Source organism: Cyprinus carpio, chromosome B20 (genome assembly GCF_018340385.1).
Source record: "Cyprinus carpio isolate SPL01 chromosome B20, ASM1834038v1, whole genome shotgun sequence".
NCBI lineage: Eukaryota > Metazoa > Chordata > Actinopteri > Cypriniformes > Cyprinidae > Cyprinus > Cyprinus carpio.
In genome coordinates, this window is record NC_056616.1 from 695,433 (window position 1) to 755,884 (window position 60,452).

The 60,452-nt window shown below is 41.6% G+C and overlaps 2 protein-coding genes and 1 pseudogene across 2 annotated transcripts; 1 reads left to right on the plus strand and 2 right to left on the minus strand.

Moving 5' to 3' along the window:
- Positions 1–10,922: 10,922 nt before the first annotated feature.
- On the plus strand, positions 10,923–17,838 carry LOC109080174 (annotated as a pseudogene).
- An 11,109-nt stretch (positions 17,839–28,947) lies between these two features.
- si:ch211-241j12.3 (uncharacterized protein LOC566552 homolog) lies at positions 28,948–43,331 on the minus strand. The gene is made up of 11 exons (XM_042746251.1): positions 42,708–43,331; positions 42,135–42,227; positions 41,671–41,778; positions 38,680–39,879; positions 37,674–37,796; positions 37,435–37,563; positions 35,741–35,933; positions 35,191–35,315; positions 34,044–34,222; positions 30,976–31,109; positions 28,948–29,955 (listed from the first exon to the last, which is right to left on the minus strand). Exons 4-11 carry the CDS (start codon positions 39,877–39,879, stop codon positions 29,729–29,731), a joined length of 2,310 nt encoding a protein of 769 aa, XP_042602185.1. The 5' UTR covers positions 41,671–41,778; positions 42,135–42,227; positions 42,708–43,331; the 3' UTR covers positions 28,948–29,728.
- Positions 41,573–57,522, minus strand: si:ch211-241j12.4. Its single transcript, XM_042747448.1, has 17 exons — positions 57,349–57,522; positions 55,655–55,723; positions 55,461–55,584; positions 54,459–54,558; positions 52,362–52,484; positions 51,301–51,417; positions 49,514–49,674; positions 47,157–47,303; positions 46,972–47,074; positions 46,071–46,199; positions 45,478–45,663; positions 44,845–45,059; positions 43,415–43,588; positions 42,709–43,317; positions 42,135–42,249; positions 41,671–41,778; positions 41,573–41,587 (listed from the first exon to the last, which is right to left on the minus strand). Exons 1-17 carry the CDS (start codon positions 57,359–57,361, stop codon positions 41,573–41,575), a joined length of 2,508 nt encoding a protein of 835 aa, XP_042603382.1. The 5' UTR covers positions 57,362–57,522.
- Positions 57,523–60,452: the final 2,930 nt, after the last annotated feature.

Sequence of the window (60,452 nt, forward strand, 5' to 3'; positions counted from 1 at the left end):
CTCCACTCTGTGACCCTGTCTCTCTCTCTCTCACACACACACACACACACACACACACAGACGACACGCAAAACTCCGTATTTGAACAGTCAAAAGCAAATACTTAAACTAATAACAAAACATACTTACAGTAGCTGATTCAGAAGTGCCAGTGCCGTAGTAAAATCAGAATGACCTCCTCCCCTCGGTTCACGAAACAGTCGTCCACGGTGCATTGCTGTTCTGTTGTAAGTAATCTTAAAGATTCCTAAATGCATCTACTTTCGGAAGACCAAATAAAGTACTTTTGCTTTCGTCTAGAAACACACAGCATCTCCCTGACATGACTGCTTCAACACTAACTGTGTTACTGAAACCACACCTTCTTTCTTTGAGTGAACATTTGGGCGGCATTACGCAAATATTTCCACACAGTGACGTAGATATGTGGGGGCGTGTTAGAACGAGCCGTTTTAGGAGGGCGTGGACGAGTCTTAACTTTTATAAAGAATATCTCTTTGGATTTGAGACTTTAGACTTTGCAACTTTACACATCTTCTTTATTCACCAAGAGCTTGTAACACTCCAAAGAGAAAGGGAAACTTGAAATCGCATCATATGACCCCTTCAATTTGTATATTTGTTCTATTTATTTATTTGTGCCTTTTACACAATGTTTTTTCAAGTTTGTAGGTGTCCAGGTACAGAAACCAAATAATCAAATGTAAAATAGCACTGCATAGTCTTCACTGTAAAAATTCAATATACAGTCAAAACCAAATTTATTCAGACACCTTCAACATTTCTTACATTATCACAGTTTATTTGTTATAGTTTAGAAAATGGTAATAAAATATGACAAGAACTAAAGTTAAACTGTGTCAGAACAAATTCAGCTTGATAATGTCAGACAACTTTGATAGAAAGGTAATGGATTACAATCAACCAGAAATTCAGACAACTGTTAGTATGACAATATTTACACAACTATCAATACTTTGTTGACCAATTACCTGGCAATGCTTAATTTTGTTCAGTCTGTGGTGTAAAAAGTTCACATTAGCAATTAAAGAAAAAACACTTAAGCAAAACATGGTCAGGTCAAAGTGTCTTTGCTGGATCTGTGTGCTGAACTGACTCCATCAGTTAAGCTTCACAGACCATATTGCTACAACGACCCGGTTCGGCAGATTTGCCTTATACAACATTAGGAAGATTAAACCCTTCCTGTCAGAGCAAGCCACCCAAGTTCTTGTCCAAGCTCTTGTTCTCTCCAGACTGGACTATTGTAATGCTCTCTTGGCGGGCTTTGGCGGGCCAAAAAAGCTCACGTCACTCCTCTCTTCATCAGGTTACACTGGCTACCAGTAGCCGCTCGCATCAAATTCAAGGTACTGATGCTTGCCTACAAGACGACCACTGGCATGGCGCCAACATACCTAAACTCACTAGTTCAAACTTATGCACCCTCCAGAAGTTTGCGTTCTGCAAGTGAACGACGCCTTGTGGTGCCATCCCAAAGAGGTTCAAAATCACTCTCACCCACTCAACCCGAACAGCTCCCAGCTGGTGGAATGACCTCCCGATCTCAATTCAAACAGCTGACTCTACACACATCCAAAAAAAACATAAAAACACACATCTTTCTCCACAACACTACAAAAAAAAACAATACCCCACACCTTCTCTTCTCTTCTACTATTATAAAATATATATATATAAAAAAAACATAGCTGCTTGTTCTGTTTTAGACTAACTGAGACTTGTCATTGCACTTGTATACTGTTGTTGTTCTCTCGCTGGTCTTTGCCTCTATTGTTCTCATTTGTAAGTTGCTTTGGATAACCGGGGCCTAATGGTTAGAGAGTTTGATTCCTTACCCTAAGGTTGTGGGTTCGAGTCTCGTGTCGGCAATACCACAACTGAGGTGCCCTTGAGCAAGGCACTAAACCCCCAACTGCTTCCTGGGCGCTGCAGCATAAATGGCTGCCCACTGGTGTGTGTGTGTGTGTGTGTGTGTGTGTGTGTGTGTGTGTGTGTGTGTGTGTGTTCACTGCTGTGTGGGTGCACTTTGGATGGGTTAAATGCAGAGCACCAATTCTGAGTATGGGTCACCATACTTGGCTTTATGTCACCTTACTTAAATGTAAATGTCTGAATAATTTTTTGTCCCAAATTTTTTTAATCAGTTTTACTGGTAGTCCACTGTATTTAGAATTTTTGGGTATAATATGTCACAGTTTACTTTATTTTGCTATCCTCACTTACTTAAATGATATATATGGTGTCTGAATAATTTTTGGTTTGACTGTGGATTCATTCTTGTTAAAACTACAAAGTAATTAAATCAAGAGAAGTGTTTTCTTTTCTTTCTGATTATTGGATTAACATTTAGACTGGTAGTATTTAGTCTGGCCTCAGCCAGTCGGTTGGGCTCCCCCTCAGCCGTGGGCCCCTATAATCATCACCAGCTTTTAACCCACTAGCGACGGCCAGACTCAGCCAGACTCAGGGGTTCGTTCTTCTTCTTCTCCTTGTAATGTTTATTGGCAGTGGGTTAGCCAACAGGGTCCATTCTTCGTATGCTGCTAACTCAGTTAGCTGGATTTAAAGGTCCCCTGAAATGCTTTGAAACACGCAGCATTATTCTATGTTGACATTTTTTTAACTGAAACAGGATAACAGGGCGGGACATTAAGCATCCCCGCCCCTTTTTAAAATAGCCAATAGCGTTCGTTTATACCACAGCTTGGCCCAACCATTCAGAGCCATTGAGCTCCGTAAAGCCGCATTTGACAGGGTATGACAGCCACAATCACATCCATATTGATATAAAATATAAATCATTCTGTGTAGAATTCAAATAGGTCCGATACGTTTTGTGGTCTGTGCCGACTCGCACATGTGATCCGCTCCATGCTATGGTGCCTCTGGACCGGAACAGAGTGTGTGCGGTGCGGTGGTTAGCGTGACCAGACTTCTTTTTCCTCAATGGAAAGCATATTTACACTGTCTGAATCATTCCCTGTCCCCTATATACAGTAGTGCACTACATGCCATTCACCGTACAGAAAATACTAATTCTGTAAACAAGTGACCGATTACAGCTGCGGCTTCGGCGTCTAATTATAGTGTAGGGGGCAGGCGCTCTGGATTCTAGAGATTGGACAGAAGATTTGATGAGAAGATGAAGTGCGATGTGATGTGATGAAAATCCGTGATTCATTTTAGCGGAAGTGAGAGTAAGTTTTGAATGTTTATATCTCCTAAATGCGAATTTTGTCATTGTTTTGGAACACACCAGCTTATTCATAACCTTAAGGCTAACATATTAATACTAAAAGCTAAAAAACTTAAATTTTGATTTCATGGGGACTACAATTGTTGGCATGCTCTTGGATTGGTTGGTTCTTCAAAGCTCATCCTGGAGTTGCTGTCATAGCAACAGGTCTGTTAGCCTAAACCTGCTCTGGAGCTTATTTAATGTAAACAGGATTAGATTGCATCTTTTTAAAGGGGTCATATGACGTTGCTAAAAAGAACATTATGTTGTGTATTTGGTGTAATGCAATGGTTTTATGCGGTTTAAGATACAAAAAACACATTATTTTCCACATAATGTTCATTATTGTTGCTCCTCTATGCCCCGCCTTCTGAAAGAAACCCATTTTTTACAAAGCTCATAGGTCCCAAAAGTGAAGTGGGCTCTGATTGGCCAGCTATCCAGTGCATTGTGATTGGCCGAATACCTCAAGCGTGTGATGGAAATGTTACGCCCCTTAACATACTCTGACGCCGTGTGTCCCAGTGTGACGAGACAAAAACAATAAAACCCATTACAAACGAGGCATTTGTTGCATCCAGTGGGGACATAATTACTGATTATAATGACTTATACTGTCTTTTACGCGTTGCATTGCGTATCGCGCCGCCTAAACATATCTACATTCAAAACCATGTCTGCATTTGTGATCAAACAACAAGCACTACTCTACACTGCTCAAAACTCACATTTGAATCATCAGTGGCACATTCTTTAAATGTGAAAACGTACTTACAGGCTGTGAGTCAGAAGCACCAGACTGTCCTTGCAAAGTTGGAACTGCCTCACTTTATAGAAACAGCCTTTGTGTGTAGATGGCATTGTAGGCCAGGATCAAGAAATAGTCCTCCATAAAATGTGCTGCACACATCTGAATATTTGGGATGAACTGTTCTGGGACAGTTTTGAAATAAAACTTAAGTACTGAATTCTAGTTGTGTCCTCTTTTGGAAGACCGAACAAAGTCGTTTCGCTTTCACAAGGAAACACACAGCGTCTCTACAACATGGCGGCTGCGGCAGCAACAGAGAGAATAAAAGGTACACCTTCTTTCTTTGCGTGAACATTTGGGTGGTGTTATGCAAATCTTCCCAAACAGTTACGTAGACGTGGGGGCGTGTTTAAATGAGGTGTTTTAGGAGGGCGTGGACAAGTCTTAAATTTGATAAAGAATATCTCTTTGGATTTGAGACTTTAGTCTTTGCAACTTTACAGATCTTCTTTATGCACCAAGAGCTTGTAACACTCCAAAGAGAAAGGAAAAATTGAAATTACATCATGTGACCCCTTTAAAGGAACACTCCACTATTTTTGAAAATTGGCTCATTTTCCAACTCCCCTAGTTAAACAGTTGAGTTTTACCGTTTTCGAATCCATTCAGCCGATCTCCAGGTCTGGTGGTAGCCCTTTTTTTTAGCATAGTTCATTGAATCTGATTAGACCGTTAGCATCTTGCTCAAAAATGAACAAAGAGTTGCGATATTTGCCATCGGCGCCATGTTGTGGAGATGCTGTGTGTTTCGTTGTAAAAGTGAAACTACTTTGTTTGGCTTTCAAACGAGAATACAACTACTAATCAGTGGTTAAGTTGTTTTTCAACACTGTTCTGGAACAGTTCAACCCAAATATTCAGATGTGTGCTGCACATTTTATGGAGGACGAGGACTGTTTCCTGAGAGAGTAGCCTACAATGCCGGTGTCTGTTTTTATAAAGTGGGGCAATAACAACTTTACAAGGACAGTCTGGGGCTTCTGACTCACAGCCTGTAAGTACGTTTACATATTTAAAGAATTTGCCACTGATTATTCAAACGTGAGTTTTGAGCAGTGTAGAGTAGCGCTTGTTGTTTTTCAGATCATAAATGCAGACATGGTTTTATGTTTACGCAGCATGATACGCAACATGTAAAAACACAGTATAAGTCATTATAATCAGTAATTATGTCCCCACTGGATGCAACAAATGCCTCGTTTGTAATGGGTTTTATTGGTTTTGTCTCGTTGTGCCGGGACACACGTCAACACAGTATGTTAAGGGGCGTAACATTTCCTTCACACGCTTGAGGTATTCAGCCAATCACAACGCACTAGATAGCTGACCAATCAGAGCACACCTCGCTTTTCAGAACGATGAGCTTTGTAAAAACGATGCGTTTCAGAAAGCGGGACATAGAGGAGCAACAATAATGTACAGTATGTGGAAAATAATGTTTTTTGAACCTTAAACTGCATAAACACACTGCATTACACCAAATACACCAAATAATATTATTTTTAGCAGCATCATATGACCCCTTTAATTATATGTCATATACACACGCTGCTGTCTTGCCACCAGCCAATCGCTGCATTGCTGATCGTAGTTTTGAGTATCGATACATCTGCCCTTTTCAGGGAAAACGAGAACACGCAGTCATCTTAGCAGATATTTTAATAAAATCCACAAATTCGTTTGAAGAACCAAATCCCAGTTAACAATTTTTGGTTCCCAGAACGTTAGTTTTTGATTCCCAGGATGTTAATTTTTATGGTTTGTTTTTGGTTAGCCAGGGAAGGTTTCTTAACGTTCCCAGAACATTAGTTTTTGGTTCTCAAAACGTTATTCTAACATTCCCAGAACGTTAGTTTTTTTGGTTCCCAGAACGTTATTTTAACATTAATCTAACATTCCCATAACGTTATTATAACATTCCCCTAATGTTAGTTTTTGGTTCCCAGAACATTAATCTAATGTTAATCTAACGTTCCCCTAACCTCTTTACTCTGATATGATCACCCTGCTGCATGTCAGTATTCATCCAGCACACTCGTGACCCAGTATAGTATAAGCGCCATGGAAATGATCTGTATGGACGCCTAATCAGTATTAACACTTAAATAAAATGAAGAATCAATTTATCGATTTAGTAATTCAAACATAAAAAATGTATATAAATAAACCACTTTTTAAATGGACAAATTAATAGAAATATTTAAAGATGTTTATTTAATTCATGTTTTTAATTATACCACTGCCTCCTTTCGTTTTCATTTAAACATAATAATAGCCACAGAAATTTACTTAGTTCAGGGAAATGTGTGTATATACAGCCTACATTACAATGAAACGAAATATATGAATTGCCTCTTTTTACGTTAATTTGAACATATAGATAAATTGTATAAAGACCAAAGAATTCCTGTTAGATTTACTCAAAATGAATTCTATTTTGTTTAACCACTAAAGAGACATCAGAGCCAGCGGCAAATGTCAGAAGGAGTAGACGAGGTGAGACTGCTCTCGGCGGATACACGATCACTGAGCTCCCGCTGATCACGTGGAGCTGACCGTCTCCGAAATCTGCGAAACACATTTTTAAACAGGCACTGTCTTTATAAATAAACCGCAGATCTGAGTTTTAAACAACTACATTCTCGTCTGAAATACTTTTAAAACTACATGACACAATAACAGTTATATTTTGAAAATGATCCGAATAAATAGTGGTTGAAATCACAATGCTCAACCAATCAGCATGCTCAGCGCCCAAGTCCCGCCCCCGAAAGTTCCGGACCTTTGAAAAAGTACTACCTCGCCAGCAGGGTCTTTCTGAGGGGCATTTTTTTTACCCGGAACTTTATTTAGATCCTGGTTCCTGTGGTGGAAACACACCGAGTACCAGCCCAAAGTCCCTAGTTCCTGAGTAAAGTTCCAGCGGTGGAAACGCAGCTATGTCGGTCAAACGGCTTCATGGACGGGCCTTGGCCAATGAAACCTGTCATGAATTGCAGACCTTCTGCCGTCAGTCTGAAGCTCTGGCTACGCAAGACTAGCCCCTTCCTGGCCCCCCCTATGAAAACATCCTGGCACTGCCACTGCCTAAGAGGGCAAAGTGATTATTATCAGTTCATTTCTGAGTATCTCTATTGCTTGGGGGAAAGAAACACATGTTTGTCAATGGGAATTTAATTTACATTTGAGAGAAACTGAGAAGATTGTAAACAAGGATACAAACTGGCCACCTTTCACTGAAAATTGCCATTCTGAATTCAAAGGCCATCTGTGTGATTCCAGTAGATCCAATGAGTTGAACACTCTTGCTACTTCATACTTCAATACAAAACAATGCTGAACTTTGACAAAAAAAAAAAACAGATTTATAAATGCTATAATAGTGATTTTATAATGTGTAAATATAAATCCATTAGCAAAACTTGAAAATAACTATCTTACAGAGTGGAAATGGTAAATGAGACAATAAATGATCTTCTGCTGCCATCTAGTGGTCATAGTGGGAATCATGACCCTCATTTTAATAGTATTTGTTTTCTACCAGGTGACATCTTGTAAGAGGTCTTCCACTTAGCATGGCCAAATTTCCATGAATTATCTCTATAAGTAAAAATGAAAAAAAAAAAGAAAAAAAAAAATTCCAGATGTTCTTTAAAATATATATTTTTTAAATTGTGCAAAAATGAATACCTTTGAGGCAAATTAATTATTTACATTTACTTTTATCCAAAGCAACTTACAAATGAGGACAATGGAAGCAATCAAAATCAACAGAAGAGCAATGATACACAAGTGCTATAACAAGTCTCAGTTAGCCTAACACAGTACACGTAGCAAGGTTTTTTTTATTATTATATAATAAAAGAAAACAGAATAGAAAAAGAATAGAGCAAGCTAGTGTTAGAGGCCTTTGTAGCTTTTGTTAATTGTATAATAAATAAAAATAAAACAGATAGAATACAAAAATATTAAAGCAAGTGTGTTTTTTTTTTTAAGAAAACAAGCAGTTAGTAAATAAATAGAGTGCAAGTCTAAAAGGGGCAAGTTTTTTTTTTAATTTTTTTTTATAAAGAATAGAATTAGAATAGAGAGTGCTAGAGTTAGAATGTCAAATAAAGATGTAAGATATGTGTTTTAAGCCGATTCTTGAAGATGGCTAAGGACTCAGCTGCTCGGATTGAGTTGGGCAGGTCATTCCACCAGGAGGGAACATTTAATTTAAAAGTCCGTAAAAGTGACTTTGTGCTTCTTTGGGATGAACAATCAAGCGACGTTCACTTGCAAAACGCAAGCTTCTAGAGGCACATAATTCTGAAGTAATGAATTTAGGTAAAGGGGTGCAGAGCCAGTGGTGGTTTTGTATGCAAACATCAATGCCTTGAATTTAATGCGAGCAGCTATTGGTAGCCAGTGCAAATTGATAAACACAGGTGTGACATGTATTCTTTTCGGCTCATTAAAGATTAATCTTGCTATATTAAAAAAAGTGGTTTATTTACATTTTTATGTTTGAATTATTAAATCAATAAATTGATTCTTCCTTTTATTTTTAAGTGGCACTCTCGGGCCTCCATACTGGAGAAGCCCCAACACTGCACGCTCTCTCTTACCTGACACACACCTGAGGTCCGAGTCTTCACTGAAGAGCTGAATCAGGTGTACAGTTTGTGCAGCGGGACCTTAAACAAAACCTCTCGCTTAACATCATGTTCTCTTCAGTTAGGCATTTTAAATCCCTCCGAAATCATATTTACTCTCATTAATATATTAATTGTAAGTAGTCATTCAGTAAAGAGATCGATAAACGCGCGAGTCAGTCAGCCAGTAAAACGAAAAATGACCGTTAATGTTTGAATTCTGCGAGCGCGCGACTCTCTATGGAAGACAGGTGAAAGCGCGTGCTGGAGAAGCGCGTGCAGATCAGAGGCGCGCAGTAAATGAAGATTAAACAAACCCACGGATTTATGATTATTTTTGTTATCACTCTACGCTTAACCCTGGCTCAATATTATAATTTAAATCGCGTTTTGATTGATCTAATTTCTGTATTTTAATAAATGCTGTATTAAACGAATTCCAGGGCTCTGTATACATCTGCGACGTTTACATTGGCAAGATAGTTTTATAGGATTATAAAAATAGCCTGAGAATAACCAATAGGGAACGTTCTGTAGAAGTTATTTTTAGGTTATTTTAAAAATAGCCACCATGCAACGTTCTGGGAACGTTATTTTATGATTACAAAATTAACCTAAAAATAATGTTTCCCTAACGTTATTGGTTCCCAAAAAAATAACCAAACGGGAATCAAATACTAACGTTAGGGGAACATTCTGTGTTTGCTGGGATTAGCCAGAGATCATTCATCAGGTTTAGAAGATCTTTCAGATCATCTCAGATGTTTTCAGCGAGGTACAAAGAACAGACCCAGTTTTCTGAAGCGCTTTTGAAAAAATCCACACCCCACCTTTAATGAAGTTCCAGGGTTGCCAGGTTTACACAATAAAACCAGCCCAACTGATACTCAAAATTAGCTCCAAACTAGCCTATTCCGGGGGTAAAACACGCGATTTTTTAGGAGGGTTTGCTGGTAAAAATCTCATTTTAGGGGCTAAATATCAAGTCGCTGTTTTCGCTTCACTCCACGGACATGAAACAACAACCCGAGGCACCAGTGACAGTAGCCCAGATCCGCGGGAGCGCGCACACTTGGCAACCCTTGTCCATGCTCCCGCTCGCGCTCCCTGCCCCTGCTCGGCTGCGTCAGAAACCCCGTCGCGGCGGAGGCAGCTGATAGAGAGCACCGCGCGTGAGCCGCGCCGCCCGCCATTTTACATTATCGGGAATCAAGCGGAGCTCCGCCGGGGAGTCATTTACCGCCCCAGAACACATACTCACACCGACAGACCCCAACAGACCCGCGGAACAGCGCCAGGTAAGCGTGCCGCCGCTCCGGACCCGATTCCGTGGCGTTTCGTGCCGCGGAGGCCTTTATTTGACCGGTGTTTGGAAACAATGTGCGGATCCCGCGGGGGGAGGGGGTTACCGGACACGTTAAACACGCTCGCTGTGCGAGAACAGCCCTTCAGAACCGTGTAAACGCACACAAACGTACATCTTTGTGTTTTGTTAGTAATGACAGCGTGTGGCTGCACACTGAATGAAATGTTGTGAGCGCGTGAGTTAGCAGGCTAATGCTAATGAGGAGACGCGCCTGAATCCAGTTTAACGCGCTAAACTGTTTTTATCTTGCAGCTTTTTTGATTTTCTACAGCTGTGTTGTGGATAATGCGTTTATAGCACGTTTTGCGCAATGCGTAAGTTAGTAGTCTCGAAGTTTTTTTTTTTTTTTGTAAAGAGTAGTTCGCTCGGTGTGTGTCTGTGGAGGGCCAGAGACGCTGCACGCGCGCGTCAATACAATCTTAACGTGTGTGTGTGTGTTCACCAATCACACAAACAGACTGTGTATATGCTGTCTAACATCAGTTCAGTCTGCAACCCGGGACTGGTTTGCACGAGTATGGTTCTGGAGTTTACCAGCGCTTCTGTTATAATGAAGGGACGCGCGAGGAGCTCAAGCGTCATGGACTGCACTTGTTCACTGTGTTCGCTCGCGCAGTAGACGCGCTGGCTGTGGATGTGTTGGGGGATGTTTGCTAGGAGGCTTTGTGCATGCATGATCGGGATCGCATTTGTGTCATTGCATGCAGGTAAAACAATAAATAAAAGACTGGATGGTTTCGAGATTGCAGTATGAGGAACCCTATGCATAAAACTGAATACCCATTTAATTTGTGTAACTGTCTACCAAACCCTGCAGTAATTTGGCTCATTGCATTTGAACAGATTTCTGGAGACATGGCCACAGAACATATTAATGGGAATGGTACAGAGGAGCCGATGGACACGTCTGCTGCAGTTTACCCATTCTGACCACTTCAACACTTTATTAGAAGCTGGTCTACCACAAAAAGTTGCTGAAAAGCTAGATGAGATTTACCTAGCAGGTAAGCCAAAGCTTGAACCCTCCGAATTGACTTTCTTCATATTCAATGCCATGTTTTGTATGTTTTCTTGCGTAGGGAATTGGCAGGTCATTAGCAACTTTGTGTGGTTTCACTGCAAAATGGGTACTGCAGCGCTAAATGATGCTGAATAGTAGAAGTAAAGGCTGAATAGAGCGTGTCTGGTCCGGTCCTGAGAGCAGCCATTCTGGGGATTAGCTCTGCGCTGTTAGGCGGGGGGGGTGTCCCCGGGGGGCCAGCTGGACATACGCCGGGACAATAGAGACAGCTGTCCAGAGCGGAGACAGGTGACGTCCCCTACAGCTCATCACTAACAGAGGATAATTACGAAGGGGTGTGAGTAGTCCTGTCGCAATAATCAATAAATCCACTTAATACATGTACATGACCTCAGTTGGTGGTGATGCAATATATTGCCCATTATATTTACATAATTTTTATTTTTTTTAACATTCCACTTGCGCCCGTGTCTTTTGCATCTTCTCGTACATAGCGTGGTGTAGTCATGAGGTGCTCGTTCAAATAAAAGAAAATGCTTCTGCAAAAAAAGAGTTTGATCTGCAGACATGGCCTTGTTTAGAGATCTGTGCGTACAGAGCAGGGATTGTGTTTCTCAGCAGGAGTGTGCACAGTTAATTTACAGAGAGAAGAAGGTCAGGGGAAAATCTCTAAGTTCTTCGTGCATTTTTCTTTTTTTTACTTGTTACTTTGCAATTTTTGTTAGAAAATGTTTTATTTGCTATTTATTCAAGCTTTTCATCTTAATATTCTGATGCTTAATTTCTGTGATCTAAATGTAATTAAGAATTAACTCATTTAAAAGTGTCTAGGCCTTCTTGCAGTATTATGCTATTGTATTATGAATGTATATTCAGTGGCTTAAAATGACAGTATATTGCTTCTCACAATTATTTCAACAACAACGATGTTATCGTGACAGGCCTGGAGAGGGGCCGGTGCTCATTAATCATTAGTACTGTATGGACGAGGTGCTGCTATTGACCGATGCCTATTCAGGGGATGTTTGTGGGGATTCTGTATTTGTGGAAAACCTGGAAATAATTAGACGATCAGAGAGCAAAATACTCTTGTCCCGTAATCACTAGCGTCTGACTCGCAGCGCTGGTGTGAGCTGAAGCCCTGTCCGAATGATGATACTCATGAACTCTCTCTCTGAGTCACGCTGATGTGTAATCCACGAGCCTGACTGGACGGGGCTACAGCGTCCTGCAGATCCTCACATCTCTGGCTGCGCTGAGGTTTCCCTGGTCTTCTCCCTGCAGGCCTCGTGGAGCACAGTGACCTGGACGAGAGGGCCATCGAAGCGCTGAAGAGAGTTCGATGAGGACGGTGCACTGCAAGTTCTGGTCCAGTTCAAAGAGAGCGACCTGGTCCCATGTGCAGGTAAGTGCTCTCGCTCTGCTCTCTGTGTCAGCGTGGTGACACTCGAGGAGGTTTTACTATCTCACTCTCTCCTGCTTTCACCAGAACAAAAGTGCCTTTCTCTGTGGAGTGATGAAGACCTACAGGCAGAGAGAGAAACAGGGGACCAAAGTTGTGGATTCCACGAAAGGACCAGATGAAGCAAAAATCAAGGTGCGCTTGGGCTTCTTATCTAGCATTTAGAGCCCTATGATTTCCTTGACGTGGAAAAACGTTATAAAATGGAATTTACAGTTAAAAGTGGAGTGTCACAGAATTAAAATTGAACTTGAAGACATTGTGGCAGAAATACATTACTATTGTTCAGTAGAATGTACATATTACTACTAAAATTACTGAAACCTTATTTAAGGAAGTGCCTGTGTTGATTGGTTTGGTCATGTTTTTCAGACTTTGCTTGAGAGGACAGGCTACACCCTGGATGTCACTACAGGTCAGCGCAAGTACGGCGGCCCTCCGCCAGAGTCCGTCTACACAGGTGCTCAGCCCACGGTCGGGACAGAGGTAATTCACATCAGGACGGTCGCTCTCGTGCTGTGATGCGCTGCTTCAGGGGTCTGTAACGGCTGTCTGAATGATGAGTTATGTACACTGTTCTGGAGTAACTTCGTTACGCTGACAGTTTACCGCTAAGATCTGACTCTGCAGCCTCTCCTCGTTTAAGAGCATCTGTCTGCTGTAAAGCCCAGCAGGTGTTAGCAGGTACATCGAAATCTGTGTGGAGTTCCAAACATAGCATGTTAATGCACAGTTAATATAGAAACTGTATGAGCAGGACCCAGACACGAAGCTAATCCATTCTCGGCTGCTTGACAAATAAAATAGATGAACATGCTGATCTGAGTTAATGCTTTATGTGAGTAGAAAAATGAGGAAGACGCCACTGACCAGTCACCGTGTTGTTACCACTACAGTTCTGTTTGATTTTCAATTGAACATGAGAAATATGGCTTTAGCAACTAGCTGAATTTCTTCAGTTGATGTTTTTTAAGTAATGTTAACAATAACCCTGGTCACAATCAGGTATCACTGACTGATTAATGAAAGTCCTGAATCTCCTTCCTGATGTTTAAGACTGAATTATTAAATTCATATTTGTAGCCTCTGGGTGTGTTATGTCTGTAAGGTGTGGCTCTAACCTGTCAGACGGGCTCACTGACTTCTCCATTCCCTCCGTACTGCAGATCTTTGTGGGGAAGATCCCGAGGACTTGTTTGAAGACGAGCTCGTGCCTCTGTTTGAGAAGGCAGGGCCGATCTGGGACCTGCGGCTGATGATGGATCCTCTGAGCGGCCTGAACAGGGGCTACGCCTTCCTCACGTTCTGCACTAAAGAGGCTGCACAGGAGGCCGTCAAGCTAGTAAGACCCTCAGATCCTACGGGTCCCTTCATGAGTGTGTACCTGCTGCTTCTGTCTTCAAGTACTAAACTAGACTCTCAATCATATCTCAGAATCACTCCAGAAAACCTTATTGGGGTGTTGGTGAAAACATGTGGTTGGGTAGTGATAGACATGGGTGTGGCTTCACGAATCCAACCACTGATCAAGTATTCAATCCCTGTTTTTCTCCTCTCAGTGTAACAATCATGAAATCCGCTCGGGCAAACATATTGGCGTGTGTATATCAGTGGCAAACAACAGACTCTTTGTGGGCTCCATTCCCAAGAGCAAGACAAAAGAGCAGATTGTTGAAGAGTTTTCCAAAGTCACAGGTGAGCTTTGCTTTGAAACGAGCGTGCATTCCTCTCAACGCTTTAAGATCTAAATTTAACGTTCTCTCTCTCTTTCTCAGAGGGTCTTACTGACGTCATCCTTTACCATCAGCCGGACGATAAGAGAAAGAACAGGGGCTTCTGTTTTCTGGAGTACGAGGACCACAAAACGGCAGCACAGGCTCGACGGAGGCTCATGAGCGGGAAGGTGAAGGTCTGGGGCAATGTGGTCACCGTCGAGTGGGCCGACCCTATTGAGGATCCTGACCCGGAGGTCATGGCGAAGGTCAGAACGTGATCAGTGCTAAACCACAAGGTGTTCTCTTTGGTGAAGGGGTTGTACGTTCTCTTCAGATAACACTGTTCTGAAGCAGTAGGCTTCATGCTGGCAGTTTACTGTTGACTTGACGTTGGCTAGAGTCTTCTGCTAAGGGAGTAACGGCTCTTATATTTTATGCCCCGTCTTCTCTTACAGCTAGAGAGCTCATGTTGTCATCTCATCTGCTCCTAGGTGAAAGTGTTGTTTGTCAGGAACCTGGCCAACAGCGTCACAGAGGAAATACTTGAAACAGCGTTCGGCCAGTTTGGCAAACTGGAGCGAGTGAAGAAACTGAAAGACTACGCCTTCATTCACTATGACGAGCGAGATGGAGCGGTCAAGGTGAGACTCTTTGGAACAAGTGTCCAGGAGCAGGTTTCTGGTGTTGTTTGAGCGGCAGGTTAATCCGGGTTGTCGCTCGTTACATTGTGGTGTGACGGTGGTGGATGTTTTGCCAGGCGCTGGCAGAAATGAAAACGGTAAAGATCTAGAGGGGGAGCACATTGAGATTGTGTTCGCCAAGCCACCCGACCAGAAGCGGAAAGAGAGGAAGGCGCAGCGTCAAGCAGCGAAGACGCAAATGTGAGTTTTGTGGGTTTACAGCAGTGGTGTCCAGCCCTGCTCATGAAGGGCAGCTATCCTCAGACGTCCGGTCCAACTCTCATGCAGCACACTTATGCCTTGTCCAAGTACCCACACTTGAGGTCTTGCTCACTTAAGAGCGCATGCACGTGACAGGAAGTAAGTGTCCCAAGTCTTAAACACACCTAAGTGTAGTTCCCTTAACCCACACTATCTCAAGTACAACACCCACTACAGTGTTTCTGTAGCTCAAGTGGTAGAGCATTGCGTTAACAAGCGCAAGGTTGGGGGTTCGATCCCCGGAAACACATGATAGGTAAAAATTGATAGTCTGAATGCACTGTAAGTCGCTTTGGATAAAAGCGTCTGCTAAATGCATTAATTTAATTTAATTTAACACCCAACCACTATTTGAGGCTTGGTGTAACCCATCATGCGTCATGTTTTGAAATAAATTTTGCCAAGAGGCCACGGAGACCTTGCAAGTTAAATAATAATATAATAGATATTACATATAATTTGGTAGAAAAACAGTGTTTCTCGTTTTATTGGTGCAATGATTAGTGCTGGTATTAATTTTGTACAACATTTGCAGCTGCTTTTTATCACTTAATTAGCACTAATTAAATGATGATTTTAACCAATTAAATTGTCATGTTATAGGGACTGCTGAACAGACATGAAGTTGTTTTTAAAATGCAAAGCAGAGATAAAGCTATCGCATTTTTACAACGTTATAATGGCGCTTTTCCACTGCTCGGTACGGTTTACTATTGGGGGGTTTTCCACTGCGTACAGTACCTAGTCCCTATTTTTTTAGTACCACCTCGGTTGAGGTTCCAAGTGAACCGTGCTGTTACCAAAACTAACGTGTAAGCTCTGCTGATCACGGATTGGCTGGAGAGAATCGTCACCTGCGTCACTGAACTTGAGACACAAAAATCAGCACAGCCAGCCAACGATCGGACACAACTGTTTTGAACAAGCACAACTTTTTTTTAACAACCGAAAAGTTATGTTGTCTGTTGCGGAAGTACAGACGTTCCTCTCGTTGATAGCAGAGGAGCGGATCCAGCGAGAGCTTGATTGGGCGAGTAGAGGCGACGCAACTATAACGACATGTGAATAATCCCGCCCACTCTAAAGCAATACTAAACTACAGTGGAAACGCAAACCATGCCGAGTCGTACCACGCAGTGGAGAAGTCATAAGTAGTGTAGTGCAGAGAACGCAAGTGTGGGTGTTTGGACAAGGCATGGGTGTTTTGAGTCATCCAGAACACCCTGATTAGCTCAGGCAGGTGTGTTTGGGGTTTGAGCCGGACTCTGCAGCCCTCCAGGAGCAGACGCTTTACAGCTCTGTGTCTCCGAGGTGAGCAATCTCAGAGGTGCTTGTTCCATGTAAACATCCCTGTGCTCTTCTCTCACAGGTATGATGATTACTACTACTATGGGCCTCCTCAAATGCCGCCTCCTGCCAGGGGCCGGGGCCGGGGTGCCAGTCGGGGTGGTTACTCCTACCCGCCAGACTATTATGGCTACGAAGATTACTACGATTATTATGGTTACGATTATGATTACCATAACTACAGGGGCGGCTACGACGACCCGTACTTCGGACTTCGCTTACGATGACTTCCCAGGCGCCCGCGCCGAGTCGAGGCAGAGGAGGGGCGCGGCGGGGCTCGAGGCGGGTGTGTCTCCGTGTGCGTGGCAGAGGGGCCAGCGCTCTAATTTCGCTCACGGGGGCCCGGCGGCTTCCTTATGCTTTCCCTCCCCGCGCGTGGAAGGTCTGGGGAGTCGAGCAGGAGCCCCACGGCGGAGGAGCCAGAGTCGGGGGTTCTGCCGAGAGGTGCGCGGGGTACGTGGTTGCTCGGGGGTGGACTGCGGTGGAAATGTAGGAGGCAAGCGCAAAGCCGATGGCTACAACCAGCCAGATTCCAAACGGCGCCAGACCATTAATCAGAACTGGGGCTACGCAACCCATTGCACAGCAAACCCTTGCAAGGTGGCGATCATTCTGGTAACTATGGGTTACAAATCTGACAACCAGAGTTTTGTTTATCAGGATTCTTTTGGGCAACAGTGGAAGGAAGAATGTAGGGCTCTTTTTTTCTTTTCCAAAAAAAAAAAAAAAAAACCCCAAACCTTTTTAGAGACTTGATTGGCCCTCAAATCCATTAAAGGTTGCCTCGCTCCTCTTGTACATATTTTAAGAATCCGCTTGGACTCGATCAGTAGTCACTCCCTCCTGCTTCTGCAGAACTGTTTGTTTTATGTTTTGTTTGGAAGTCGTTTCCTACTTTTTAAAAATCGGGATTGAAATTTTTAAATTTGCAGTTTTGTGCTCTACCTGTCTATTTGGCTATAGTACCTTGTGTGTTCATAGGAATTCTGCTCTTCATGTCTAAAGTAGGTAACAGCAACAAAAAAGGAAGAAAAGGAAAAAAAAAAAGTGTCTCCTAAACTTGTATTCAACGAAAAAGGAAAAATAAAAAAAAAATGCTATTTGTTTGTTATAAAAGATAATGCTAGTCAAATAGCGTGTCTTGTTTTTGGGGAAAACAATTAAAAAAAAAAAAAAAGGACTTTGATCCAAATTTTTGGCTTTACATTTTGGCTTGTATTCTTTGCTGTTTGTCTGCTTGAATAAACATACACGCACCAGTGTACAAAAACTCAAATTGTGTTTCAAATTCATGTTTCGGCAAATTCTCTCTTCAAATTGCCTACAAATTTACGGCTCCCTTGTGAAGAAAAAGGCTAAAGGTTTGCCTGTAGACGTGCTGCTACCTCACTCCGCATGCCTTCAAATTGATATCACCAAGTTGAAGTCCACATCCTCTCTCCACTCAAGCTCTGTGTAAATACATACCCCATTTCACACGATCCTCCTCCAGCTTGAGAGGCTTTCTTTACTGCCTCCGATTTCACTGCCATTGCAATTTTGGGCACCTTCTCTCTAGATCATCCTGAGGTCCCCTTGTGTTTCGGCCGTTCAATGGGTTTTTTGTTAGAGGAACCCTCCACGAGGACCGAGGCTAAACTCGATGATAGCCACAGAAAGCACAATTTGATGCTAAACAGCGTGTCCATGTCGAGGCGTCGTTGTTGCTGGAGAAGCTCTAACTCTCTTTGGCACGTTTGTCCCAAATTTGAGCCACTGGGAAGCTGCCGTGCATGCCTCTGTCTTGTGCTTTCCTTCTGTTGTATCTCTGTAACTTCCCGCCCCCCCTCCAGATCCCTAATTCCTGTCGCTTCGACCCGAGCCTCCTGTTGTGCTTGTTTCTCTCGAGCTCCTTACACGAGTGCATGCCAAACACAGGGTGCCGTCGGTAGTCTCTAGTGAATGCATTTTGCTTTCTCTGTCTCTGGCATCTTCCTTGCAGTCGTGTGTGTGATTCTTTTTCCTTTTGTGTTGTACTCATTGTTAACGCTCCTCTAATTTGTGTTCCTTTTGTTACCTGTGGCTAGCAGGGGAAAGGGGTGGAGGCTGGTCCCTGACATGTCCCAGTGAAGACTGACTAGCTCAGTGGGGTCACGCCAGGTGCAGCCAGCGGAGGTGATGGTAAGGCCCAGCTCGGTTCCTGCCTTACGGAAGCATATCTTCTCCCCGTCTGCCTCCAAGATTGCCATCAACGCAAAGTCACGATCAGACGTGTGTGTGTGTGTGTGTGGACTCTGTGTATTTGTTTTCTTTTTTTTTTTTTTGTATTTAATATTTTTTTTTTTTTACATTTGTAATAATGTCCCAGAACCCTTGTGTCATGAGAGAAAATGCCATTTACCGTTACTTCTGGAGGATGAAGTAGCCCAAAGGAGTTTTATCCTTAACGTTACATGTATTTTGCACTTTGTAGATGTTTGAAGTGGCTTGGAGGAGCTTGATGCTGTTGTATATTTGTGTATTTTTAACTGGAGCTTATCATGAGGACGAACATGTTAAGCTTGTATTTGAGTCTTGCCTTTTTTTTTTTTTTTTTTCTCTCCTTCCGTTGTTACAACCTGGCGTGACTGACCAGGCATTCCAGGTAAAATGGTTCTTTTCTGAACCTTTTTTTTTAGGGTGTTTTTTTGGAAAGGGTTGGTTAACTACCTCATCCTGGAGGCTGAAACTGCCCTATCTGTACTGTACATACGGAGACTTAATGCAAGCAGGGCTTTTATATTCAACTTATGCACAAGGGCACCATCAGAGCCAATGTACCTAGTGTATTATAGTCCTTTTGTAATAAGCTGAACAGTCAGACTGGGCATGTGAATGACACTCATGTGATGAGTCTAAAGAAGCCGTGCCTGAGCGAGACGCCTGCCTCTGAGGATGTAGTTACAGCTCGTGAGACAGGCGATGATGAGGATGCTACTTGTTTGTAAAAGCTTGAACTTGAGGAAGAAGCTACTTTGAGAAGTTTTAGCTGTGTTTCTCAGACCCTTCCCCCAAATTAATTGTTCTTAAAACAAAAAAAAAAGCTTTAAAACCCATGCAGTCCACATTGATGGCTGCTTGATCAATTTTGAAACCAACACCATCCCTTTTGTGAACTCCATGCTGCCCAGGCAAGCACAGTTCACCGTTGTTTTTAAAGGTAAGTCCAGAGCACTGTTCTGAATGCCGCTGCTTCCTCGTTCTCTCGACGGAGGCAGTTCGGCTGGTATCTGAACTTCAGCTTTGCTCCATCTCTATCCCTGGCGCTGATTGTGAATCAGACTGGACTGGTGAGAGAGGGTCTCATCATGCCGTTACTCATTCAGTCTGTAATCAGAGCTGTGCTCAGGGCAGGCAGGACTTTGATGTCACTGAACTGGGCGCACCATAGCTGCCTTTTCATCACATTTGATGTGATGGATTATTAAGATATGCATCGTTTTGGGCATGTTATCGGTAACTTTAATTCTCTTATGCGCTCAAACAGGGTTTTTTAAAGGGATTCTGTTGATGTTTCAGTTTCTTTTTTGCCTCTTTAAAAGTATTGACTGGATTTTGAATATGACTGACTCCACAATTATTTCTGAATTCTGTATCACCATCAGACCATTTTTATATAGATATTAAAAAAATGGCATTTTAAAGTACTGCTGCATAACAAGTGTTTTTGCATTCCTGCAAATAAATTTTGTAAAATGAAAAGATGTGGCCTTGTTTGATGCTGTTCTGTCTCGAGTGCTTTTCACTGTCTAAACCTCACCTTGTGAACGTCTCGTTTAGTCAGTAACATTTGAATATAGATGACCTCAGTGTTTAAATTTAAATGCATTTAAAAAGCCTCATTTTGATTACTTTATCACTATATGACCGCCTTTTACTTTTGCATCTGGTTTTGTATGCTCTTTCATTTTTACCACCTTTGCATTGTTTTTTACTGACCACCACTTGTCATGGTCTGTCTAAAGAGCTCTGCATATTCAGCGGCTGTGTTGGTCACGAAAACATTACACAAACTGTAGAGGACACAGGCCTCGATATCACGGTTTTTGTGTCAAATGAATATACCATTTCACAGTTTGTAATTATTCCTATGCTGTTATTTCAGCAGAAGCATTTTCCAAAATGATACATAAAGTCATCACAAGAGATGTGTCATTAAAGCAGTAATGTTCATGATGCATGAGCAGGCCATGTTCCCAGTGAGTTTGTGTGAATGGAGAACAATAAAGGAGCAAACACAGAACCTTGAGGAACGCTACTGATTAGCTGATGTTGCTCAGACAGCCCTCCACTCCATGAGACCTGTAAAGATCTACTGTACCTTTGCTGCTCAAGTCAGAGAGGGCTGACAGGAGGATCTTCTGGGTTACAGTGTGAAAGGCCATAGACAACAAACACAAATTGCTTTTCTTGTGTTATGTCGACATCATGTGGTCAACGTGAATGTGACAAGCGATTGGAAATCATTAAGGTTGGAAGTGGGTCGTTTGAACTCGAATGTTCTCACATCCGACCTCGTCTCGAACAGGACAAGACCTTCAAGATTCATGATTACAGGGTGTGTATGATTAGGGATGAAACTAAACACTGCAGGACAGTGGCCTTCCAGAACGTCCCAGGCTCAGTGCTCATCTGGAATTCATATCCATTTCTGTTCAGTTTTTCACTCAAACTAATGCTGATGGTATCATATAAAACACATGTCGTAGAGTCTGGCACTAGCAACATCAAGGTTATGGGTTCAGTTCCCAGGGAATGCATGAACATAGTAGGGAAGGTTATTTCAAATTACGGAACACGTTTTAAAAAGCAATTTGTAATACGTTTTGTAAGATTACTGAAGTTTAGTAACTTAATCTAAATACATTGAAATACTTAAGGTAAAGGGCATATTAACTTCGATGTTAACCATCTCTAAATAAAAATATCTATCTAACAGGATTTGGATTCAAGTTGGGCATTTTAACATGTGGAGTCTATGGGATTGACTCCCTTTTGGAGCCAGCCTCAAGCGGCCAGTCAATGAATTGCAGTTGTAGTCACTTCCGTGCTGGTTTCAAGAGAGCGGGAGGTTTCTGCTTGGTCTACACCTTTTGCTGAAAAGTTTTGCTTGCGAGTGAAACTGTGTCTCAGTGGGCGGCCTCTACCCATCAGGATGAAAAGCCTTTTTCTATTGGTCGCTCTCGATTGAACCCAGACAGCAAAATAGTGTTGGCCCAGATCCGGCCCACATCTGGCCCGTGTGAAATCCATGCGGGCCAGATGTGGGCCAAAACTGCTTGCTGTCTGGGAAGTCACAGGTTGACCATGCCCACTACGTTCCCCGGAATCCCTGCCACTGCCAAAGAGCGAGCGAGATTGTAGCAATGGCGAGCAACAGGTCGCTTAATGGATAAGATAACTAATTTAACATTAGGGCTGGAGCTATCGATTATTTTATTAATGGAGTATTCTACCGATTATTCCATTGATTAATTGGATAAGTAATTTTTCTCTATTAAAGAGCAATACTAAATATACAATAGGAAATAAGTCTCTTAAAATAAACAGCTAATTTGTTTCCTTTTTAGAAAAATAAAAAATTTTATTGCTGAAATTGCATACATTAATAACTGTGAAAACTAAACCCATTTAATGCATTTAATTGCCAAATTACATTCAAAATGCAAATACAAATACAAATACATATATATATATATATATATATATATATATATATATATATATATATAATAAAGAAAAAATACAAAAATCTATTTCACGTTACTTTAAAAAAGGTAAGCAGTACAAATTAAAAAATAAGGCATAAATCGAAATAATAATACCTAAAATTCACATTTATTTTGTGCAAATTATATTTCAAATTTCAGCCTAATTAAAGCTCAAGCATGACATAAGCCTTCACTGTCTTCTTTGAAGGCTTTGTGGCTTTTGTAAAAGGCAAAAATCAGTGGACAGGAAGGTGACTTTGAACAAGAGTCCATACACAATTTCTAAAGACATTTTTCTGCAACATAAAATTTTAATTATTTGGAGAATAAACCCTTTTAAATGTCTCTCTACTTGTGTGTGTGTGTGTGAGAGAGTGGGGGGGGGTGAGTATGTGAGTGGGTGGGTGAGTGGATTAGTGAATGAGTGTGTGAGTGAGTGACTGATTGAGCGAGTGAGTGAGCGATGAGTGGGTGGATGAGCGAGTGTGTGTGAGAGAGTGGGTGAGTGAGTTAGTGTGTGTGTGAGTGGGTGAGTGGGTTAGTGAGTGAGTGAGTGGGTGAGTGGGTGAGTGAGTGAGTGAGTGAGTGAGTTAGTGAGTGGGTGAGTGAGTGGGTAAGTGGTTTGAGTGAGTGGATGAGCGAGTGTGTGTGTGTGTGAGAGAGTGAGTTAGTGTGTGTGTGAGTGGGTGAGTGAATGAGTGTGTGTGTGTGTGGGTGAGGGATTGAGTGAGGGGGTGAGTGAATGGGAGGGTGAGTGAGTGGGTAAGTGGTTTGAGTGAGTGAGTGGGTAAGTGGTTTGAGTGAGTGAGTGGGTAAGTGGTTTGAGTGAGTGAGTGGGTGAGTGAGTGAGTGGGTAAGTGGTTTGAGTGAGTGGGTGGGTGAGTGAGTGAGTGGGTAAGTGGTTTGAGTGAGTGGGTGGGGGAGTGAGTAAGTGGGTAAGTGGTTTGAGTGAGTGGTTTGAGTGGGTATGTTGTTTGAGTGAGTGAGTGAGTGGGTGAGTGAATGGGTGAGTGGGTGGGTGAGTGGGTAAGTGGTTTGAGCGAGTGAGTGGGTAAGTGGTTTGAATGGGTGAGTGAGTGGTTTGAGTGGGTGAGTGAGTGAGTGAGTGAGTGGTTTGAGTGAGTGAGTGAGTGAGTGAGTGAGTGAGTGGTGTGAGAGGGTAAGTGGTTTGGGTGAGTGAATGGGTGAGTGGGTAAGTGGTGTGAGTGGGTGGATGGGTGAGTGGGTGGGTGAGTGAGTGGGTGAGTGGTTTGAGTGGGTGAGTGAGTGAGTGAGTGAGTGAGTAGATTGAGGGTGAGTGGTTTGAGTGAGTGAGTGAGTGAGTGGTTTGTTTGTGGTTTGAGTGGGTGAGTGAGTGAGTGAGTGAGTGGTTTGTTTGAGTGAGTGAGTGGTGTGAGAGGGTAAGTGGTTTGGGTGAGTGAATGGGTGAGTGGGTAAGTGGTTTGAGTGGGTGAGTGAGTGGTTTGAGTGGGTGAGTGAGAGGAGTGAAGTGGGTGACGGAGTGTGAGTGGTTTTGAGTGAGTGAGTGAGTGAGTGAGTGAGTGAGTGGTGTGAGAGGGTAAGTGGTTTGGGTGAGTGAATGGGTGAGTGGGTAAGTGGTTTGAGTGGGTGAGTGAATGGGTGAGTGAGTGGGTAAGTGGTTTGAATGGGTGAGTGAGTGGTTTGAGTGGGTGAGTGAGTGAGTGAGTGGTTTGAGTGAGTGAGTGAGTGAGTGGTGTGAGAGGGTAAGTGGTTTGGGTGAGTGGGTAAGTGGTTTGAGTGGGTGAGTGGGTGGGTGAGTGAGTGGGTGAGTGGTTTGAGTGGGTGAGTGAGTGAGTGAGTGAGTGAGTGGTTTGAGTGAGTGAGTGGTGTGAGAGGGTAAGTGGTTTGGGTGAGTGAGTGGGTGAGTGGGTGGATGGTGAGTGGGTGAGTGAGTGGTTTGAGTGAGTGAGTTTAGATATGATAAGCTAAGTTTGTTTTGATTAAATAATTTATTAGGGTAAGTGGTTTGAGTGGGTGAGTGAGTGGGTGAGTGGTTTGAGTGGGTGAGTGAGTGGTTTGAGTGAGTGAGTGGTTTGATAGGGTAAGTGGTTTGAGTGAGTGAGTGAGTGAGTGAGTGAGTGGTTTATTTGAGTGAGTGAGTGGTTTGAGTGGGTGAGTGAATGGGTGAGTGGGTGAGTGAGTGAGTGAGTGAGTGAGTGGGTAAGTGGTTTGAGTAAGTGAGTGAGTAGGTGAATGAGTGGGTGAGTGAGTGAGTGAGTGAGTGGAGTGATGAGTGAGTGTAAGTGGTTTGAGAGTAAGTGAGTGAGGAGAGTGAACGAGTGGTGTGAGTGAGTGAGTGGTTAGTGAGTGAGTGAGTGGGAGTGAGTGAGTGAGTGGTGGGTATGTTGAGTGGGTATGTTAGGGGGAGTGAGTAAGTGGGTGAAGTGGATTTGTGAGTGAGTGGTTTGAGGTGGGGATGGGTGTTGGTTTGAGTGAGTGAGTGGTGTGAGTGAGTGGGTGAGTGAATGGGTGAGTGGGTGGGTGAGTGGGTAAGGTGGTTTGAGCGAGTGAGTGGTGGTGAGTTGAATGGGTGAGAGTTGAGTGGGGTAAGTGGTTTGAATGGGTGAATGAGTGAGTGGGTTTGAGTGGGGTGAGGTGAGTGAGTGAGTGGTTTTGAGTGAGTGAGGTGAGAGGTTAAGTTGATTGAATGGGTGAGTGGGTAAGTGGTTTGAGTGGGTGAGGTCCAGTGGTGGGTGAGTGAGGTGGGTGAGTGGTTGAGACGTGAGTGAGGTGAGTGAGTGGTTTGATAGGGTAAGTGGTTTGAGTGAGTGAGTGGAGTGGGTGAGCGAGTGTGTGTGTGAGAGAGTGGGTGAGTGAGTGAGTGAGTGAGTGGTTTATTTGAGTGAGTGAGTGGTTTGAGTGGGTGAGTGAATGGGTGAGTGAGTGAGTGGTTTGAATGGGTGAGTGAGTGAGTGAGTGAGTGAGTGGGTAAGTGGTTTGAGTAAGTGAGTGAGTAGGTGAATGAGTGGGTGAGTGAGTGAGTGGTTTGAGTGAGTGAGTGGTTTGAGAGGGTGAGTGGTTTGAGTGAGTGAGTGGGTGAGTGGATGGATGGGTGGGTGAGTGTGTTTGTGTGAGTTTCTGTGGTATTTTTATGCAAAACTGTATGGGGAGTGTGTGTGTGTCACAGAGAGAGAATGAGATAATCAGCATGAATGGCACTTAGTCTTTAACAAAACATAGCTAACGCAGGGACATCATAACTAGCCACCATATTGATTTATAGTCTTAAATATCCCTGTGTCCCAATGTGCATACTATCCACCCTATCTTCTCTTAATAGTATTGAAAATGACTAATATCAAACAGAATTTAGCATGGATAGTGTGAACATTGGGACACAGACTATGTCCAGTGTTTATGGGGTTGTGTGTCAGTGATAATGGTCCGTGGGGAAACACAGTGTTCTGTGTGTAGTTACAATAAATGGACTGAAACAGCGGTTCTCAATTCCAGTCCTTGTGTCCCCTGCTCTGCACATTTTGTACGTCTCTCTTATCGCTTCAGACGTTTGTTCTATTCGAATGTAAGTGCCCTGCGAAGTGGACATCACAGGATATTCTACCATGATCCCTTGAATGATGTTCCATTCAAAGTGCATTGAAGTGTGTGAAACGTGAATTTAAATTGTATTTATTTACAGAGGTATATGATGTCACATTTGTCCGTGTGTGCAGACGTTGGGAAGGGCTCATCCCTATGCCCTAATACCCTCCGGAGTGAGAGCTTTAAAGGGTTGAATGGTGTAGGGGACCAAACAACTGTTTCTTGAAGTGCTCTTCTGCATCATCATCACGGTCCCACATGGATGCACCATCATCTTGCAAAGAATCTGTGCAAAGGATCATGGGAGCCCGAAGAGTCCATCAGTTGTACCCTTCGAAATCCTTCATTCTGAACACCACTTTTAAGAATGAAAGAAAAAAAAACTTCGGTTTGGAACGACCCTTCAATATGGTGGCCATGACTGTTTTCACTCCGAAGTGCCCTTCAGAGGGCGTTATATCCCGTTTGGAAGGCACCGTGATCAGCCAACAGTAAAGCCAGCTGCCAGAGCCCCCAATAGAACAGCATCAGACCAATATTTTCAGAGATTATAGATTAGCTTCTGTGAAGTCAGGTGGGTAACACACATCAAATCGCTAGTCTATTTAGCTATAACTCTATGTCCACACTCAAGTCTATTCGTGGCACCCAACAGCTGTTCAAAATCATGCTGCGCCACAGTTTGCCATTCAAAGTTTTCTAAAATACAACGATTCTGAATTGTATGACTTGTATTGTGCATTTTAATAACAGGTTTGTTTTGTTCCATCTTAAAGACCTGTCCAAATTGCAAAACGTTTTACTTAAACAGTAACGATTGATATTCAGGACTTGTCAGCCAGTACCACTGTAGCCTTGCAGAGACTTTACTTTGAAGACCTTTTAATTAACTAACTTCCACATTTCAATATGCCCCTGACTTCTAAATGGTGTTTTTATTTGTGACTACTCCCAACAGCCTAGAATTCTATCAGTAGAACTTCACTTTTCTATTTTGCTTGCAAGATGATTTGGTGTTGATAGAGGAGGCAAGATCTTCAAGGTAAATCCTTAGACCTCATGCAACATCATCCAGTGTTGCAATCACCCTCAGGAGGTACACAAGCAAAAGCTAAGCTAAACATTGTCAATTATTATTATTTACATTTTTTTTTTTTTTTTTTACAAAATTTGCTCTGCATACATTTTTGTCTTTAATGTGTAGGCACTTGAGGCACGTAGGCAATTTGCACAGGAACATTTCCAGTGTCAGAAGTAAAGTGTTTTGTATTCAACAAAAGTTAGTCGTGTAGGTTTGAAATGACATTTCTGAGTAAACTATTCTACAACACTGACGTTGTTACAGATGGTTCATGCTTAACAGAAAGATCAGATGTGCTTGAAGAGTCTACAGCCACCAATACATTGTTAACTGGCATGAGAAGAGCTCTTGTTAGCATTGTTAGGACACGTAACAGAGAGACGTGTGTAAGCCACTATGATGTGAGGAGATTTCAAGTGCAGAGTGAGTTTTATAACAAATTAAACCAAACACGAAGAGCAGGAACAGAAAGAGTACACTAAACTTATTAGAATAAAGTACAAGACCTAAGAGGAAAACTGTCACCAATCCATCTGTGTCTTCCATCCGATTCCTTCCATTTAAGATTATTGACTGTCATGCATAACTTTTTGGTTAGTCTTTGTATTTGTGTAATAATTTGTAGAAAAAAGGTGTAATTTGTCAAATGTGTGTTTTTAATTTATTAATGTGTTGTCCCATGCGTTTATTTTGATAAGAGTCCAGTCTCAAAGCAGAGAGAACAGTATGACCTTGGAATTGTGACTGATAAAAAAAAAGTACTAATAATTATTTTTATTTAATATTTACAGTGAATTTAATGTTTGAATGTAATTGTTTGTCTGAAAACTTTTGTTTACTCACACTTATATAGCCTATATAAGTCATACATGGCGTCATAAGTGTATGAATGTATGTGTGTTCATAATATATAGAAGGCTCATTAAAGTTTGGAACAACAAGAGGGTAAATAAACAATGACAGAATTTTCAGTTTTGGGGGAACTATTCTTGTATTCAGTGCTGGTTAGATTACTTACAAATTGCAGTCCATTACCGATTCCAAATTACATGACAGAAACTGTATTTAGTAACGTAATCCATTACATTACTCATTTTAGGTAATATAATCAGATTACTTTTGACCTAGCTTGTTTAGCACAATGATTTGAATAGGATAATATTGTACCATACTGATATAAAAAACACACAGAAATGCATTTAATCTTACTATTACAATGTAATTTAATAGCAAGTCCTTTTTGGAATCTGATAATGAGATGTCATCAGTTATTACCCAGCTCTGCTTGAACCGTAACTGATACTTTACTCTTGACACTCTTCACCTGTTAATCGTTTTGATACAGATGTGAAATGATCTTGCTTTGTCAATTTCACAGGATTTTGCAAGTGGGAATATCTTGCTTGCTCGTCATGCTTGGGGAAAAAAATAAAAATAAAAAAAAACTCCCTCCGAAGAGGTCTGAACACCATTAGCTCAAATCAACAACTTGACTGAGATGCTTCCAGGGAGCCATTTAACTTCTGGACAATACAGAGTGGTTTACTTGTGTTGGATTTATTCAGAGAGCATTATCACAATTCAACTTCATAGTAAATGTACATGAAGCTGATAAACCCAAGCAGTGTAAACCTAATGAGACTACTTTGAACCTTTGCACTTTTTTTTTTTGGCTTTTGCTTAGACAATATGATGTTGCAACTGTTGCAGGAACATGTTTACATATTGAATGTGAAGACATTTTGGTGCAAGAAAAAAAAAAAAAAATCAGCCTGGATGCTTTTCTAGTTTGGACTACTTTCATCATTTACAAAGTTTCTCATCACAACCTTTTGCATTTCAGTTGGGGGTCAGGCACAGATCTCACAGTGCAGTGTGAGTTTTTATGCACTAGTGGGCAGCACTGCAGCATTCAGGAAAGCTAGCTAATGAAAGCCTGCCACAAACACATCTACTCTTTAACCATCAAGCAGAAGGTCAACAGGAACAAACACGGAGTACACAAGAAGCGTCTGGTTTAGAAATCATATTTATTGTAAAAAGGTCCAGACATTAGCCAGTTAACAGACACAGATGCTAAACACAAGCTGGGTTCACACTGCATTCACATTGAGCAACATACCAAGCGCTTCGTTTAAACTGAACACAACAGGATTTGGATCAGCTAATGAACATCACGTAAACGAGAGCAGACCTCACAGAGATGAACAGACGAGCCGCTGACGGATCCATATGCAGCTCAGAACCACCTCAGATGAAACAAAACCCAAGTGAAGATACAAATGAAAAGATGTGAAGTGAGATTTATGCAAATCAAATCAATCCTGCTCAGCAAATCAAAACAGCAGACACACACACACACACAGTGTCTGAGGAACAGCTGAGAAACACATGATGGAGGGAAGGATCCGTAGCACGTCCAGTACAGTGAAGCAGATTCAGATGTAAATACAGACGCAAGTAATAGCTGCAATGTGAGCCTCGTGAAAAGCATCAAAACACTGAAAAGGTCACATTAATATCTCATAGATATATTTAACGATCACATTTACATATTAGACATGATTGATTAGATTATAATTAAAATGGCAAAGAGACAATCTGATTGATACAACCAGTGTATGCATGTAGAGCTCAGAAAGGTCATTTTTCTCTTGGGAACTAAAAACATGCTCAGGAAGAGTCCTACAAGACTCGCATCAACACTTGGCACCTTCAATACACTCTACAGCACCAAAAACAACAAAAACCCTGTCTAAAAGTGTTAAAAGCGTTTTAAGATGGGTGACGGCTCAGAAGCACTTCCTGAAGACGATCTGCGGGCCGAACTCCTCGTACTCGTCTGCGCTGATCCAGGCGCTGCTGAGGTCGGCCATGTTGGCCAGCGCCGCTCCGCCGCGCCACACGGAGAAGTCTCGATCGCTCGGGCTGCTGACGCTCACGCTCAGATCCGCCGGACACAGGAGCCGCATCTCCTGCCGCAGACGTGCAGGGAGCCCCGGCAGCAGTGTGTTCCCGCCTGCGCCACACACACACACACGTCACTAGGGTTGTCACTAACAATTATTCTGGTAATCGAGTAATCCGATAATTATAATTATTTTCTGTGGGAATAAAAATAGACCTGAGTGAAGAATAGCTTTTAAAATGACTTGATGCATATATAATAACAATGAGGCAATAATAATTAACTCCAATAAAGTATCAAAAGCAAGTAATCATATGATTTTTATTGAATAAAATAGAGCTAATGTACATTACACAAATGTCAGCAGAGAGCTAAGACTATTGTGTCACACTTCACTGTGCAATCTAATCCTCGTTTAATATTGACTAAACATTTAATTCAAATGTCCACAATCTTTAATATTTGCCCATTTCTTTACGACATGCTACAGTCACTGTAATTTCTTGATTATGTGGACATCAAAACGTGTAAACTCAGAGCAAGTATTTAAACTTCTTTTGAAATCACGATGAACAGTTAGCATATTGATAACACATTGATGCTTTTCACTGGTTTATAAATTATTTACCTCACAAATCTGATGAAACGCCACACATTGCCTTCCCAGATGAACGTTATAATAAACCCATACTCACAACAACACACAGAGATGGAGTCCGAGACGCTCCACACATGTAAATGAGAAGAGTTTGTGCGGAGCAGCATTTATTTACTGTGAACGGAGCCTGACACACATGTACGTAACCTACACGCATATAAATAAAGTGCATGTATCGTAAACCGGCATTGCATACATTTAGTTGAATCGTAGTGTTTGTGAATTCACAATAGCATTATGCTTTATGATTTTTAAATTGGTTTAATATATCATGCAGCTTTGGAATACGGTCTAATGCATTCCATGGATTCTCGTCTGTGAAATGTGCCACTTCCAGTATTCAGAAGATTACTCGACACGCGCAAAATGAAATTGAGGATTTCTCAAAACCGAATACTTGAATAGAACGGAGGTATCGTTGCAGCCCTACACGACGTCACACACCAGACCACAGTGCATCAGATCAAGCTCACCTGACAGCAGGACGTTTCCCACAAAACTGCGCCGCAGGTCGATGTCTGACTGCAGGATGGATCTGAAGACACTCTCGTGCATCCCATAATGATCTCGCCCGATCAGCTCCGGCCTGAAGAGGATCTCCGGTGCCCTGTGAGACCATATCAGACAGTCTCTCAATAAGTCACACAAACACACACAGACTCACAGCCAAGTACATGCGCATTCTTCATTCAGGGGTAGGGATGGGTAATATGGGCTTAAAAATACAAATCACGATAATTTTTGGTATTTATTGCGTTAATGATATCAAAATGGGGTGTTGTGAGCATTACTGAGTACACGTAATGTAATGACTGTTTAATTCCCTGGAAGCCAGAGGGCGCCCTTGCGCAGAAACTCCACGTATGCGTCGCAGAAGTAGTAGCGCTGATGACGCTCCTGGGGTCTCATTTATAAACATTGCATACGCACAAAATGGGCATAAATGCGTACGGAATTACCCACGCACATCAGGATTTATAAGAAATGAACTAATTATGTACGCACAGTACGGACATTCTAGACCATGCGTACAAAGATGAGATCAACTATTCTTAAATATTTATCTGAGAACTATTGTAACCAGTTTTGTTTTTATGGATTTTGATATATTTATGCTAAAACATAAGGATACTGGATTTTTAGCAATAAAAATTGTGCATGGCACAAATGGCATTTATACTCCATCTCATATTTCCTTGATGTCTTGTACCTTTAACAGTGTTAAATATGGTATCACGTGGATGGGAATATACATATGCAAATGATATGCATATGAGGTTATGTATAGTAAAACAAGGTGTTGTAAGCTCCATATATGGTTATCTCGGGGAGGAGTCGAGGTGGAGATGCACGTACGCACATCTACCCCTGACTGGGGTTTATAAAGGGATTTTTGCTCAGGTTCTGGCGCATGGTTTTATAAATCTGAAAACTTGTGTATGCAAAATCTAGCTTTTGTGCATACGTACAATTTTAGGATGAAATCTATGGGGAGTTTTATAAATGAGGCCCCAGGACTATAAAATTACTTAAAATAGTATGATTTCTGCCTCATTCAGTGATATGAAACCACATTTGATCACAAAAAGTTATTTCAAACACTTGACTTGTTACTTTGGAGAAAAGACACGTCAATAAATGATGTCTTTGTTGGACAACAGCTCTGTAAACAGGCTCACACACAAGCAAAACTGTTACTGTACTACTGTAGTATCTATTTATTCCTTCTCTTTCTAGCTTGTACTTATTTGAACAACGTCTAACACTTGGTATTACAAGCACTTCCTGTGTCTGTTTGCCTCTTTAAGAAGAATCGCTACATGTATTCCCCAATTGTAAGTTGCTTTGGATAAAAGCGTCTGCAAAATGAATGTAAAGTAAATGTTTAGCGATAAGCTCCTCAATTTCACATCCCCCATCCTCCGTGTCGCTCCGCACGCTCGCACCCGTTAACAACTACACTATTGCTATTATCGCAGGAAGACCCATTCTTATTGTTGGGAGAACATTTACCGGTATATAGCAAAAGATAGGATATTGCCCATCCCTCTTCAGGGGTAAAATAAGTTCTAAATACACAAGCAGTGGATTACTATCAGCGAACATGAATGTGTTAATATTGCTGCTCGCTTCGTCTCTCAACAACAAAATGTGACACTGGGGTCGTATTACCGAAAGTTTCTTATCGCAGGTCTTAACTTAAGATACATTTTAAATAAGGATTTTTCACAAATTTATATTACAGAAGCAAATCCTAACTTGAATTGGGATTCTTAAGAAACTTTCTGCAATACGCCCCCAGAGTCACACGTGAAAGGTTGCCAGGTTGGGAAGATTAAGTAAACTATCTGACTGGGGGTTTAAACGCTTGACACCTGGCAACCACAAGTGTTCACAGAGGCTTGTTACAAAAGCAAAACAATGCAAATGGCAAATTAAAATGAAGCATTCTCAGGAGAAATAACCAACAGGCAAACAATCACAGAATATGATTAATAAACTGCGAGAAGCAGAAATCATGACTGCTACTGAAACATGATTCGTTGTGCAGCTGTATCTGAACTGACTTCATTTGAATAATGACACTTGTCTTTTAGAGCTGCTTTACAACACAACCTGAATAGTCTCCATTGATTCTGCCATTTTATCACTGGAACGCTGCTTTGACAGTCTGTACTGCATGAAGCACTTCAGAAATAAAGATGACTGGACGGCTGTGAGAAAACAGCAGTTCAGAAAGCATCGGATCATAGAGACATGGCTATGTTTGCACCAGCTCTGCAATTCAGTACTCTAGTCAGGTTAAAGTCACATGTCCATTCATATCGCACTTTATCCTCCGGTTTCACAAAGGCAGCTTAAGTCTAGTCCCAGACTAAAATGCATTGGAGCCGTTCTAACTAAAAGAAACTTGCACTCATATCTAAAAATATGTCCATGCCTTTGATTTGTCTTGATGTACACCAGTAATGTTTTTCCTCCGTGTATTTAGGTAGCTGTTATACACATGCCTAACTGAACTACATCTAAGCCCCGTCTGTGAACTAGGGATGTTCCTTTAAACCGGTTAACTTAAGCGACCGTTAAGATTTTTGACCGATTAATACCATCAGTTAAACTGTTTAAAAAGTCATTTATTTATTCTTCATTAATTTATCAATATTTATAAAGGTTTGCTGCATGGTTAAAATACGCTACATGTATAAACAAATTGTGTGTTTTTAGAGAGAGAAAAAACAAAAACAAAAAAAAAAAAAAAAACAAATGTTAGTATTTTTACCGGGTTACAGACACTTATCCTTTCTAATTGAATTCAATTCTAATTTAAAATGAACATTAAGGAAAACCATTAAAGATCAAGAAAAATAACAAAATTAAAAAAAAAATACAGTGAATAAATCAACACTCAACTTTAGAGCAAGCAGCTTTACAGTATTAAAGATGAAATGCAGTGTAGAAAGCTTCAGTGAACTCTCCACCAGAGCACAGCACGACGCTGCTCATTCAGACACACAAGACTCCAGCAGAAGCGCTCAGTTACCGGAAGCGTTCGGAGGCCAGAGAGACGATCCGCCCGTCAGGAAGTGTGTAGTGCACCTCTGAGGCGCTCTTCAGCTCTGCGTCGTAATCCAGCGCCACACAGCAGCACCTCTCCTTCATCTCACGCACGATCTCCAGCTCCGCAGACGTCTGCATGCACACACCCTGCTCCAGCAGCAGCTGCAGCACACAAACAAACACAGCTACAGGAACAAGGTTCTTCACTTCTGAATGTGTTCCTACAATACTGTTAAAAACAAGAGTGGCTGATTTGTTTTGTGACACTTAAATAATAGCAAACAGCATTGAATTTATCTTCATTTGGATGAACAGATCTTAGTCTAAGTGAGAAATCAATATAAATCAGCACTAGCGTCAGTCAAGTAACTAGTAAATCAATATTTCTTTGAAATGTACAAAGACATATCAGAGTTGCTTTAAAGTAACACAAGTTACTCTTGTTTTCCATTTATTGACTGACTCCTGTCTCTGTGTCGAGTGCACATGCACTTCCTTCAGACTGAGGCTTATTCATTACACCGTTATATTTTGGGGATCATAAAAGCCCTTTCATACCAACGGTTTTTTGGTTATTAAACAACAAATAGCAAGCCCAACTCATGTGGCAAAAAATATTGCAATTGTAATTGCAATTAGTTTATGGCGTAACAATATTGTATTGCATTACTTTTAAAGGGGTCATATGATGCTGCTAAAAAGAACATTATTTTGTATATTTGTTGTAATGCAATGTGTTTATGCAGTTTAAGGTTCAAAAAACATTTTCCACATACTGTACATTGTTTCTCCTCTATGCCCTACGCGTAAATTTTTATCTTCTGGGAAGATTTGCATAACGCTGCCCAATAGTGATGTAGATGTGGGGGTGTGTTAGAACGAGGTGTTTCAGGAGGGTGTGGTTGACCCTTAACTTTTATAAAGAATATCTCTGGATTCAAGACTGTAGTCTTTGCAACTTTACAGATCTTCTTCATGCACCAAGACACTCCAAAGAGAAAGGAAATATTTAAAATCGCACTGAATCAACACTGAAACTAACCACTGGAGAAAGGCTAATTAAGCGTCACTGTGGCGCTACAGTTTGCATGAGTAATTATGGTCTGGTAATGAGCAGTGCTCTTGTGCACCTTCTGGAGCTGCAGGGTGACGTGGGATCCGGCCAGATCAAAGCGCTGCACGGCGTGAGGCAGACAGTAACCCTCGAACACAGGAACCGTGTGACTGACGCCGTCCCCAGAGTCCAGCACCACCCCTGAACACACACACACACACACAGAGACAGAGACAGAGAGAGAGAGAGAGACAGAGACAGAGACAGAGACAGAGACAGAGAGAGAGAGAGAGGTCACTGACACAGATATCACAGAGCTCAGAGATGATGATTCATTAGCTTTCAGCAACTAAAATACTGAACATTTCTTCAGTAATTCAGCCAAACCATTGGACTGAAAATATACATCCAAAGTACATTTATCCAAAATATTTATCCGTGTTCTTAATTCTGTAATAGAAGTTAATGGTCACAAATAATTGAGATTTTTTTTTTACTGAAAATGTTTTGTTTACCTGTATGTCATATGTAGGACTGCACAACTTGGCCAAAAACAAATAAAAAATAAATAGTGTCATATGGCATTTTTAACAGTGACGTCATTGGTGTAAGTGGAGTCGACTGACCGGTGGTTCGTCCCGAGGCGTAGAGCGCCAGAACGGCCTGCAGGGCCACGAAGGCGAGCGGGACGCTGAAGGCCTCAAACATCAGCTCCACCGAGCGCTGGCGGTTCTGCAGCGGGTTCATGGCAGCTTCGGTCAGCAGCACGGGATGATCCTCCGGAGACACACACAGCTGCTGGAACGCATGATGCCAGATCTACAACACACACACACACACGAGAGCATCACATCCTGCACCACTGAACCACACCAACAGAGTTAGACACGATGTGAAGACTGTCTTGTTTATGCCCCGGGTCAGTCTTCAGTCATTTTACCAGCCCTGATGAATCTTTTTAATACAGATCATTTCTGATCTTGCCATTTAAGGATAAGCATCGATGATAATTTGCCTGCTAGATATTTACTCTTTAATTTGTCATTTTCATCATCTTGCACTGGTAATGAACCTGCACAAGCATTCATGGCTGCGGTTGCCAGATGTCAAGAGTTTAAATCCACCAAACTTTTCTATAAATTAAGTAGGGGTGCACAAATACCGGCCGATAATTAATGCGCATCTCGTCAGTAAAGCTGGTTCTCTAATCAGCCTAAATTCCGATATTTATCAGGCACCCCTAAAATTTAGACATTTTCTGTCGAATGTTTTACTTCACGTTCCCCACCTGGCAACGATGTGCACTCACTCGCTCTACATTACGAAAGAAATGTGATGAGCTGAACACAGTCAAACATGCAAGTTGTAGTTTAACAAATCTCTATGGAGATATTCAGCTCAAATAAATGTGTGATACAGCCACCAGTCTGTCTGCTGTGACTGAATCGGAGCAAACCGTGAGATGATATTCTCGATGTGCTTGTGTTCTGAATGTTACCATGTATCACAAACAACTTTGATAAATGTTAAAAAAAAAAAATTTTTTTTTGAATGCATCACTGTATGAAATTTATAAGAATAATAATCTGAGGAGTACTAGTGTTAACCCCATTTGGATTGAATGCAATTTTACGTTACTTTGAATTTCTCTCATCTCAACTAACGAAACATGAATGTTAATATTTGACCAAATAAAGCAATACAAATATTACTGAAAAGTTTAAACAATTTTATTTTACTTGCATAAAGTTTCACTTTCAGATGAAAAAGAGACCGAATGATCATGCAGTGATGATTGGTCAGCGATTCCTGTACAAACGTTCAACCAAATTCAGTCCCACAAGTGCGAGAGATATGGGCAAAAGGCGATATTGTAAAAGTTTAACACTAATATAACTCTATATACTTGGGTCAAAATGACCCAAAAATTAAACTAAAGTTTTTAAAAAGGGTTATATCTCTTAAATTGTTTAAAAAAAAAAAACAATTCTGGAAGAAAAAAATTTCATATTTATATATATATATAATATTATATTATTATATATATATATATATAATATATATAATATTATACCCCTTCCCACTCCATATATATATATATACCCCCCGATTATATATATATATATATATATATATATATATATATATTATATTTATTTTTTATTTATTTTTTTGCATCTCTTCTGGGTCAAAATGCACCCAAATGTGTCAGGAGGGTTAAGAAAATCTGGCAGATAAAAATCTTTCATTCCGGTCAAAGAACGATCATCTAATCTCCAAAAACACTGCCTGCCTGTTTGGGCGAAGTGAAAGCACTCACCATCTCCATCTCATCCCAGTTGCTCACAATGCCGTTTCTGATGGGATACTTCAGGGTTAGCACTCCTCTCATGTGCTGCGCATCATGCCCCACATACAGCTCTCGCTCCACACTGCCGTTCATTACTTCCTGCAACACGAGAGCATCGGCTTCATGGTGTGACATTATAAACAATCTAGCAGTTGAGACTTCTCCACATGCATGCAGTACACTCAGGAAAAGCAGGAGATAGTGTGTACCTCATATTTGGGACGGCCGATGACGGTGGGGAACACTGTAGTAGGAAGGTCCTGGTCTGCAAACCCAGCCTTCATCAGACCGGACCCTGTGTCCAGCACGATGGGCGTCTTATAATCACTCATCTAACTCACAACAGTGGACAGACACAAACAGCCGTCTATAACAGAGACTCATATAACCGACACGCTACTGTAAACGAGAGCAACTACACTGACAGCTGAAGCAGAGCGAGATCAACAAATATTATTCCAATAGCTGATGGGGTTCTGACAACAATAATTAGACATTGTGCTGATTGCTACAGTGCTGGTATCTTGGCTGGTTTAGTTCCATCTCCTCCACTGAACTGAGCTCCAGGGGTGTTTATGCGGTTTATAAGCAGTGTTGGGAGTAATGCATGTCACATAATCAGATTACTTTTTACAAGCAACTAGTAAAGTAATGCATTCATTTACAACAATATCAGAGTTACTTTTTCAAATAAGCAACACAAGTTACTCTGTTTTCGCATGTCTTTACTGATGCCTGTCCCGTGTGGAGAGAAATCAGGAGTAAACGCACAGACAGAGGGGCTTCCTTCAGTCTGAGGATTATTCATTTCTCTTTTGGGGTCAAAGGACCCTTACAGTTGCCAAACCTATAACTTTTGGATTTTTTTTGTTACCAAGTCCAGTCGAAAAAAAAAAAAATAATAATAATAATAATAATAATAATGCATTACACAGTTACTTTATGGAGTACTTTATGGATTACTTTTAAAAGTAACTTGAGTGCTGATATTTAGTACAAAAGTGCACTTTTGTTGTCATACAGGGGCATTTTCACACCATATTAAATTTCAGTGACTACATTCTATTATCATCAGAGCAATTTATTTCATTTTTTCAGAGGTGTGCACTATCAGAAATGGTTTTGAATTTTTGCAAAGTGAGTGACTTCACTATTGTTAAAACAATAATTATAACTCAAGCGTAGTGTGTTTTCTGAGGAGGCTGTGGTCTCCACCTGTCTGCTGGATGCGTGGAGCTGCAGCTGCTGGAGAGTAGATCCGCAGGCCGCTCTCGTGGATCCTCCAGCGTCACGGACCACAGACCTGGAGTCCTCGGAGTGCCCTGGGCTCTGTCCACTGCACAGCCATGCGGTGTTGTTGTTGTTGTTCTGCATGAGCTTCGAGGGAACGACTGACAGCCCTGATTCCACCTGTGCTTCACAGTCTGATGGACGTCTCTCCTCTGGTTGACAAGTGCGGTCGACGCTCCCATCGGAGGTGCCTCCAGGATCAAACGCACCTCGCACATCACCACGGTCCTGAGTCGAGAACGCTTCACCCGTCTCCAGCAGAGCTGCACCGTCTGGACAGTCGCAGGAAGACTCTTCATCCTCCGAATGCTCAGGATGCACGTTTGCTCTGGGTGGGATAACTTCCAGTTTTCCAGTCTCAGACAAACCACTCAATGCAACCGGCTCACTGTGACCAGACTGAAGGGATTCAGAGTCAAGACGTCCGAGGCTCGCGGTGGAAGCAGGCTCAGAAGTCAAACTCGAGTCTGAGAGATCAGCATCTCCAGCTGGATCTGGACTGGGGCACGCCTCTGCGTTTGAAACCAAGTCAGAGTAGTTTCTCTCAACGTCTGTGCGCTGAGGTTTGTGTGAGTCTGGGAGCGACTGGAGCCCACAGCTCCTCAACAGCTCGTCCAGATCTTTCAGCATTGAGTTCCTCTCCATGACCGAACACGTCACAACCCTGTGGCCTTTGCTCAGCCTCTTCTTGGCCTTGCCCGCTCTCTCCATCTCTCTGCTCAGGCTTCTCTCCATCTTCTCCACCTGCCGTCTCTCCTGCTCCAGCTGCTGCAGGAACACGCTCCTCTCCCTCACCTGATCTGCCGTCGGCTCCAGACTCTCCGTCTCTCTGCAGCGCAGTGCCTCCAGCTTCACACGCTCCTGAATAATTTGCTCCTCCAGAACGTGAATGTCTCTCAGCCCTCGAAGGATCCCGCTTCGGTGCTCCTCAGGGCATCCCGTGTCCCGCTGCACAGGCCCTTCACGTGTGGATGGACTTTTATCGGATAATCCTGAGGCGTCCGAGTCATCTTCACAAACCTCACAGGATCTCAGCGTCTCTGATTCAGGGGAAGTGAGGTCACTCTGAAGGACATTGTCGTCCAATCCGATCACGCCAGACTCAGCCAGCTCTCTTGGGGACATCTAGAAGGAAAAGTGCACAGGCACGTGAGGCCGTGAGCAAGGGTGTACATTTATTCTGGGGGGGGGCAATTTAAGAGGACATAAATACAGCCAAAATTGTACTTGTGAGGATAGATGTGTACACAGCATGGAGACCGTGTCATAGGTTCACCACGCGGTCATATAATTAAATTATCTTGCGTCCTTCACATAGTATTTTAGGTTTGGTCTGGGACGTCTTGTATTTATATATTCAACTGCAGCAAGCGCACTGATCTGTCACTTATATTGATAACCAAATACCAAACAAAACACAAGCTCAATATTAAAATAATATCAGGTCACACACAGGCTTAACCATCTACGGTACTAAACAAGCAAAGCTAGGTAACCTTATCACTATATAAATATATGTATAGCAAATATATTGAATATCATCATTTTTTGTCATGACTAATTTAATGATCCTGCATCAGAGTGTGAGAGAGTGTGTGAGTGCGGATAAGTGAGCGTGTGCGAGTATTAGTGTGAGTGTGAATAAGTGTGTGAGTGTGAAAGTATGAGTGAGTGAATGTGTGTGTGTGTGTGTGTGAGAGAGTGAGTGCGATTGTGCGAGTAGGAGTGCGTGAGTGAGTGTGCGAATGAGTTTAAGAGTGAGTATGAGTGTGTGAATGAGTGTGAGAGTATGTGTGTGTCTGAGTGAGTGTTGCTGAGGTAAAGGGGGAAAGCAGGCAGTGGACCAAACCACGGTGAGGCAAGGGAGAGGGGACTCAAACCGTTTCTAAACTTAAAACACTTTTACGCATTTATATTGTTTTACTACTTTTAACACTGTCCCATTCGCGGATTTATCGGACCGTAAACAAACCTGCCGCAACTTACAAAAAAAAAAAAAAAGGGAAAAAAAAAAAAAAAAAAAAAATGTTGCAAAAAAAAAAAAAAAAAAAAAAAAAAAAAAAAAAAAAAAAAAAAAAAAAAAAAAAAAAAAAGTACAAGACATCTCAGTGGAATTTTAAAAAAGTGCAAGGTCTGTAAACGTGTTTTTAAGAGCTGAACTTCTTTAAACTTGAGTGGCGTGTTCTAGAATGCTGTATCATGTGTCAGAAGCTGCTATAAAAGACCCGAGATGAGCACTCAGCATTCAAAAGACATCCATAGCACGTTTACATTGAAATACACTGGAAAACTGCAGTGGAATTAAAAAAACGTGTTCTGAGTGAATGACTCTACTAAAAGCTACTTCACAAATACAGACGGCAGAGTACTGAATAACACAAAACAAATCACATAGAACAACATCTTTGAAAAGTTGACAGCGGAAAAAACACATTTTAGATCCCCAGATATAAATAATGACTCGAGCAGCAATTTCACCACAAATACAGACAAGTGATACCACCACCAGAAATACTTCTTGTACACTAGAAATAGTGTCTGCTTTAATATAAAACACATGCTCATTGTGACGATTCACTGACGCAGCACTCACTGTGTCTCATTTAACAGAGGCATGACTTTTAGGGTAAGTTAGGACAACTTGAACAGCAAAAAATAATGCGATCATCTACCCCTCTATTAAACAAAAATGATTCCATTATGTAGAGCTGCATTCTTAGTTGCACAGGAAGTGTGTGTGTAACGATTAAAATGTGAGTTTGTGAAATGGACTGTGCTAAATTGTTGCTATAGTAGCATAAAAGTAATGCTAGAAAGCCTATGCATTTGGCAACTGAATTAAAAAAAAAAAACTATTATATCTCATAATTAATCTATTTTCATATTTTGAGTGAGGCCAGGCGAACTCAGACTCACCGGATCGAGCTGGTGTCCTTCAGTCCATAAGGGCCAGTGTTTGTGCAAGTCCTCTGACCTCAACAGCTCATCCAGCACCACCTCCTGTGCAAGCACATTCTCCTCCTCCTGAAACATGATTCAGAGCGGAGTAGGGTTTTAATGGCACACGTACTCCTGTTGGAAATGATCATTACAGGTCTTCTGGTTCAGTATGCATGTATAGCAAACAAAAACAAATTAGACTGATTTTGGAATTTAAGAAGCAATATTTTTCTTCATCTATGCTCTCAGTTGATGCATGAATTAATGAAGCATTATATAGAACACATTCCATCCAATAATCACAACAGCTTTGTGCTTTGCTACTTCTGATTAAAAATTATCAGATTTTGAATTGTTCGTTTTATCATAGAATGCACATTTAAGGCCCTTTTGGCGCTCTTTAATGTGCCGTGGTGGATCGCTGTAGACAAGACACACACCTGTAGTATCTCAGCTGCTCTGTCTAAAGTCTCCTCCACCTCTCTCAGCTCTTGTTGCTCTCTCTGAACCCAGTCACCGAGAGACACGTCCAATTCCCAACAGAGAACACAAACCCTTAGAAGAAACATCTGAAACATCCAGCAGAAGCACAGCACGCACATCTGACTCTGATACTGATCACTACAGTGTGCAATTGAAGTAAGCGTTACACTAAAATATAAAAATTAAATGAAAACATGCTTCAGGTTTGTAGAAATGTAGCACTGCATCAGTGTCTCAATGAATAAGTGTCTTAATGCTGGATTTGTTTCATCTTTTGTCTTCTCCAGATGTTAACTGATGGACTGGAGTGCTGTGGATTACTTGTGGATTATTGTGATGTTTTTATCAGCTGTTTGGACTCTCATTCTGACGGCACCCATTCACTGCAGAGCATTCACTGCTGAGACACTGATGCAGTGCTACATTTCTACAAACCTGATCCCATCAAGAAACACCCTCAGGCATCCAAGATGTAGAAGAGTCTGAATAAATTATTAGCTAATCTTTTAAACACTTAAGGAGAAGTCTAACCGTTCGTAAGAGTCCTGTCTGAGATTGTGAAGATCAAACGTGTCCCAGAGAAGAGAAGGATCCCCATCCACCACGCTGCTGGGCTTGTCTTCGATATCTGTTAAGGTACTGGACAGAACGTTTCCCACAGGATCCAGCTCCGACTCCTCGAAGCTCTGCTGACTCTGGTGCGGAGCGGACCCCAGCTCCTCGGTCGGAGAGGGCCGATCTCGAGCCCGGCCGGGGCTCCTCGGCTCTCTGGAGGAGCTGGGTGTAATGGTGACCGTATAAGAGCTCTCCAGATCATCTATCGGGAGGCTCAGCCAGGGGTTCTTGGGCAGCGTAGCGGAGCGCTTCACCTTGATCTCAAGGTTCAGAGAGTCGGAGGTAATTTTGGGAACGATCTGAATGCTGGCACGAGTGGAGTCCCGCTTTAAACTAAACCCTAGCGCTTCACGCTGGTCTTCAGAATCAGACACGCTCACAATGTTCTCCTCGTCAATCTGTCCATGCAGAGGTTTCGACTTGAAAGCGGAGTCTCCATTTCCCAGAATCCTAGGCAGCGGCTCTCTTCTGCTCCTGCTGTCCAGGTGACTGCTGGCCGCTCCATCGAACCCGGAGTCAAAGGAGCTGAGAGAGAGATTTTCCCCCACAAAATACCACAGAGCACAAGATCTCTTGACACCACACTCCAAAACAAAACCACACTTCCAAAAAACACAACAACCCACAACACTGAGAAACCACATGACCGCAGGAAACACGCTCGTCCTCGGGAGAAGTGATGTCAGGGGTCGTGTGGTGACCCTTGAGGAACTCGTACTGCCACTGGAGGGCAAGCTGAAGGTCGTGAAGGGGGATGGGCCCAGCTGAGGTCAAGAGTCTCCTCAGAGTCATGCATCTGTGGACGGTCATGAAAACATGTTCAAACAGAAGCTTCATGATGCACAAGTCTGGGATGTTTCTTAATACACCAGCACAGCATCTTCAATGACAAACATCATTTCAACCAACCAATAGACTCCTAACACGTTTACAGGGCTTACAGAGAGGCAGAAGTTATCATCGTTAAACTTCTATAGTGATGAACAAACTACAAATCAGTTTTGCATTCCATTTGCCCCAATAACAAAAGATTCACAACAGGATTTCTATGACTTTCCAAAAGGGGGTGGGGGGGGGGTAGATGGAGAGATTACATTGGCCAGAAGAGAGAAAATAAATTTGCCACTACTCCCGAGCTAGAATTTTGTTTACTTTGTAAATTAAAAAAAAAAAAAAAAATCCATCTGACTAATTTAATAAAACAATGTTAATAACTGTGGAAATGCATTACTTTACTGTGACAACTCTTGCCAACCTGCAGAAAAAAAAAAAAAAAAAAAAAAAGGCCTCTAACACTAGCTTGCTCCATTCTTTTTCTATTCTATTATACTATAAAAAGTGTACTGTGTTAAGCTAACTGAGTCTTGTTATAGCACTTGTGTATCATTGCTCTTCTGTTGGTTTTGATTACTTCTATTGTCCTCATTTGTAAGTTTTTGGATAAAAGCGTCTGCTAAATGACTAAATGTAAATGCATCGAAACTTTAGTAAGATGCTTTTTGGCAGTTATCAGTCTATTGTGTGCATGCATGACATCGTCAGTATTGCTGACAACGGTCCAAATGGTTTTCTGTGGCCAGTTTTCAGTTTAAGGTAAACTGTCAGAGCATCAGTTTAAAGATAACTGTGGTTTAAATTATGACACTTAGATCCCATGCTCTGCAGTGAATGGGTGCCGCCAGAATTAGTCCAGACAGCTGATAAAAACACAATTAATGCAAGTAAATCCACAAGCTGCAATGTTAACTGATGGACTGGAGAGCTGTGGATTACTTGATGTTTTTAATCAGCTGTCTGTACTCTCATTCTGACGGCACCCATTCACTGCAGAGCATCCATTGCTGAGCAGGACATTGAGCAAATTCTCATTTTTGGGTAAACTACTCAATGCACTGAGGATTTTTACTACTACAGCAACCCACGAGTCCACACTGAACAAGGCTGCATGCTCAATGCACTGGACAAATCTCATGTTGATAAACGTCTGTGTACTAGCGATAGCACAGAACACCGCTTGTGCAGCGTAAGTGACCCCCAGTTTTCTGTGTGTACCTGTGAGACAGCTGCGTGCCAGTATGCCGAAGGTGCGGGTCGGTTATAGCGTTAGCGAGATGCGCCAGCTTCACCAGCTCCTGCACCTCCGGGCAGGGGTTTCTCCTGAGGAAGCTCTGCACTCCTCTCCTGCAGCTGGACAGGTCACAGCGTCCACTCCACAGCAGCTCCTGCAGGAGGCTCTCGCGCAGCACTACACCGTACCAGCTCTTACACTGTGACAACCAAACCACAACCCAGATTACAGATTAGAGTCAATGTAAGCAACTAATACCACACTGTAGACACAAGAACAGCCTTGTTTGGGTCTCATTTACTTTGACCTTGTGTAGTTCATGTCAAATGCCCCACTGTTCATCTGTCTACAGATACATTTACATTTATGCACTTTATTCAGCTTTCAGATGCATAAGTCTCAATTAAAAAAAAAGACCCTTATGACTGGTTTTGTGGTCATGGGTCATATTTCAGTAAGTCTTGAGCGATACGTCAGAAAATATGCTAATAGATCTGAACTATAAATAAATGTGTTTTATATACAGTAGTCAACACCTGAAGTGGATCAAAAAACATGAATATCAGATGAATCTGCTCCAAATTACTGTACAGTTCTGAAACACAGATCGCACGTACTCTGTTGCAGGTGTGATGGAAGTCAGACACGGTCCTCAGAGTCTGATACAGATGCTGAACAGCAGAGGAGAGGTTCTCCTTCAGTCTGGACAAATCCTCTAGCCACGGCTCCGCAGGCTTTCTCTCGCTGAACGGAACAGTCTCCGCTAACGTGTGCATGACGTCCTCCGCGCGACGAACCAGCGCCTGCTCACAAGAGATCTGGTCACAAACCCTGCCAGGCATTTCCACGCTCAGATTCTGTGCCTCTGGAACACTGCATTAATACAGGTCTATACAACACAGCCTCTCATTTCATTGACCACAGGATTCAATCAGGAGGTCTTATTCAACAGCCCGATGAAAGCAGGACAAGAACTAATCCAGCAGGTGTTTCTGTGAATCTGACTAAAGGCATCAGTTGTATCATGTCTTCAGCTGCACACATACACCAGCGTCACTGTTTGATAGCATTGTGAACAAACTGATTAGAAGAAAATAAAACATTAGTGCACATACATGCACTCAGCTCACAAATTGTACAGACACTTAGAGAAATCTGATGTGTGCTTGTACTACGCTGTCCTGTACACATACCCTAAAGTGTGACGTACCATTGCATGAGTGTATACTGAAGCCTCAAACTCCTGCCGGATCTCTTCAGCTCTGTGCACGTCTTTAGCCACTTCGATCCTGTAGGGCTGGACTTTCTCCCTGTGCAACACAAACATCTGCTCCTGTATCTGAAATAAGAGACATGAAATAAACCTCTCGCAACTATAAACATTAGCAGAACAGCACTTGGACTCAGAGCACTGTGGTGGTGCGCAAAAACATTTTTTTTTTCAAATGTGGATATTACAACTAGCATAAAGCATCATTTACAAAATAAATAGTTTGGCAGGCAAGTGTCACATCACGACCATGGAATATATTATAATAACCGTTTTATTTCCTATTTGGGTTTGTGTATGTGTCTCATTTAAGATTAACTTTTTTTCCAAAGCATTGTTAGTGCAATGCAAAGATTTGACTTCAAAAACAGTATCATAACTACTAAACTACATCTTATGGTTTTAAATCCGTATTTGACCTCAGAAAGATCTTGAAGCAGAAGAGGTGCTAAAGTCTGGTTTTGTGGTGGCTGAGCTTTAAAATTAAATTATCCTCATCTTAACTGAAGTGATGAAGGATTGTGAAAGTCTGACAGTAATCAGTGCTGAGCACTACTGTAAGATTAACCCTGCCTGCTTGAAAACGGTTCAAAGACTAATCAGTTACACTACTTCTCATTTTAAATAGGAAATGTAACAGGTTACAGATTACAAGTTACCCATAAGCACAGATTTAGCCATACCTTTAAACCCTTGTTATGCATCTTTTACTGTGGTTAATAAACCTGTAGACCATATACGTTTTTACTTGTCATAAAGCCTTGCTAGCCTAACACTTTTAGCCCTATTGTACCATCGTAAAGCACTAGAGATGTGAAGGAGTGCGGCTGGTGCTCCGGACCTGCTGGGCCTCTCGCTGCAGATGGAGGAGCTGCAGCTGGACGTGGGCTCTGGAGAACACCTGCTGCCACAGCAACTCCACCTTCTCCACCGCTGCGGTGATCCTGACACAGAGAGAAAGACATTGGGACGTGGAGACGTGCTCTTCCTCTCAGAGAGCTGGAGGACTCATGCAGACGCTCATACCGGTTGTAGTTGTGGAGCATCTCTAGTGCGGTGTGCGTGTAGAGCAGCGTTCCAGCCATAGCGTGAAAACAGGGATCTTTCTCAGGGAAACGCAGCTTCTCCAACAAACCCTCGCAGTGCTTCAACAAGTCATCCAAACCAAGATCCCTAAACACACACACACACACACACACACACACACACACATTAGAACTAGACACAGCCGTCTGCTATAGCACATGTTGGACGTGGATTTCTGTGCTGGGAGATTTGACGATATCTCTACAAACGGTCAAACAATAGAGATTTTACTATATCATTTACATTGCATATGCAAATATATCTGTGCAGATTGATGTGGGCAGGTCTGCTTAAGTTACTGATAAAAACGCAGCACGCGAGAAAAAAAAAAATCTAGAAGCACAGTAAGAGGACTATAATGCACTTGAAGCATGCACACACAGATAGCCGCCTGTCAGCATTTAAGTGAATGGACTGAAAGGAGCTCCATTTCATTTGAATGCTTTAAAAAAAAAAAATAATAAAAAAAAAGTAAAAACATCTGTTTAGGTTATGTATTAACTAGGGATGGCCGATTCCCATTTCTTTAGGGAAAAGTATTACCTGTCGTATTTTCACTCAAAATAGGGTGTTGTGAGCATTACTGCGTATAAATGTAATGACTGTTTAACTCATACTGGAAGCCAGAGGGCGCCCTTGAGCAGAAACTCCACGTATGCATCCTAGAAGTAATAGCACTGACTACGCTCCAGGAAATCCCTAATAAAGCCTCCGGTTATCGCTGAATAAAATGCACAACAGCGGTAGGGAAATTTTAACTGATGAAACTTTGGGACAAACATACGACTGCACAAAATATATGGTTTACCTGTGTTCAAGCAATCTTGGGTACTTTTATAAGAAGAAAAAAAAAAGTGCACTTTAAATACCCGGATGATTAACTTAAATAACCGAAAAAAGTAAGTGTGGGATGTTGGACACAGCACTCACTCATCTGTCGCAGCTTTAATTATGTCACGAAGGGGTGGGTGGTTATTAGACTCCGATTATGAATGACAAAATAACTATATAATTCATACACTGCATGCTTGAGTACAGAGTCCATAAGTACATACTGTATGAGTGCATAGTGCGTCTTCTGGGATGCAGCTTAATTCTTATAGTAGGGAGAAATTTTACCAGTATATCGCAAATAAGACATCACCCATCCCTAGTATTAAACATAATACAATACATTTTGTCTTAAGTGAATGTAAACAGCTGAGAAAGACCTCTGTGAGTATACTGATCACTCCATTCAGTCTTAAAGTGACAGCAGCATAATATTCCTGCTGCTGTCTGTGTCAATAACACTTATAAAACATCATCAGACCAAAAGAAAAAAAAAAAAAAATCACTCACTGCTCTAGACAACTTTAGCAGCTTTTATAAGAATCAGCACATATTAAATTCATACAGTGAAGGGACAGTTTTATTTTACATTATTAAATGCAAGTACCGGTATTATTTCTGAAAAACTAATCTCTGCCATTTCACCACTGTTCTCAAGGCTTAGGGTACTGTATGCTTTTTCTTTGCATAGATTTTGAGACTTAATGCGCTCTGTTGGTCAATAGTCCAGACACATGCAATGAAACACAAATCAGCCTGTATGCAGCTACAAAATCTGCATTGTTTTCTCAAATCATGGCAACATGTGAGCGCATAATACTGTCTGGAGCCGTGTGTCCAAAACCCTTTTCACTCACTCTCACTCCTCATACAGTGAATCGTAACACTGACTATGAAGTGAACACGTCAGTGGGTACACTTCATAGTCAGGATGAACCGGTAAAAGCATCTGCTGAATTAAAAAAAAAAAAAAAAAAAATCTGATTCCCTAAAAAGCTTAAATAAAAATGGTGCCCTTTTTTTATTTTAATTATTGTACATCTAATTTTTTCTCCACTTGTTCACTTGAACCGGTATTATTAAATAAAAAATTAAATAGAAAAGTATCAGTAAAAATTACAAACTTTCATCAATTGGAATGTTTAATACTCAAGTACAATAAATATTAAATACTTCTGTACTCAGGAGCACATTAAAAACACAGTAAATGTAAAAATACTTTTACTCTAGTAAAATTGAAGGGGAGTACTCAATGCTTTTACTGGAGTATTACTTCATTTATGGTATCTGTACTTCTACTCAAGCGCTTGATGTGTGTACTTCGTCCACCACAGGCCACCACATGACGGGGTTTACAGACAGCCCTGCACACTGGGTTTGAGAGGTAATCTGCTGTGTGTGCAGCAGCTCCTGTAAACCCCTGTAAGATTAGTGATGGTGCTGGAGTTATGACCTCAGAGCAGTACCTCCGGAGCTGCTGGAAGTGTGCCTGGTTCACACAGCAGAACTCCTGCAGCCGCTCCAGGTCTGCTGGGACGGGACGCTTGGAGAGCGCCTGCAGAGTCCAGATACAGGACGGCAGTCGGTTCACCACCAACAGGAACTCCTGCACAAACGCGTCGATCTCCTGCACAAACCAGAGCACGAGACGCTAAACCAGATTCAGCTTTAAAGGGGTCATGAACTGCCTCTTATTTTTTTTGCTGTTCTCTGAGGTCCACTTATAACGTTATCAAGACTTTTACATAAAAGAACATCATAATTTAGAAGTGATAGGCTATTTTCTGTCCTGTTTTAACCCCTTCATCAGAACACTTTGAATAGACGTGGAGGACTGTAGACTCAGAAGTAAACACCCCCTGCTATGATTGGCTAAGAGCTGTGTACAGCTGTGACCGTCTATGTCCTTCACAGATGGACGCTGCTGTGATTTAGGTTAAAAGGTCAAATTGTGCCTTGTTTGTTAACGAATCCACAGTAAAATAAGGTGAACAAAGAACTGAGTTTGTACTGACGCGGTCTGAATCTTCATTAAATATAAAGTTAATTCGCTCTTTCCTAACGTTGTGATCAGAAGGATCCCCATCTTGGCACTGCACAGCGTCTTGTCTTCAGAGCATCTTTATCATTTGGTTTCTCCGTAGTCCTGCGCGTTCGCCTCTTGTTATTCACACTTCATGCAATGGGCGGGGCTAAACATTGATGTAGAAACTGTGGGCGTGGCTAAACAGGCAGCAACGTAGAAACGGTAGGAGGAGCTAAAAACAGCAATGTATAATCGGTGGGCGGGGCTAAACAGGCAGTGATGTAGAAGCAGGAGGCGGTGCTTATCCACACTATTACATCAGAGTCGTACATTCCACAAGCTGTTGTTTGGCAGACTTCCTTCAATACAAGCTGTGTTTAGACGAACAAAGTTTTGAGTTCTGAAACTTACAGGATGTTTTTATAGTACAATGACCTCATATGTGAAAAGATCAAGGGAATTTTAGTTTGTCAGCTCATGACCCCTTTTATTATATTTAAAAAAAAAAAAAAAAAAAAAAAAAAAATTTAAAAAAAAAGTTTTTTTTTTTTAAAACAAAGTACCAAAAGAAACAAACATGCCCCATCAATCTTAACCTGAGGAGCGCACCCTTACCAAATCCCACGCTCTCTGCTCATATAAAGGCTCAAAGCAGCCCGGATCAGATCTGAAAGACAATATCCAGCCCTGAGTGAACCCATGAGAAAGAGCGGATGCTGGACAGCGCTGATGAGCTCACCAGAGACCGTGTGCGGCCCTTTCACATGCTAATGACCGCAGACGATTGTCCTCTGAAGCTTCTCCAGGACGACACACAATAGAGACGATGCGCTATGAATACACTCACTAATGAAACACACATCTGAGTCAGCGCACACACACACCAAACATGCACATACTAAACACGGCCGCTGCCAGCAAGCTGCTGAAGCCGCGAGGATCTGCTGGGGGAAGAGAAAAAAAAAAAAAAAAAAAAAAAAAAACGGGTACGTCAGGCGTTATCTAAGGCCATCAGGGCTGATCATGAGACCCTGCTGTGGCGTGACTGATCCATCCTGCTGCAGACCGAGCCCGAGAAGCAAACACACACACACACAGCGCTATCACGCAACGACTGGCTGCTCAGATCTAAACCGAGGCTGGAGGGAGGATAGGAACAGGCCATCACATGCATTCAGATATCACACACACACTATTATGCTTGGCAAACAAGCAATGAACTCCTACCTTAACGAAGGCAACCCAGCTCTTATGGCAGTATATGAGGTATCCACCCAGACTGGACGGTAACTGGCTTCTGTCGATGTAGTTGGAAAGCTCAAAAACCTCTTTCAGAAAGACACGCTGGCCACATAAGAGAAAACAGACAGTAGAGCTCACCGTTAAAACCAACCGCTACAACACAAAGAAATACAGCTTTGACAATCAGGATAGAGAACTGATTTAATTTGATTGAGTGTAACAAGTTCAATTATCAGTTAATATGTACTCCATTTATTTTCTAATATTTCAGATATGGGGACATTTTCAACATGGCACTAAAAAAAAATTAATAAAAATAAAATAACTAAACCAGTGGTAATCCGTGGGAGGACAGGATAATCAAATTATTAAAATATTCCAATTTGATTTAAATTAAAATTAATGTTCAAAATTAATATTTAAATGGCAATTTAATAAAATAAATTCATAATAAATTAAGATAATGAACATTAACAACAATAATATCAAGATTGAGATGTTAAATGCAAACTTGTTTTTAACCCCTTCAGTTGGTCTGAGGTTTTGAATCATTGTGTTAAGCACTTCTGTAAACTACAGCAAACTCTTTCACTCAATATTACCCCAGCTCAAACCATTACAGTCAACACCTCTATTATATTCACATAAGCACTTAAACTATCGTATAGTAACATTTAAACCACATAACTCACAATAAATGAACTAAACATTAAAGAAAATAAAGCGGCTTTGACTGAGAAGTCACATCTCTCTCATTTCAGTCTCAATATATATTTGTTTTAATGGTGGCTGTCATAACTCATGCTCATAACAGATTTATTCAGATATACTCTTCTCTTCTAATCAACTAACAGCTCATGAGCACAGACACAAGCTGAAACCCTGATCGTTTCTTTACACTCGTTCATTCAGGTGTGTGTTTTTGGTGATTCTCGTTATTCAAACTCTCAAAGGTGGGGAAACCTATATTTTGCGCGCTGGGACGGAGCAGAGGTGTGGGGTATGTGGAAGTGAAGGTGTGGACTCCTCACTCAGATGTTACTCACTTTGAAGAGGACGGGTCTGTGCTGCTTGGAGCCGCTCGGTGTCAGGAGCTTCCCCAGCTGCTTCAGGACATCTTTCTTCTTTGGTTGAACAATATACACCGAGTGGACGATCCTTCTGGAAACCTACACAACACAGAACAGTACAGCAAACGCTCTGTAGGCTAAGGAAAGCTCAGTGACTCAGGGCTGAGAGTTTCTTTTGTCCATGTTAAGGACGACGGCTGCCCACTCGCCTCCGTTATTAGATAAGAGCAGACATGTGATCCTCAGCCCCTGGCCTGCGCAGTCTCGAGATCTCAGCCTCGTCACAGCCATCACAAACACAGAGGAAGAGCTCAGCCAGATATCCAGCATACTGACTTTCATGAAATAAATCAGGCATCTACAAATCGGCATGCATGAAAGCAGACAGAAAACACAATTCCACTGCCAACCTCCTAAACAAAGTCCATCTGATTGAAACAGAAACTAAGTTCACTAAAAAGCTATAGCTCCAAAAACGCATTTACTGTCATGTTAAATTTTGGCACATGAAGCTGCATCACGCCAGGTTTGACGTCAGTGATGGAAACAGCGTTCTCTGATCTTGCCCCGTGCCAGAGCGCACAAGAACCATTTACAGTCATGCTCTGAACCCAATTACACCATCATCACAGTCCCATGACAGACAACTAATAGTTCAGCAACCTCACAGTCAGTCACAAAAAGCTCTTTCTTCAACAAGTCTGGACTGAAAGTCTTCTGCAAGCAACATTTCACTATATAGACGTTTCCTTGTCTGATATTTTGTGGAAGCTCTTAAAAGGGTGAGAGATTTTAAAGAGTTTTTTCTAGGGACGTCACAATTCTCACCATAACATCAAACTGCTCTGTACGGCATCCACAGTTCAATGTGTGCTTGCAAATTTTTTTTGCATTTAAATAATATCTGTGTGTTTTATTACACTCAGAATTGGCTGTGTGTGTGTGTGTGTGTGTGTGTGTGTGTGTGTGTGTGTGTGTTCATGTGCTGAGATGAGGAAACACCTTCCTGCTTATATTTGAAAAAGAAACACACCGAGCATCTTCCCTTGTAATGACATGCAATGAGAAGCCTTTTTACACCTAGTGTCCTACAAAACAGAACATAACTTGTTTTTACTTCACACAACAAAAATATGAAGTGTTTTCATAGATTTGATAACTTTATACAACGTAGCACTTAATTGTTGTACTGTAGTTTTTGGTCTTCGTTTCTTATTTAAATCGCTGACTGTTCACTTGTCTTCAGTGAGCTTGAGTTTGTTTATTATTTTTATTTAGGCTACTATTAATTTGTGATATTGATATTGTTACTGTAAAATAAAATTACTCATTGTTATATATACACGATTTTGGTCATATCGACCACCCTTAATTCCGGCTAACATCTTCATACAGCACCATAACTGTGTTTGAACAAATTAATTTTATTTTTGTGAGAAATATGGAAAATGGTCATTGAAGAATAAGTGTGCCAATTTTCAGACAGCGTTGTGTTGTTACGGTCGCACGTCTTCATGAACCATGTGTTCAGTATTGCCTGCACCCAGACATCGGTCAAAAGTCTGCAGAATGATAAAGCGCATTATTTTGCTGATTGGCTTTGAGAGCTACAGGGCTTCTGTTCAAGCTCCAGATGGAAACTGTATTTTTGCATCAGTCAGACTGGATCAATGCACTGATGGTGCTGAAGTTATCAAAAGAGACCTTTTCTCTACCACACCCTGTAAGAAACCCGTTCTACAGATCAGTGAGAAGCAGCTGCAGGTTTGGACTGAAGTGCACTGTATGAAGTCTCTGAGGAACAGCATGATACGGGACATTATCACCAACCACTCCATTTCATCGTCTTGGAGTGGTTCTGTCTCGCCAAAGAACACTCAAGGCCTGGTACAAAGATGATATCTAGAGCTATAAACACTGATGTGTGCCTCAGTCACACAGAGAGGGAATAAACATGAACACACTACTCCTTTCAGCACACATCAAGTGTCAATCACAGCAAACTGCTGTACTGCACATATGATACTCCTAGAAGAGCCAGAATGACACTACACGAGACAGAACAGTGAATACCTCCAACAACAGCAGAGTTTCAGCGATGAAGCGTGCGACGGCGAGGCTGGCTTGCCTCAAATCAACAACCACAGACAGCAGGCTCTCCTCGCCTCTGATGCTGCCAACACAAACACAGGACAGAGGTGAAGATACGAACACAACATCAGTCAGGCATTGGTGCACAAATAGTGAGATGTGATTTAAGAGTAAGTGCAGCAACAAAGAGACATGACCTGAGTCTGTGAAACACAAAAGATCAGGCAGAAAGTGCAAGCTGCTCCATTTCAGACAACAGTGATCAAGCAATGGCAAGAGTTAGAGAAACACGACAGAAGCACAGAGGACCATGATCATAACTCGTGTGTGAGAGAGGTTATCACGTCTGAAGAGACAGCTCAAAGTTAAGATTCTGTCTGTTCTAAACATGTAGGCTATAACTATAAAATGTCTTGCGTTTCATAGAAAAAGGGTTGGGTTCATCTGTTTTTCGTGACTATTGACTTCCATTATATGGAATAAAAAATAAAAATTAAACCTTAGATATTTTTCCATAGAAAAGAGAAAAAAAAAAAAAGAAAAGAGAAAAAAAAAAAAAAAAAAAAAAAACATGGGTTGGAAAATCATGCAGGTGATGACCGAATGATAATTTTTTCTGTGGACTATCCCTTTAAGTTTATTTGTTTGGATTCATTGCAGAAGATTGATTTGTGAGCAAGTGATGTAATGCCAACTTTATTCCCATGAATAAATAAACTTGTCCTACACAAAGCTGCATAAAAAAATAAATAAAAACAAGTTTGATGTTAATGATGCTAAAAACCCACTGATACGTGTGCATGTTGTAAACTATTGTAGAGTGCTGATGGGACAAACGGACTTGCTAATCACATGCCTGTTGTTCTTCAGGGAGCGCATTATCTCAATATTCTCATTATATAGAAGAGAGCAGCTTGCAGATCCTTCAAGACTTCTGTTTTCTTGTTCCACACGTGTAGACTGAGTGAAGGGAGAGTGTCATACTTGTGCAGGCGCAGGCAGTAGTGTATGAAGTGGGACACCTCCTCTCTGCTGAGCTCCTCTGGGAGTGTGGCCTGAGCCTCCGCTGGGAACACGACCAGAGGACAGCCGTGCTGGTCGAACGCACCTGTGACACAGAGCTCCGTCAGAGCGAGCCGACACACAGCAGCGAGCGAGCGAGAGAGTGCAGCTCTTACCGGGGAAGATGACCGCTCCGGAGCGCAGCAGGTGATCAGGGGGCAGGGGGGCCGGGGAGGCTTGGAGCTCTGAAACACACACACACACACATCAGCATGTTCACACCACTCAAACACACTCTCACAACTGGGACCTTTTTCTCAGAATTATGAGTTTACATCTTACAATTCTGACCATTTCCTCACAATTGAAGTTATAAAGTCCACTTCTGAGGAGAAAAAAAGATTGACATGTTCTCAGAATTGCGTTTAGATCTCACAATTCTGACTTTCAATTCAATGCAATTCAACTTTATTTGTAAAGTGCGTTTCACGATGCAAAGCTTCACAGAAACTTATAATGTTTCTTCATTATATTCAGCAATAGTTTATCAGTGGTGACCATCTCAAGTTGAGGTCCTTATGGCAGAAATGTACGGTAAAATTGTGTAGTTTATTATAGTTTTTGACAGTTGTGAGTTTGCATTAGTGTTAATTTCGTTAACGAAAACTGACGAAACATGTTTGTTAATGAGCTTTTTTCCCAGGACTAAGACTATATCTACATGCAATTTCGTTGACGAACTAAGATGACTAAAATATATTTAAAACGATAACAACTCTACCAAAAACCTCTATTTTCGTCAAAAAAAAAAAAGAAAAAAAAAAAAGAAAAAAAAGCTGTAAGTGGACTGCTCTACACGCCTCCACTCTGAGAGCGTTCATGAGTGCGGTTGCCAGATAACAAGAGCTTAAACCCCGAATCAGCGCTACGCTGTTACACTGATACATTTCTGCCCGCTGTGTTTGCTTTACGCAATCTGGCAACCATGCGCACGGAATAACTAGGAATGTCAGTAATAACCTGTTTTTATACAGTCTATGGTTATAACACAAGTGATAATATTATTCGTTTAGACAGAGAGACTGCATAAGTGTTCGGTATTAATGTATATAATAAAAGCCCATGATTAATCAGTACACTAGATGAGGTAAAATACACCATGTATTGATTTGTGTTTACTGGTGAAAGTGCAACACCTGAAATGACAACAATCATTATAATTCTGAGCAAAAATACATTTGATCAGTTTAAGCATTACACCGCATGAAACATGACTAAAACGCGCATACATTTCTTTGACTTAGACCTGACTTGTCTGTGTGACAACAAAAAATAACATTTTAGCAAAACTAAGACGAAATCAAAAACGGCTTCCAAAATTAATGTTGCTGTACGGTTAATTAATTCATTAATTAATAATAATAATAATAATAATAATAATAATAATCGTATTCCTAAAATAACAAGTTTTCATTGACTAAAACTAAACTAAAATGTTGAGACTTTTAGTCGACTAAAACTAAATAGGATAAGGAAAATAGCTGGCAAAATTAACACTAGTTTATATCACACAATTCAGACTTTATAACTCACAATTGTCAAGACATCTTTATTAATAAAGCGCTTTTAACAACAGATTGAATAGAAGCAGCTCCACAGTATTAAACAGTGTCAATAATGCTAAAGGACAGTAAACACTCAATTCTCAGTTAATTGTGAGTTTATATCACACGATTTAAACTTCAATTCTCAGTATTGCGAGTTTATGATCACACAAGAGTCAGAACTGCGAGATGTAGAGTCGCAGTGAGTTTCTTCTCGAGTACTCAGCGGCGGACACGAGCTTCACGAGCTCCAGACAGTCGCTTACCTGCTCCGTTCATCTTCACCGGGGCTTCACGAGCTCGCCCGTGCTGCCACAATCACTCCTGAGACACTCACTCTGCAGCGGGACCGAGACACGGTGAGAACCGGGGTCAGCGCGAGAGTCTCCGCCATGTTGAGCCCATTCCGCGCGCTTCACACGGAGCCGCGCCGCCGCCGACAGCGGAGCTCATTTATAATCAACAAAAGCTAGTCTAACCCACCACAAATATCCACGCAAACAAACAAAATCAATAGAGCCTCTCTCATCATAAAAACAGCTCTCGACAGGAAAAGCGAGTTTAACCTATTCGGTTTATTTACTGAAAAACACACTCATCATCCTGATCATTTAATCATCCCCAGACAAAAAAAAAGTCAGAAAATAACTTTATTACCAGGTATGTTCACACACACACACACACACACACACACACACACACACACACACACACACTATAACACTAATACAAGAAAACAGAAAATTAAATAATGCACTACATACAGAGGCAGAACTAGAGAGAAAACATATCATTGTTTAAATGAACACAGATATGTTGTTTACAAAGAAAGTGGCTGGTGTAGATGAAAAGCTGCTGTTTTTGGTCATGTCTGGCCTCTCCTCTTCAAACTATTCCCTGTTTACATTTGACCCGAATATGCTGCACATCTCCGAACAGGTGCTTCACAACCACATGATGCTGAAGGCATCCAGACGGAACAGGAAAATCAGCTCTCCAGAAACACACTCAGATCCTGTTACAGAGAACACGCGTGTGTCTGCGTCTCACGCCGCAGCAGAAGGTGGATGTTTGATGCGGTGTCTTTCACTGACACATGAGCATATGTAGACCTGCTCTGTTTTTGTAATCTTTTATTGGCTTTGATGCATAACCGTGCACTTTAAAGGCACTTTCAAATCATACATTTTACACCTCGCCTAGTTTTAATGGCTCTATCCTTCAATAACAGCCTGTTTGTAAAGCCGAATGCATGAGTATCCAGTGCTGAAATGATTCAAACCTACCCAAGCTGGTATGTAAGTCAGAGATGGTGGGTTAGTGATTTAAAGTGGAACATGAGAGCTGAACCAGAGGGAGAGAGCAACACTTTATCAGTGCAGACACAAAGAACTGAGTCTGCAGTGCAGCGATGATGATGATGATGATTATGATGATGATGTCAGTCCCATCACGTGTCTCTCTCCCTGGCTGTCCACAGCCTCGTACAGCTGCTGCTGCTGGTCTCTGAGCGCATGCAGCTAGTCCAGGTACCCCCCACACAGCACCAGGCTTATTCACTCAGCACACACACCACCACACCACATCTGATGAACGCTTTCAAGACTACACTCTTCTCCCACTCTCAGCGCTTTTATGCCCCAGCCACTGATTTTTATTTAAATGTTCACTTCAAAAATGTTAACTCTTAATTTTTGCTATTGAATGTTTTATGCATAACATTTACAAATGCATTTAAGATCAAAAGATGCAATCTAAACTATCATGAGCACTTTTTATTAACTTTAACAAAGGTTAATAAATGATTTGTGTCCCTGCAGCACAGAAGCAGTCATCAGTAGCACAGGTATATTTGTAGAAATAGACAACAAATGGGTCACAATTATACATTTCTCTTTTATGACAAAAATTATTAGGATATTAAGTAACGATCATGTTCCATGAAGATATTTTGTAAATTTATTACTGTAAATATATCAGAACTTAATTTTTGATTAGTAATATGCATTGCTAAGAACTTAATTTGAACAACTTTAAAGATGATTTTCTCAATATTTAGATTTTTTTTTTGCACCCTCAGATTCCAGATTTTCAAATAGTTGTATCTCAGACAAATACTGTCCTCCTTACAAACCATACATCAATGGAGAGATGATTTATTCAGCTTTCAGATGATGTATAAATCTCAATTTTGGAAAGATTTGCCCTAAGGACTGGTTTAGTGCTCCAGGAACACACATTGTTTATTGTTGGCTCATGCTGCATTAACTGATGTTAACATGAGATCCTACTGTAAAGTGTTACCACTTATTTAAAATGTAGTTATTAATATTTTATCATGTACATAAGATAGCCTAAAACGTAATATGTGGTGAAAATTACATCATGACCGTTTTATGAAAAATAAACAAATTATCCTGTTATGTATCTACACATACTGAATTTTAAGAATTTCTAATTAAACTAGTGAGAGTGACAAAAGTGCCCATAGCTAAATAAAAAATATATAATTCAGACAGTAATCTTATTATTTCTTAGACAACATGCCCATTAGAGCCGTTCAGGAACGCAGTTACAATACGAAAGAAACGAATTTTCGAAATTCGTTCGAAACCAATTTTATCTTTTAAGTTTTAACTTTACACGACGCTCATGTCTGACCCATGCGCACAAAGACCAACATGAAACTCAGCAGAAGCACGCGAGCGGACAGCAGTCATCAGGTCATTAGTGTCTCAGTCAGTGTGCAGCACTAAAGCAGGTCTGATGAAGAGCTCGGGGCGGACAGCGCGGTGGTTCTGACGCTGCTGGAGGCCGAGTCCGCTGCTGCTGCTGCTGCTGTCACCAACACACGACACCCGCCGAGCTCGAGGTTCACCGGCACACGCATGCGTTCTGACCGACAGGACAACAGACAGAAACCACAGCACAGTGAGGAGGAGGAGGAGAGCTGCGCTGCTGCTTCTTCTTCTTCTTGCGGTTTAGTGGCGGTTGGCAAACTAACTTACAGTGCATTTCCGCCACCTGCTGAGATAGTGTGGAGCATCGATGAGGAGTGCAATAGACGCAATAAACAAGAAAGAAAAAATCTAAATTTTTTAATTAAATCTGTGACCTTTACAAATTCTAATAAGATCTTGAAAACTTGTGATGAATTTCTTAAATTCTGAATTGACAAACCACTTACACCTACTGACTTGATTTGATTTTCTAGTTTTAACCTTTCTTTTGTATATCTGGTGCATTGTAACAGAACATGTTCAGCTGTCTCTGTGGGGATTTTTTTTTCTTTTTTTGGCGGGCTTTCACTAATCAATAGCATGCTTATATATATCTAAAAGGAGTACTAAAGGCCCTAAAAAAATGTGCC

What these genes read in the sequence shown, in the direction of transcription:
- si:ch211-241j12.3 (XM_042746251.1), bottom strand. Translation starts at nt 39,879, where the DNA reads ATGTCCCCAAGAGAGCTGGCTGAGTCTGGCGTGATCGGATTGGACGAC. An exon ending in ACTGGGATGAGATGGAGATG is followed by an intron (nt 35,934 to 37,434) that starts GTGAGTGCTTTC and finishes TGTGTGTTGTAG; the next exon opens with ATCTGGCATCATGCGTTCCA. An exon ending in CTGGCCTCCGAACGCTTCCG is followed by an intron (nt 31,110 to 34,043) that starts GTAACTGAGCGC and finishes ATGGTCTCACAG; the next exon opens with GGCACCGGAGATCCTCTTCA.
- si:ch211-241j12.4 (XM_042747448.1), bottom strand. An exon ending in CGGAGCGGTCATCTTCCCCG is followed by an intron (nt 55,585 to 55,654) that starts GTAAGAGCTGCA and finishes TCTGTGTCACAG; the next exon opens with GTGCGTTCGACCAGCACGGC. An exon ending in TCCATCACACCTGCAACAGA is followed by an intron (nt 45,060 to 45,477) that starts GTACGTGCGATC and finishes TGGTTGTCACAG; the next exon opens with TGTAAGAGCTGGTACGGTGT.